At 40.8% G+C, this 71,895-nt stretch overlaps 3 protein-coding genes across 4 annotated transcripts; all 3 read left to right on the top strand.

Annotated features, from left to right (window-relative positions):
- The first annotated feature begins 11,459 nt into the window (after positions 1-11,459).
- zgc:154093 (uncharacterized protein LOC777623 homolog) lies at positions 11,460-24,616 on the top strand. Its single transcript, XM_038305295.1, has 2 exons — positions 11,460-11,626; positions 23,180-24,616. Exon 2 carries the CDS (start codon positions 23,483-23,485, stop codon positions 24,332-24,334), a length of 852 nt encoding a protein of 283 aa, XP_038161223.1. The 5' UTR covers positions 11,460-11,626; positions 23,180-23,482; the 3' UTR covers positions 24,335-24,616.
- A 10,262-nt stretch (positions 24,617-34,878) lies between these two features.
- rsph1 (radial spoke head component 1) lies at positions 34,879-43,227 on the top strand. 2 transcript variants are annotated; one of them, XM_038305296.1, is made up of 8 exons: positions 34,879-35,030; positions 35,184-35,297; positions 38,826-38,931; positions 41,527-41,617; positions 41,936-42,071; positions 42,330-42,401; positions 42,652-42,714; positions 43,052-43,227. In XM_038305296.1, the coding sequence occupies exons 1-8, from the start codon at positions 34,974-34,976 to the stop codon at positions 43,127-43,129; spliced, it is 717 nt and encodes a 238-aa protein (XP_038161224.1). In that variant the 5' UTR covers positions 34,879-34,973; the 3' UTR covers positions 43,130-43,227. The 2 variants fall into 2 exon arrangements, with proteins under 2 accessions (XP_038161224.1, XP_038161225.1); XM_038305297.1 differs by lacking the exon at positions 42,652-42,714.
- Positions 43,228-44,172: 945 nt separating this feature from the next.
- ercc2 (excision repair cross-complementation group 2) lies at positions 44,173-71,273 on the top strand. Its single transcript, XM_038305299.1, has 24 exons — positions 44,173-44,341; positions 44,543-44,642; positions 44,985-45,062; positions 45,137-45,199; positions 45,310-45,423; positions 45,549-45,665; positions 46,837-46,953; positions 55,362-55,485; positions 55,571-55,667; positions 60,849-60,982; positions 62,103-62,271; positions 64,389-64,507; positions 64,635-64,704; positions 66,636-66,705; positions 67,953-68,054; positions 68,173-68,236; positions 68,318-68,439; positions 68,531-68,623; positions 68,728-68,800; positions 68,886-68,956; positions 70,495-70,638; positions 70,730-70,873; positions 71,008-71,099; positions 71,134-71,273. Coding segments are annotated over exons 1-24 (2,283 nt in total). The 5' UTR covers positions 44,173-44,336; the 3' UTR covers positions 71,135-71,273.
- Positions 71,274-71,895: the final 622 nt, after the last annotated feature.

Below are 71,895 nucleotides of genomic sequence, written 5' to 3'. Positions count from 1 at the left end.
GTCTGGTGTGCTATTGTTTGGTTGGAAAGAAAACCTGCAGCCACTTGATCCTTTCTGGAATCAGTTTGACACCCCTGATCTAGAGCCTAGAAATGTAAGGGTTCAGTTAGGTGTACAACAGGAAGGAGCAAATATTCAGCTAAATTGTTACGACTTTGTTTGCAACTTGAATCAATTAAAGCAAAGAGCGAAAAGGTTGATTCTATCGGAAAGAACAGGTTGCTGTCAGGCGGAAGGGTCTGCTCTTAAACATACCCACTGGTCCCTTCCTTATTAAATTACCACTCTCATTGCCATAAAGGCAGAGTCCAGTTTTCATCTGATGTTGTCATTCCTCAAGTGACAGCCCGGAACGACCAACTACATCAGTTCCTCTGGATCTGGCCTGGAAGAGTTAGAACTCTGTGAACAATCTGGAAGATGAGATTTGGGAAATGGTAAATTATTCAGCTGTTTTGCCTGAGTTCTCTCTCGAAATCTACTCTCAATGCGAATAGCCGGGGAGATTAGTTCCTCTACAGCAGGGGTGCTTAAGTCTAGTCCTCAAGAGCTACCACCCTGTAACTTTTAGATGCACCTCTTCTCTAACACCCCTGAATCTTATTCCCCTCCTTTAATTCAGCAGTGGCATGGTAATAAGCCACTCATTTCATTCAGGTGTGTTAAAAATGGGGGGCATCAAAAAGTTGCAGGATAGTAGCTCTTGAAGACTGGACTTGAGCACCCCTGCTCTAGAGTTTTAGACTCCTCTCTGCAGGCTTGTTCATCCTTGTTAGGAACCCAGTTTGTGTGGGTTGTGCTTTTGTTTGTCTTCCCTCCACCACCAGGCGGTGCCTGGTTCTCGTTGGCCTCCTCACACACCTGGGGTTGGTTACCTCATTACCGGAGGACTCTTGAGCTGCTGACTGCCACTACCTCGACACCAGAGTGTTTGCCAGTTTTGGGTACTCTAGCCAAGCTGAGTTTTTGTCAACCTGAGTTTTAACCTTACTGTTTTTGTCTCTGCCTCTCGGCAGGAAGTCATCCTGCAAACAGAATGTTTTGGACCTTCTCCCCCCTGGAAGGATTCTCTGAGCATCAAACTGAGCTGAGGATTCAAGCTAGTGGTTTGGATCAACTTTTCCCCAAGGATTGTTTGGGCTTCTCTCTGAGCAGGGGATTCATCTCCACAAGAAACTGATCGAGTACAGCAGGAAAACTAAGTGGCAGTCAGCTCCTCCGTTCCTCAAGGAAACACCACAACCTGGGTAAACTCTGTCCGCCCTCCAACAAGCATGTCATTCACTGGAACAACCCACACCGACTGGATTCAACAAGAGACACCTTTTTCTGGAAGCTTGAGTCCTGTTGCCTTCCTTCCGTTCTTCAAATCGAAGACACAAATTTCCCACTGAGCCTGAACTAACCGCAGAATCTTCCCCTTCACTTTTCAGTCACGGTTTGACAGTGTTCAGAGCAGCACTGGACTCTTCTCCACCTACTCTCAATAAAACCTGTTAAACTTTTCCCTTGTCTCTCTGTGTGGGTCAGATCTTTAGATAAAATCATGACAATATTTAATTATTTCATCCAGGGGTTGAAGTAAAACTCACTTTAGAGATTTAGGATTCCCAGGTTCAGTGTGCGAGTTTGTGCATGAATGACTGAATTACCGAATGTAAAGTGCTTTGGTCAAGTCCTCTGACTTGAAAAAGCTCTACATAAGTACAGGCCAATTACCATTTACCAGGCATAAGAGGCTACTAGAGTTCAAATCGCACTTGCAAAGTCTGATACTAGTTGGTTACCCTGTTTTAAATTCTACATCTAACTGGAAATGTCAGAAACTGACTCAGTATATCTGGAAGTCTGTTTAAACTCAGAGGTAAAATGGAATTGAAACTCACCCACAACACTTACTTCACAAATAGATAATAAATTAGAATTTATCCCAATCAAACAAAAAAGACCTGAGGTATCGACTGAAATCTAGTGAACATTTTAACACCTGCATAAGGTTCAGGTAAGGGGAAATTGGCTAAATGAAAATGAGAAGTTGCCAGAGGAGTTATTTAAGGAACAGTGGTTGCTCTGGCTGTAGAGGTGGTAGAACACACAGGAGTGGTTCTGTTAAAAAACTCCTGAAACATTTCTTTAAACTGCTCAATCTGCTGATCTGAATGTCTTTACTGTGCAGCTAAAGAGTGGATTAACTGATCGTGGTGATGAAGTAAATTAAGTTTTGTGTGACAACTCTAGGAATATTTTGCTGGGTCAGACTGGGTGGATGATTCCGTCTTGTTGCTTTGTAGTTTTTGACCCACATGCAGAATCATATGGAGATCCAGTGAGTTTTAATGTTTTAGTTACAAAAAGCAACATGAATCTGGAAGCGGAGACACTTTTTAAATCCTACTTCATGTAGCTGGTTTGTCAGATTTCTTAATTGTTGGGGACTGGAGACAGTTACAGCCAGGCGTGACTTGGATATGTAACCAAAAAAACTGTTAGATTTTGATTAAGCTGGTTATATTTTTCTTGAGGGCAGGTCTCTTTATGAGTTTTTTTCTGATAGTTAAATTGCTTTTATCAAAAGAGGCTGATATGGGTAGTGCTGTTATAGCCTAGAATTGGTACTTACCAATTATATATATTGTCACATGACCAAAAAAATGTTTATGCTCATCAAACCAATTTTCTATGCATAAATTGAAAGCAGTTTGGCAACAAATGCTGCTCTGCTATTGAATTAAAACAAGCCTTAAAACCTATATTTTTATTTCCACCCTACGCTATTTACAGATAAATGATATTTTTCACAGTTTTACTTTTTCAGCATTTCTTTCCAGTGACATCAACTTCGTCCTTATGACCATCTGCTCTTTTATGTGTTGGTAGAATAATGAATACATTGCTTTGAGTTGACTGTACATAATGTCCACACTCAGGGTTAAAAAAAGATAAATTACAACTCATATTTTGTGTCCCTGCCTCATTCAGAGTCAGCGATATATAAAAAATCCACCATCCGGCCCCATCCCTTCCTCTCTTTCTCTGCTTCTGTCTATTTTCGTATGTTGGTTCCAGGCGGAGGACGGCTCTGACCCCCGCGACGACCTCGGAGCCTTAAAAGAGAGGAAGAGGGGGAGGAGAGCAAGAAGAGGAGAGGACAGTGGGAAAAGGAAGGCAGAAAGAGAAACCTAAGTTTTCATCCCAGTACGAGGAAAAAGGGACAGATAGAGATTTTGACATGTTTATGTGAAATTTCCAATACCCTGAGTTATTTAGCTCGTTCTTGTGTAACATGCTTGGCTGTTTTACTTTTATTGCCTGCTCACTCTTTAGAAATGCTGCTGGAAAAAAACAAAACAAAATGGAATAGCCTAAACTGTAGCTAAGGGGGAAACGTTTTACTGCTGAGGAACTTTCTAACACCATCATGGGACTTTATTAAAAACAGCAAATCTTGCCACTTTGACCCTGACCTGAATCTAGCCTCAACATCCTTCCACTTTCTGTCATGTTTTATTATCAGTTAAACATCCTTAATATCCCTGCCCCAAAATTAACAGATACAAAGTAAGCTGAAGTTGAAAGAGATTTTATTGATGTTATATTTTAATTTAGTTGAGGAAAGTGTAAGCTTCTGGAAAAGATGTTTCCTTTGAAAACCCAGGACACATTTCTCTGCATGCTCTGTATACCATATCCAGATGAATGTGTGTGTGTGTGTGTGTGTGTGTGTGTGTGTGTGTGTGTGTGTGTGTGTGTGTGTGTGTGTGTGTGTGTGTGTGTGTGTGTGTGTGCACTACCTCAGTGATAACAGAGGGTGACATTCAGATGTGTCCCTCCCAGCTGGAGCTCATTTGGCCCAATTAGGAGGAGAATAAAGAAGAGCAGATCCCCTCAGAGGCCTGATCGTTCTCCCTAATAGAGTAGTTGTCAAGCCTTAAAACTTTGTTGCATTCTAGCTCCTTCGCTTACTTCCTGTGTTCTCCTTACAGGAAGAAGCTGTTAATCAATCTATAGTTCTTCCTCTGGTTCCCCAGTCCTCCCTGGAACTCTTAGTTGAGCTCTTCTTTGGAAAGTCTTCTTACCGCTCTTCTGGTAGTTCCTCCCTGGAGCTCCACAAACCATCCATTACTCACCTGCCTGTCCACCCTCCATCACTCCACCACTCCTGGAACAACAAAACAAATATTTTCAATAACCAACCCATACATCTAAGCCTATCAACCCTAACTTGGTCAACTTATTTTAATCACAATATTTCTAATCCAACTTCTTTTATAAAACTCTCCTGCCTTGGAATCATCTACTGAGCCTGGAAGAGACATTCAGTTCTCTTTCACTCAATAAATAATTTAAACCTTCCTCAGTTGTCTATAAAGAACACTTAAAAGGAATTAAAGGCTCTCTATTTTCTTTTTTAGCGTTTCCCCTCTTGTGTGTTGGAGGGTTTAATGCTCTTCCTTGCCGTCCTCCTCCATCACCTCAGAGGCTCGGCGGTTTCCTTCGATCACAGAAATGTGAGTGGAAACACATGGAGCCTCATTTTCTAACAGATTCCCAGAATTCCTGCCTGTGAGGTCACTCGTCTCCTGTGAGTCATTCATGACTTTCTCTACTAGGAAATGGAAACCTGTCGCTTAGCATAAACCACAGTAAGGCTGTGTAATGGTGTGGATGAAACATAAAGATTTTCAAGGATTTTCCTTGCAGATAAATGACAGCAGGGTTTATCCAAGTACTTTAGGAAATGTCAGATTATAAAAGAAAAGCTGGGTTGGGACAACTAAATAGATATCAGCCAATGTGGATGATACAGATGTCAAGCTCTTTTCTTATAAATCTCCTACCATTCTATTTTTAGAAAGAATTTTTGGTCTGTGGCATTTCAATGAAAGTCAGCTGACAGGAAATGGGGTTGGGAAAGAGGGGGGAGGACATACGACAAGGGTCAGCTGGGTGGGATTCAAGCTTGTGACAATCATGTCACTAAGACCATAGTACATTGGTCACTACCCCAGTGACCAACTATACTGACATTCTTGACTTTGCACAGTTAATGTTTCCTTCCATGGGAATTACTTCAGCACTGTGAACAGTCAGTCCCATTGTCGCAAATTGTAGTTCACTTTGTGCACCCAGTGTTCGCTACTACCTTACCAAGGAGGCTATGTCCATTCTGAAGCTATCTGCTCATCTACTTAGTGATAGGAGAACACCACTTACTGGGTGGCAGGCTCTGGCAAATTAAAAAAGAGAGTACTCACTTGCATTAGCTTTGAAGAAGTAGGCAAAGTGTTGTCCTAGTGGTTAGAGCAGTGTGCTTGTACAATGAGAAGTTTGCAAGTACCTGGTTCGATCCCCACAGCCTCCACTCTGTGTTCCTGGGCGAAACCCTTAATCCCACGCTACTCCTCAAGGGGATGGGTCAAATGCAGAGAGCGAATTTGCCCATTTCCCCAGTAAAGGGATTTACACAATCGGCTGGTGACTGGCATCTTTGGCTGGTCACCTATTGGACTGACTTTTTCCTTTGAGTACAGATAGGCTATCTTTAGCCTTGGAATTGACTTAGATTAAAATTGGAGAGTCTAGTAACCACCATGTCTTGGCTGGTGGCCTGCTATAATATATGGTCGTTTCTCAATTCACAAGTAAGTAAGTACGGACTTGTGTCCTCACCAACTATGTTCTTGAGAAGAACACAGTAAAGTTCGGACTCTTGGAGAACTTGAGCACGTAGCATAAATATGGGTCGATTGGAACAGAAGCGTACTTGTGACGTCACCACACGCTTGGCTAGTCACCTCCTGTTATTAATAGTCTCTAGATAATAATGAATTATCACTTTTTTCATTTATTGAGGAAATGATAATTAACACAGTCAGATAAACACAAATTAAACAATCTTTTTGCCAAATAAAACAAAAAACTCGCCATCATAGCCAGCGGTATTTCACACATGGTTATGCAGAGAGAGGGCTGCTGCAGACAGGCTAGGATTAGACCTGGCTGCCGTTACCCTGGGAGGTCCGCTGGTTGCTGCGGTCCTCTCAACTTTGGAAACGTTTTTTCTAAATTACGGACTAAATCAATAAACGGGCCATATAGTGACGCTTAAAAGTATAATGTTCTCGCCTCAAATTATCTTAATACGTACTTTAATGGAACAACGGCAACAGAAAAGAGAGGTTTTAACTTAATACTCTGAGGTCTGTGAGCGCTCCATTGGAAGCTGCTGCCGCAGTGCATGCTGGGACAGCTGTCAATCTCAAGAACAGACAAGTCTGCTCTGATACATGCTGGGTAAAGGGAGGTGCGAAAACAACTTTCGGGGACTTTGTCCGTTCTCTGTCTTCTTGTTCTTGTAAAATGGAACAGTACTAGGGCTGCGGCTGATGACATTTCACAAGTATACGAGCACATGATAACGCACAAATACACATATTGAGAAACGGCTTTTGTGAAGTTCAGCCCCTATATATGTTTATGTCTAACATTTTTGCTTGACATTGTATTAAATAACTGTAAATTCTATCAAAACCACATTTCGATTTTTGAAGTATGTTCACCATATCTCTTAGTAGCTGTTGGGATCTGGAGAAGTTCCACCTTTCTCCAGCAGAGTCCGCCGTGGATCCTCCTGAGCTGAGCCTTCGACACACCTGAGGCGCATCTCATCATCAGAGGATCCACCAGTATATAACCTGCCTTCAGACCTTGCCTCAACGCCGCAGTGTTTATCCAGTTTGGTTAGCACCTGAGCCTAGCTTCTTCTGAGAACCTTTGTTGCTCCTGAGTCCTGATTGGATTCTAATCCCTTTTTGTCTCTGCTTTCAGGAATCCAGTTTTTCCCTTGTAAGCTCTGGATGAGCTTAACCTGCCGAGCCTACCCTCTGAGCCAAACCTGAAGACTCTTCTCTGGATTCCCATGCAGCTCTGGACTAAGAGCTGGAAACCCAAAGCCAAGGTCTGCCCTCACGTTAGAAGTAAGACGCTGAAGCGGTTATTGGACTCTGCTGAACTAAACAGTCTCTGGACCCAACAGTTCCTCTCTCAAAGCCAAACCCGGACTTCTCAAGGTATAAACCTGAAACTCTCAAACTCAAACTCATCTGCTTCCAAGCTAACTGAACTGTCCTCCTCACAGACTCCAGTGAACCTGCCCCCAGGCCTGAACCAGTTCCTGTGTTTATTCCATGTGCTTGTGCTCAATAAAACTTGTTAAACTTTTCATCTGTTTCCGTGGTGTTCTGCATACTGGGCTTTTCTGAAACCCATCATGACAGTAGCATCTAAAGTGGGTATATCCTTGACTGACACTAGCCTATCTCCCAATGGAAAGCAGAGAAAGTAGGAAATCCTTTAGGTTACCAGCCAAGGAATGCTAGTCATCAGCTAGAATGCTATTAAAAGGGAGCACTCTCCTTCTCTCTCCATTTGCTATCACATCTTCCCAAAACTAGAATGTTCTCCTGAAATCTCAGTCTGCCATAGCCTTGGGAAACCTTAAGATACCCCAAGAGGACATGGAAATTGTTACTGAGGAGGGGAATCTCTGGGATTGCTTTAGGCAACTGTTATTTATGCCACCTGACAGCGCATAATTTGGTGGAGAAGTATGAATTGTTTTGTTAGACTGAAAAAGGTAGGAAAATTTTTTTTCAGGAGTAAACTCTTAAATACTTTAACTAGCTCATATCTCCTTGATACAGAGAATGAGAACCAAACTAGATGCAACTAAATGAAACAACCTGTCTCTCTTTACACTTGGTGTCATATTTCTTAAGGTTTAAGCTCTGAACGATGATCCATCTGTATGTGTCAGCGACAGACACGCAAGCTTTCTGGGAAGCAGACTGGAGCTGATTCAAGCGTGGGACTTTTCCCCCCTTTAATCACCAAATCTTTTATTGTGAAATCCACTCTTTCATTGTGAAAGATTTATACCACCTGTGGCTGAGGGGCCTGTTTCACAACAACATGAAAACCTCTTAGGACGTATGACTCGTGTGTCGACATGTTTCCAACTAGCTGAAAAAGTAAGAACACAAATCCTCGTTCGTTATCAACAAATGTTTTGATGAAAAAGGGAACAATAATAAAGCCTTCCGCGAAAGTTGATTGTTTTTCTGTTTCTAATTTGCCCATTTCTCATTATTGGTTAGATGCAAATGATCAGTCACTTCCACGGAGCTTGGGTGTATCCTAATCTCTGCTTGGGGTGCGCACAGACTCAAACCTCACCCACCCACTCTGTGTTTTAGAGCTGGAGAAACATCAACCCCTGTGGGGGTCTTGGCATGGGGTACCTCCTGAAGGGGGGAAAGCTAGAGGCCTTCTGTGGGGCCTGTAGGGCTGGATTTGTCTTCCACCTCATATTGATTTGATTAGCTGAGGTCATTTCTGTGTGTAATTCCTGCAGTGTGATATAACCACATCTGTCAGGGGAGTTGTGTAACTTTCTTCTTATCTAGCTTACACATTCCACCTAGTGTGCAGAGAGTGGGGATGATGTAGAGACAGGCAGAGATAATCCAGTCTTGTTTCAAGTAAATCTAAGCTATAGACACATCAAAATTCCCAACTCCAGCAGAAACGGGATGCGCTAAGACTCTTTACAAGGTCAGAAGCAATAATGCTGAATTCCCAAGACTGTTTTTGCTTCTTGTGGAACCTTGAAGGGTTACACCATGCTGCTTCAGCGGAAAAGAGACACGTCCTTCTTTGCACAAATGCACAAGCTGGAGTACAGAGGGAGTGGGTTTAATTTGCCCTGAGGGAGTCCTTCAGGGGCTGTAAACAAGATGTGTATGCAGTGTGACCTGCAAACAGCATGCATCTGCATTCTCCATTTGTTAAATCCTCATTACCTCGCTGTAATTAGGCTCTGTAGCAGCAGTCTTGTTGGGGCCATCTGAGTGTGTTTGCATTGTTTTATATTTGCTCCAGCAGTCTTTGACTGAGCCAGCAAATACAGATTTTTTAGGGGACTTTTTTAATGCAAACTAACTCCCTGTGATGGGCAGACTGCATGACTCTGTGGAAAAAACAGGGAAATGTTGTGTTTAACTGACCCAGATACAGATGCTCCATGACTGACATCAGCTATTTAAAGCAGTCGTTTTCATCTCAGGATTTGAAGTTCCGAATGTCTGTAAGAAAACAGCTGAATGAGTTCAGCTTTCAAAGCATTTCTCGCCCAAAAGTTATTTCTGGACCGACGTTTCCTCCAAGCTCTGGAGAAATCCGTTCGAGGTCTGGCTCGGCTCGTTCTGGTTTGGATCATGAACAGTGGATCTGTGTATTTTTGCCTGCTGCTAATCAAATTAGAACCCACAGCTCTCCTCACCTCCACTCAGTCTGCCTCAGCAGGACACCAGCAGTAAAAGGCCTTCATAATTACCCCTGGGGAAGTGGACCAGAACATTCACTGTCAGCTTTTCTTCCCTATGGAAACAATGAAACCAAATCTGACTCATTTACCTTCCTCCTGAAGTTAAAGCAGATTAAACTTCATTTCTTTGGTTTTTCTAGTTTGATATTTCACACCATTTGGTATTTATTATTATTAAAGAGGCAGTCCCTTTTTGTCATGATAATTGAACTGTTTTTATCAATATTTTAGGGATTTGATGGCTGTCAGAGCATTTTAAGTCCTCCAGTTCATGGTGTGACCAATCAAGTTGGGGAGTGTTAATATATACCAGCAGAAGTGGTGGTAGCCTTTCAAAATAAAAGATAAAAATTGCTTTAGAATATTAAACAGGTTGCATTTTTCTTAAGCATTTATTAGTGGCACAGGCCATGTTGCCTTGCAGCAAGGCAACATGTTAATAAAAAATACAGGAGACTGACTAAATGCTGTAGAAGATTCTCAATAAAACCAACCTCAAACAGGGTGGGTGGACTCAGGTTTCAGCTCTCAAAAACCTACAATGCTGGGATACAGTTGATTCTTTCCCTCAATCACTACAACCCCCACCCCCATGCAGGGGACCAAAACATCTCCCCTGGGCAGCCAAGTCAACAATTGCCCCTTTCAGGGGCATAGATCAGTATTGGGCATTAATCAAAAATGACTTGACTGGGTAACCGCAGTGAATGATCTTGTTTCCTACAAAATATTTATTGGGTAAAGACCATGTTTTGTTGCAACATACTTCTGAGACCAGACCAGACTGAAATTACATAAGGAACTGAGATGCAGTTATCTTGGAATAAAGTGTGAATATGTTTATTATTTTTAGGAGATTTGGGTTGAAAACAGAGTCTACTTACATAAGTACAGTGGTGTGAAAAGTACACACATTTGTTACTTAAGTAGAAGTATAGATACTGCAGTTTAAAAACACTCTGGTAAAGGTTGAAGTATTAACTTGTCCTCTTTACTCAAGTAAAAGTGAATAAGTATGTGCTCCAAAAACTACTGAAAGTATAAAAGTATAAAGTAACCTTTAAAAAAAAAAACAGCCAGATGCCGCTATATGAACTGAAAGCTCAATTTTTTTACTATTTCGAAATATTCTTTGAGATAGGGCCAAGGATGAGGGAGGTCTAGTTGGTCTCCGTCTCCATCTCCCGATACGCTCTCGCCTGTGTCCGACCTTTCAGACATTTCAACATCTTTTTCTGAATCCTACATTGTAGCATGGCATGGACGAGTCGCATTTGCAGTTTGAAGAACACCTGCTTGCTTCTGATGATTTCCTTTAGCTAACCAATGAGTGTTTGCGTTATATGACTCATCCAATTACATTAGTTTTCACTAGATGTGGATGGAGCCAATGATCTGCAATGATGGCGCACATGACGTGAAATAAATATTTATAAACATTAAACCGAAGCCAAGAGTAACAATCAACGTTTGTTTTAAAATGCAAGGAATAGAAAGTACAGATGCCTGTGTGAAAATGTAATGAGTAGAAGTCAGAAGTAGGAAGAAAAATAAGTAATGGAGTAAAGTATAGATCCCTAAAAGTGCTCTTAAGTACAGTAATGAGTATTTGTACTTCGTTACTTTACACCTGTGCACAGCGGTGAATAATCTTAAAGGAAACCTTTTTAACCTTGTTTACTAGAATATATTTAATGAGTAAAGACCATGTTTTGTTCCAACATACTTCTGAGACCAGACCAGACTGAAATTACATAAGGAACTGAGATGCAGTTATCTTGGAATACAGTGTGAATGTTTGTTATTTTTAGGAGATTAGGGTTGAAATCAGAGTCTACCTACATGAGTATCAGTTGGATCAGGTAGAGGTCTTGGGCCTTCGGAGAACAGAGAAGTCTGAACTTTAAATAACATTATTACACCTGGTGGAATAGCATCAAAAACAATAGCAAACTGCTCTTTTTGAGAAACTTTCTTTTGTGTTGTTGCGTTAGGCTAAGTGTGAGAGGATCTTATTTTGAAATCTCAAACCGGATGTTGGCCTCGGTCCCTTTAAGTGAGCTGATTTAACGCTTCTCCTTCAGTTGGGGAGTTGATCCACTTTAACTTTCTCAGAGACAGTAATAACAACCCGTCAGTAAGAGGTTTATTCCCTGCGTGGAGCTCACCTCCGTGTCCGTGGATTGTAGGACTAAAGACTACCGTGATTTTACAAGAGAAGAGACAGAATTTATTCTGGGGGTAAATATCATCTTAAAATGATTATTTCCTTATTTTGGATGTTTTTTATTTGAACACATTTAAATGTGAGGTGTGTGGCTGCAGTTCAGCTTCTGAATGGGGCTTTTGTGTCTCTATTATTTAGAAAACAAAAAGAGTGAAAAGTGACCCGTGTTACAATTTAATTGTTGACATAAACGCTTCTAGCAGGCTGCGCCCCTTTGTGCGCTTCCACAGTGGCAGGAGGCAGTAAAAGCTTAAGCTTTACAATTTATAGTGTGTTAGAAAGAAAAGAAAATATATTTTTATAAACATTCATGCAACAATCCTCCTGCTTATATTCAATTTCATCTGCTGACTGTTTTAACTGAAGTTGAGCATCATCATCTTAATTTATAGAGATTAAAATGTTTTAAAAGTTGGTGAATTTGACTAAAAGTGATCCAAAACATTGCTTTAAATCGTCAAAGACCATTTTAGGAGAAGTTAATGTAAAAAGAAAGAAAAAGTAGAAGCTGTGTGTGTCTCTGCCTGGTGTTTTCCAGAAAGGGGGATGTTTATTCTACTGAAATCAGTCAGCTGGGGAGACTTCAGGGGGACCTGAGGATGATCTCAGAGGCTGCTCTTACATAACCCACAGGGTTTGAGAGCTGAGGAAGTTAATTAGGCTTTAACTTTGTTTCTCTGATCACAGTCTTTTATCAGAATGAACCCCAGGAGCTGCTGGAACCAGTTATACTGCATCATAATTAGGTAAAGACAACAAAAGCCAGCAGATCTAAACCCCAGAACCTGCTCTCAGACTGATATTGCAACATGAAGACAGGCATGAATCATAAGCTGAGCTGATTCAGTGCATATGGCCCATTTACTCATCGGCTTTATTATGGAAAACATGGGCGTAGGTTTGCATAGGGACCATAGGGACATGTCCCTACCAAAAACTTGGAAGGACCTATTTGTCCCTACCAATAATTGGATGTAAACAACATGTTTATAATTTACTATACAGCAGCCGCTTCTTTTCCTCTCGCAGCTTCTCTGCCTGGTAGCTGCAGCTGCCTGCTCTTTCCTGTATCTTTCACATAGCAGCGCATCAACTGTGCTGCGCGGTTTAACTCTCTGATTATTCTGCCTTAAGTTCCGCCTTCTCTCTTTCTGATTGCGTGTTTTCTAGTCTGTATGTGCGCGGGTTCTTGGAGCGCGAAAAAAAAGACGCTAAAATAAATTAATATTGGGCCAAGAAGCTAGTCCAAATGAAAAAAAATATTATCTACGCTAAAACAGGCGAAAGCTTCCGACTGGAGTTCTGTAAAAAAGCAGGAGAGAGTTTTATTGATTTGTGGAACTTGAGAAATGTAAGTTAACAACGTTATGATTTCTTTTATTTTATCTTTTAATCAGATAGCCAAAGGCTCCTTACAGAAGATCTTTTATGAAATGAAACCAGGTGAAACAGAAACGTTTAAACGTTTCCTTTGGAGGAGTTCTGGATGGAGAATATTGAGAGACAAAACTTTTTTTTTTTTTACTTCTTAAATGCTAATATTTTTTACAATCTTGGTGTAATTCCTGCTCTAAGTGGGTCGCTCTGTCGGCTAAAGGCACATTTTAGTGGCCCTATACTCCAGTTTACGATTAATCAATTACTAAATTAGTTCACAATTATTTAAATAATTTGTTAATATGATTGTTTCAGCCATAGATAAAATACATGAAATTAGCAATACAGAGTAGGCTAACTACAGCCCAGATGTACAACTTCTAATATTAATATTTTAAATGCTCAGTGTCAGTTCCTCTTCTAGTTCCAGTGCACATGTAAATACTATACATTTATTTGCTGTCCCTTGAATGTATTATTTTGCATGATCCAGAGAGAGCATATTAGATTAAAAAAAATAAGAGTGGGGTTTACCTCTGTTTACCTCTGCACAATTCTATATCTTCAGAAGAAAACACAGGATAAATCCACATATTAGACTATATTTGGTTAAACAGACACTGTCTTAGTCGCAGGTAAATTTAAATGCAATCCTTTTCAAAGTGGAAAAAGTCCTAATTCCACATTCATCAGAGCCAGTGATGCTTTAAATATTGATAAACAGCATCTAGTGCATGTAGTGCTTTTAAGATTTGTAGCCTATTAATGTAGCAAGAAATGCTGCTGTTCTCTTTAAACAAAATGAGCCCTGAAGCTCACATTAAGCATAAAAAAGAGCATGCTTATTTTTTGCTAAAGACCAATGAAACTGAAGAATAGTGTCCCTACCAAAGTTGAAATCAAACCTACGCCCTTGATGGGAAATATGTCACATTTTGGGGGATGGACAAAAAAGTTGGACAAAAAAGAAAGGTTGAATTTATTCCCTCATTGAGTTTCTTTTAGGGCCAGCCATAAGTTGTGTGAGGGCCTGAGCAGAATTTCATATGGTTGGATTAAATGCATTTAATGAAGTTCTTCTTAATACTGATAAAACATTATTTTGGACAATATTATAAAATTTGTCATTCTTTAAGATTTAGAAAATTGGGCAGTAGTTCTTATAATATAAAACAATTAGGAATCCCTATGATAACCAGTGGTGACAATTTAATTCAGTTTATTTCTATAGCGCCAATTCACAACACATCATCTCAAGGCACTTTACAGTTCACCAGATCATACAGTCAAATTGATTCAAAGTTTTCTATCTAAGGAAAACCAGTCGATTACATCGACTCATTGACTCGAAGGCAATCCCTCACACTAAGCATGCTCGTAGTGACAGTGGAGAGGAAAAACTCCCTTTTAACAGGAAGAAACCTCCAGCAGAACCAGGCTCAGTGTGAGCGGCCATCTGCCGAGTCTGACTGGGGTTCAAGGAGACAGAAGCAGATGGGCTCCAGGCCAATTCCCGCGTCAGAGGATGAAGAGAGCACATCCAGCCAGTAACAGTCAGAGAAACAGGACTACACTGAAAAACAGGATCTACAATATCCTGCATACTATTAAAACAATAATAATTATTGGAATTTGAGAACTAAATACAGGAATTGATGTCTTTGTGTCAAGCAGCATCTTTTCCAGAGAGATATATATAATGCTGTAAGGGTGTCTTGTTTATACAGCAGCATTTAGTTTAAGCTGACAAATTATTATTGCTAACTTTTTAATTTGCCCTAAATGTAACTTTGAGGTACACATGAACATCTGTTAGTATGCAATATTCAAAATCCCTCCACCTATGTCTCCTCCGTACCACTAAGGGGACTGCTTTAAGCAGATTGGTGGGGGAAAACTCTCTCTTAAATGTCACAGCAACTCTTGTCACCACCCGATCTGTCCCGCAAGCACGATCTGTTCTGCGCATGCGTTATCAGCTTATTTGCGCATCCAGATATACATCTCGGTCGCCCTGGATGTTTTTTGTTAAAAAGACCTAAATGATGTTTTTCCCTCCCCAAAAATAGTTAACATACTAAAATATGTTTCAAAGGTTAATGTATTTCATGAAATCCTTTCTGTTTTATCACTCGTCTCTGCCCGATCTGCACTGGAAATGGGATCCTACGCTACTTGCAGTGGCTAACTTCTCCGGCTTTGGATTTAAACATAAATCTAGTCTTTTTGAGTTTTTTATCGTTGTGTTTTAACCTTACAGTATATAATGCGTAATCTAAGAAAGAAACAACCAAAATTCAGATAAGGATGGTTTAATCATATTTTGTCGGACTGTTCTGAGCATGTCCGATGATGACGTCAGAGAAGCCGTTTAACGAAGAAAATGTAAAAAGCATCAAAATTGTTTCACAAAAGTCATAAAATATTTTTCATAGATGTGTATTAGCATTCTTCAGTGAGGTAAGGATAGAAGGAAGTAATTTTAGTACCATAATTACATTCTTTATGGATACCCGGATATATATTCGCGCATGCGCAAGACGGATTGGATAGTGACAACTGTTATAAAGAAATATATACCTTGCCTATGCCAGAACTATTTGTTTTATGAACAGGAATCTACGCAAAGTCTCTGACAAGGCCGAAAACCAAAGGTTGTTATTATTTGTAGTTTGTTTTTAGTTTTCTTTAGTTTTTATAATTAACTAAGCAAGAATTACCTAGGCAGGGATAAATCAGAGTGCAAAATGTTGATCAGTGCTTCCTCCAGATATATGAATGTGTTTTAAGGTTCCTATTAATGCATGACCACTAAATTAAACTGATCAGAGTGAATGTTATGAACACTGACCAGAAAGTTAATTGCCACTGATTAACTTCTTTATAATGGCACCTGTTAATAGGTAGGACAGTTTGGACAATGTGTTAATATTTTCTAAAATGGGAAAGAGATGATTTGAGTTGTCTGAAAGTCAGGCTATAGCACATTTTAGTAATAAGGGAATTCAAAATGCTTTAAATGCACTGGTCAGTATCAATTAGGATTGGTCCAGAGAAGGAACAGTGATGATTTAATGTACGAATTATGAGTCATTGATGCACATCGAGAGGGAAGGCTGGTCTGATTCAACAGATGGGTTTCTATTAGTGTTGCCCAGATGCCATTTTCTTGCCCCAATACCTGATACCTGGCTGTGCATTACTGGCCGATACCGATACCATCTGTTTGAAATTGATGTGTGTGTATATATGAAGAACTGCATAATACTGGGATGTAAAATAATTGCCATCATGGCTTTGTCAAGCTGCTGCCTACCTTTGTGAAGCTGGAAAAAAGCCTAAAACAAAGTGAATCCAGTAGAACTTTTTATTGCCTACCTGGAATGGGTGACAATAGTTGAATAAACCTTTGGCTCTTAAAATGGTATCAGTGCCCTATTTGTCGGTACTCGCCTATACCGATACCACCATTTTAGTGCTGGATTGGGGCCCTGCCCGATACTGGTATCAGTATCGGTGCAACACTAGTTTTTATGGGTCAAATTTTCAAAGAACTTTACTCTGGTTCTAATAGAAAGGTGTCAGTTTGTCAAGCTCAATTCATTCAAGACAAAAAACATTTATGCATTCTTTCAGCTTTTCATTACTTCTTTAAATCCAGAAAATCTTAATGTTTATAGCTATAAGCAATGACAGCATTCCTCATATACAGAAAGACATTCCTGATTTAAATGGTGTGACTAAAATAGCTCTAAAATGTTTGTCTCGGATGTTAGAGATTTAAGTTTTTTTTGGCATTAAAATACAATTATATTTTGTCTTTAATATGACAACATAATGATGTGGAAAAAAAATATAAAACCATTATTCTTCTCTATTTTGTTGTGCTTCTTCATTCTTTAGTTAATATACATTTAGTTCAGGAAATTGAAGAAAACAAAGGTGGTCTAAGGACGTTCTCCATGACTGCATATAGGAAGCCTTGGTCTCACTGCTTAGTATTAACTGCGTAAGTGGCATGACTGGTTTTGTATATAACGACGAATGATCCCCAAAACCATCAACAAATAAAGTATTAGATTATGTTCAGTGTCCCTTTAAGTTCCAGAGAGTAAAAAAGCTTTATGAAGAAACGGAAATGTTTTTAAAATTTACCCATAGGCTGTTTGGAGTGCACACTAACTCTGTGTTCTCTTTGAGGGGCCCTGAGCAGTCGCTAGGTTTGCTTATATCTTAGGCCAGCCACGGAGGTTTTTAAGCTCCACTGTGGACAAAACAACCATATTAACTGAAAAACAAACCAAATCAGCTTTATTTTACTGTAAAAACAAGCGGATTAACAGACAGGCAGACTACTATCTGCCTAACTGCCGCCTGCTGTGCAGTTATACACAGGTCTACAGAAGAACAACAAAACTGTTTGTCCTATGATGAGGATGAAGAAGATGATGAGCTCAACGGTCCTGTTTCTGCAGTCAGGAAACAAATGGAGCCTGAGAGCAGAAACAGATGTTGGATCAGCCTCCTCGTCCGTCTCCTCCTCCTTCTCCTCGGTTGATTACATCATCAGTGTGTGTTCCCGTTTCCAGTATTACGTCTTTTAGGAAAGGTGATGCATGAAAAAAGAGACACCAGCAAACCTCCCTTCATGAGTAATTAGGCTTAAACCCTTTTAAGTTTGACTCAAGAAAGTTATGTTGTCATTATCCTCTATTTATGAGGTGCCCCACAATAAACCAAAAAAAATTTCCTCTAAAATGATTTTTTATGAACCATAAACTATTATCTGATATTCTTTATTTAAGCATTTGTATTTTTTACATTAGAGTTTGGAATAAAATCTAAACTTCCTTGATGATTATGTTTAGGTTTTTAGAAACAAATCCACATTAATTGATAAGCTTTCTTATTTTTGAGTGAAAGTGGATATTTTCATTTTAGTTCCTACTTTCAAGGTGAGAAAAACATTTATAATTATAACAGAATGATTGCTTTTTAATTATAGAGAGACTATTAAAATATACCTTTTCAAACTTTAACACTCACCAGTGTGTTGGTCTTGGCCCTGTAAAAAACCTTGGTTTTAACATTAAACCTCGAAGGTTTGACATGACAGATAAACAGATGACATATTTTATTTGATATTGAAGCAAAAAACACTGTATGCGAACAGTTTACAGTAATTTAAGACAAGTAAGACTCCAGAGGAAAACAGACGGTAAACATTTTGCATTTTGATTCATTTGATTGATTGATTCAAAGCATCAAAAAGCAAATAAATATTAACCAATGAGGTGCACAGTGACCCAGAAAATAACCTGCTTGTTATTGATCTACTGTGTGAATTTTCTGGTAATTTTACGCATATCTGAGAAGTTTTCTAAAACCTCTTATCATATTTTGTAGGATTTTTTATTTATTTATGTAGCTGTATCTGTTTTGATCCAAATAATAGCTGCATAGGCTGAGAGAACGGTCTTTGCAAAACCAGTAAAACGGATTTAATCAGACTTCATCGAGGCCATAAAAGCAGAAAATATTTAATAAGATCAGGTTTGGCCTCAGAGATGCTGCCAGTTGAAAATGAGCTCCTTGGATGTTATTTATTTGGCAGAGAAAGAATCAAACATTCAGTGAATCGGATGAAAGGTTCTGTTTGAAAGTACGTCATACAATATTTAATGATGGATTTTAAGTACTTGTTATATTTAAACCCAATTGGTCCTCATTACTCTATGAATTCAGTTGAGAGCATTTCCTTAAACTATATTAAAGAACAAACTTTATTAAAAAGAAATTCTACATTCCTGTTATGCTAATTATCTTTTTTTATTCCAACAAATCTTTATATGTACACAGCTATGATAAAATAACTTTTTAGTATCGTAGTTTGGCTGTAAAAGTGAAGTTTTGCATCAGAAGGTCCAACTTTGCAGATAATCTGTTGCATCACTGGTTCATCTGAACCAGTTCTGACTGGTTCTGGCATTAATATCTCTGTTGTTGTGGTCAAAATTGTTCCAGATTTAGTCTGGGTGTGTTTATGAGCTCAGCATTTAATGTCCTCCTTTCAGTTTGTTTGAGAGCCACATGATTCATTTGTTCCATTATTTCGGTTCGGACTTGCAGAGCTTTATTACTCCTTAGGTTGAAAGAAGGACCAAACCCTGATTGTTTTTGTTCTTTCCGACTTTCAGACACTGGAATTGGATTCAGCCGCTGTCTTACATGTTTCTAGTTGCTTTGTGGCTAATTACTGGGATGTTTGTGGGAATCCGTTTTTATTCTCTGTCTTGTTTTATATGTTTTTGCTTGCAGGAATTAGTCCGGTATTTACAGGCATGAACCAGTCGTCTTCTTTGAGGAGAGATTTTGTAACAAGATTTTGCAGGAACAGTCCTGGAAGATCGTCAGTGCCGTTTGCAACACGGCGTTATCCACACCGATCAAACAATTACTCTCTTGTGTTGTTCAAGGTTAAAGTTGCACATGTCTGAACTCATGTTGCAATCATTTGATACTTCTAGTACCTTTCATAGACATTCTGGCTCCTCACAAATTAATAAGTCACATCCTATTCTTGTAAGTATCATTAGTCTATGTTACTTTGTTAACCGTTTTAAAGTAACTAAGACTGATTAGGAGTAAAGCATCTTTAAACAGTTAGTAGTTATTTTCAATTCTCTCTTGCTGCTTATTGTGATTCACAAGCTAAAAACTTTGCAAAAAAAAAAAATTACACTAGCAGATCAGACAGATGAGTTGACAGCCTTGCTGATCCAGCAAATTAATGCTGATTTTTTTAGTTTGATCATCCACAATGTAGCTTTTATTTTTTCACTTGAAGGAGATAAGGATAATCTAAGGTTACAATATACTGTATGTCTTTGTATTTGAAGAAGAAACTGCATAATTAAGTTGCTGAGGAGGCAGGAAGCAGACAATGCTGATCAAGTGAGGAAGCACGGTTTGCAGCGGGCTCTTAGATGTAAGCTAGGCAGCAGATTCGTTAGTCGCTAAAGAGCAAGCCATGGAGAACAGGGTGGACTATTCACTGCTATATAGTGTGAAGCATGGAGCTAGACCAAGAAGCAAGGGTTTGCTCTCCATAGCAACGTCACTGTATCCTGCTGGACCCACTAGCCTTGCTGGTAACTAAAATCCCTTCAACCTGGCTACAGAGCAACAGAGCATTTTATGAATTTCTTAATTTAAAACCTGAAGGATTCATTGAGGTAGTGGCAACCAACTCATTCTAAGGTAAAGTTTGGTTAAAAAGGAGTCATAATGCAGGCAGATGGACAGTTGCAAATGTTTTCTGGTGGGTTTCTAGTACCTATTTGGTTTAGAAAGTCTTACAAGTGTGGCTAGACCTTCTCTATCTGCTTCATTAGTTTATATTGCAAAAAAAATAATAAAAAGAATTATCCATACATTCACCTTCATCTTCCGCTTATCTGGGGTCGGGCTGTGGGGGCAGCAGCTTCAGTAGGGAGGCCCAGACGTCCCTCTCCTCACCCACTTGGGCCAGCTCCTCCGGGGGAATCCCAAGGCGTTCCCAGGCCATCAGAGAAACATAGTCCCTCCAGCGTGTCCTGGGTCTCCCCCTGGGCCTCCTCCCGGTGGGAAGGGCCCGAAACACCTCACCAGGGAGACGTCCAGGAGACATCCTAATCAGATACCTGAGCCACCTCAACTGGCTCCTCTCGATGTGGAGGAGCAGCGGCTCTTCTCTGAGTCCTCCCCGAGCTTTAAAAAGCTTCCTGAACCAAGCTTTATTTGATTTTGGTTTATTTCTTACAACTTACAGAGGGGCTATACCTTACTTGCTACCAAAACGTTCTTATTTTAAAAATAAAAACTGTGCATTTGTGAGACCTAATTAGGGTAGAGAGGCTAAAGTGAAGTGATATTTACAATAAACTATTTGCAAGTGTAATAGTTTCTGTCTTTTTGAACTTTGGGCCACGTATTCGGTGACCCAAGTGATTGCTAAGAGCTAAACCCAGTAATCCAACAGATCAGAGTCATGCTTAGAACAGAGTATCACCTCCAGCTCTCAGACTTTTACATTAAAGGGTGAAAACATTCAAACCTGTTGTCCTCTTAAAGCATTGCTACACCTACGAGCATTATGAGCAAATAACGCCAGATTTGACACTTTGACAAAATGTAACAGGACATCCAGATGCTATTTTTCGAGCAGGAGCAGACATTTTTCTACAGTATTAATCATTAATCATGATTGATGTGGCAGCCATATTGGACTTCGAGGTCGATTTGTATTATTTGGCAATTAGAGGCATTATTCCAGCTGCACTCCTGTAATTATTGTTAAATAGTCCTACCTTAGGCACACCCTTTTTATTTACGTCATGAAAATGCTGTAAGGTTTGTCTCAACCAGGTTGGGAAAATAGCATTTAAGACCAGGAATCTGCTAGAGCAGTTATTTATTTAGGTTGAAAAAATTGCATTTTATGGGAGATTATTACAGATTAATGTCTCTTGTTTTTTAGGCTTTATTTCTTAATTAATGTCCTATAAATGTAGACCCTCCCATATACGCCCCCCCCCCCCCCCCCCCCCCCCCCCCCCCCCCCCAAAAAAAAAAAAAAAAAGCTGAGTCGAAGCTGAGCAGATGTTGACCTTGATAGATCTGATCTCCACTCAGCTGGAGTCATGTTTATCCAGCGCCTGCAAGTTGAGACAGGATGTGACTTACAGATATGATAATAATACTGACATGATGGTGCTGAGTGTCTGTTTAATTGTTCACAAGATAAACTGTACCTTTGGACAATAGGAGTTAAAAAAAACACCTATTGTGTTCAAATTATTCAACCAAGGAATTATTTTATGCATTTAATCTCCATCTGTAATACGGTCTTGATATGTCAATACGTTGTGGGCTTGAATGTTATTCCGTTTGTGGATTTCAATGATGTATGTAAACTTCATTCTCCTGAACAGGGTCAGTATTACACATAGAGAGTGTATTATTTAAAAATAGCCTACTTAAATTTCAAATATAAGCTCAATCCTGTTCACCATCAAGCTTCTGGAAATATTTTATCAGGATATTTGACCATTATATTCCACTGAGTTTATTAATATCAGCCGGTTTCCCGCTAAAGATGAGGCTTTTAAACATTGTCCAGCGCTTAGGTAAGGCTGTTCCAGATGTTCTAGCTGTTAAATTGAGGTGAGGGTAAAGAATTTAGTAAAAGCTGAAGCCTTATTAGTTCATAACCACTGACAGCACAAAACTCCCACAACATGATGCTATAGACTGTAAAGATTGGAAAGTGAATCATTTTGTATTTCTTCTCGGTAGAAATCTGCTGAGTTGGAAAAAGTCACAAATATCAAATCAGTTTTGCATTTTAACATTAACTTTCTACCCAAATATAAATATAAAGTATCATTGATGTGGCTGCAGGTCTGCACTGTAAGATCCAACCTGATGGTGGCCCCTGTCGGAACTTTCACAGCAGCTTTGTTTTGCTGATGCTGTCCTGTGACGGATACCAGAATATCATGTTGCTGAGAATAAAACCTCCTCCCGGCTGCTGTCGGCGCTTCAATCCTGCACAGATATGAGCCAAATTTGAACCTGTGAGCCATGAAACTCAACTTTCAAGTTTTTAACAGTACAAGCAGAAGATTTGTGCAGAACATTAGTTTGGTCTCTTCCATTTGTTTATTGAACAGCAGTCTTTAATTTTACATAACAGATAAAACTGGGTTCAATTGTGACAGAAAAAGAGTTGTTGGTACTTGAATAGAGAAAACATTCCTTTGTGACAGTCCGACCATGAACCCATCACATGCTCTGTGCAGCTTCAGGCGGGGTTTTCTCAGGAGGTGATAACAGCCTGCAGAGCAGCAAGAAAGCTGAAACTCAAAAAGGAAACTGTTCCTGAGGGTGTTCGGTCTTTTAGAGCAATTTTGTGCACCAACTCAGACGTTTGCACACATTTTGGGGAAACAGAGCCCCGCTCTGCAAACACTGGGGTCGGTCACATGGCCTCTGGCTATGGAGAGAAGGCTGTAAATCTCCCCCAGCCTTCATTCCTGCTACCTCCTCCCTTCCCCTCCACCTCATCTATCTCCCTGTGTTTTTTCCTTTTCTCTACATATCTTTGAACCTCTTTTTGATTCCCTCTTCTTTTTTGTGTCCCTTCATAGATCTCCAGCGTTTTGATGCTACATTCCAGAAGCTTCTGCTGACCTCAGAGGACCAGACTGCGGACAAAAATCCCATTTTTCATTCTTTTATCTCATGGATATGGCTTTTCTGTGCAGGAGGGGAAGAAAGTGGGAGCTGATTTGAGGTCAATGCCTTTCTCCTCTCACCTCTGAGTCACAAGTCAGCCTGAGGAGCTGCTATATTTACAGGGAGAGACCTAAATATTCCCCTGGCATATAAACCCTTGATAGATTTCTGCATAAAGAGGCATTGAATTCAGTGAGCGTATTTTCTAAAGAAAAATGCCAGCAAAGACACCCATCTACCTGAAAACTACGACCCCTAAGAAAGGTAAGAGGCAGAAGCTGCGGGACATCCTCTCAGGGGACATGATCAGCCCCCCGCTTGGCAATGTTCGTCACAGCGCACACGTAGGACCTGAAGGCGAGGGGGACATGTTTGGGGACATCGGTTTCCTCCAGGGTAAAATGGACATGCTGCCATCCCTGAGCCGGCCGCAGAACGGCCACGCCCACTCCCACAGCGTGGAGAGACACATAGGCGAGGGGTTCGCTGCCAGACACGAGGCTCACAGCTACGCCTACAATGGCTTCCACTACCAGCACTCCTCCAACGGCCTGCTGAAAAACACGGTTTCCATGCCAGTTTCCATCGCCCACGAGCAGGCCCCGCCCAAACCGCCGCGCCTCCACCTGGATGACCACGCTCCTCCCCCTCTGCAGCCTCAGCAGCATCCTGAACCAAGCCAGTATGACCTCCAGTCGCCTGGTGTGGCTTCAGAGCCCTGCAGAGACATAGCCATCCCTCCAACCATGCGCAGGCTCGTCCCGTCCTCCGGCTCCTTCTCCGAGGTCTCCTCTGAAGACTCCATGTCTGAGATCTGCGGGCTCCAAGATGTTCGCCGGGGCCTTAGCCTGGACTCTGACGCTGGCCTGAGCAATGAGGACCTGAGGAGCGAGCAGAGCGACTCACCCTGCGCCGCCTTCCATCCGGCAGCCATCACAGCCTCATCTGGGGTGCTGCGGTCAGACTCCATGGCCAGATTGGACCTGGATCTAGGCCCATCCATCCTGGACGATGTCCTGAGTATCATGGACCGCTATAAGACTGACGACAACCGCTGCGAGCTGTGAGGACAGAACTGCGATGCTGACATCTCTTAACATGCTCAAATATGTTTGGTGAAAATAATGGATGAAGGGATTCATCTATTCTGGAACATTATGAAGTGCAGGACTATTGCTGCTTAAGACACTTGTTCAGAACCTAAGCCCATCATGAAACCTGAAAAATGCCTCCAGAGGACTTACTGCTCCCTTTTCTGCTCTCTTAATATTTAAACATGCGATAAAGACACTCGGAGTGACCTGGGAAACCAAACAGATGCAAATTTATTATTAGAAACTACTCTAGATATACACTCACCGGCCACTTTATTAGGTACCCTATGCAAGTAACGGGTTGGACCCCCTTTGCCTTGCCTTCAGAACTGCCTCAATTCTTCGTGGCATAGATTCAACAAGGTGCTGGAAGCATTCCTCAGGGAGTTTGGTCCATATTGACATGATGGCATCGCACAGTTGCTACAGATTTGTCGGCTGCTCATCCATGATGCGAATCTCCCGTTCCACCACATCCCAAAGATGCTCTATTGGATTGAGATCTGGTGGCTGTGGAGGCCATTTGAGTACAGTGAACTCATTGTCATGTTCAAGAAACCAGTCTGAGATGATTCCAGCTTTATGACATGGCGCATTATCCTGCTGTAAGTAGCCATCAGAAGTTGGGTACATTGTGGTCATAAAGGGATGGACATGGTCAGCAACAATACTCAGGTAGGCTGTGGTGTTGCAACAATGCTCAATTGGTACCAAGGGGCCCAAAGAGTGCAAATAAAATATTCCCCACACCATGACACCACCACCACCAGCCTGAACCGTCGATACAAGGCAGGATGGATCCATACTTTCATGTTGTAGACGCCAAATTCTGACCCTACCATCCGAATGTTGCATTAGAAATCGAGACTCATCAGACCAGGCAACGTTTTTCCAATCTTCTATTGTCCAATTTCGATGAGCTTGTGCAAATTGTAGCCTCAGTTTCCTGTTCTTAGCTGAAAGGAGTGGCACCCGGTGTGGTCTTCTGCTGCTGTAGCCCATCTGCCTCAAAGTTGGATGTACTGTGCGTTCAGAGATGCTCTTCTGCCCACCTTGGTTGTAACGGGTGGTTATTTGAGTCACTGTTGCCCTTCTATCAGCTCGAACCAGTCCGGCCATTCTCCTCTGACCTCTGGCATCAACAAGGCATTTCCGCCCACAGAACTGCCGCTCACTGGATGTTTTTTCTTTTTCGGACCATTCTCTGTAAACCCTAGAGATGGTTGTGCGTGAAAATCCCAGTAGATCAGCAGTTTCTGAAATACTCAGACCAGCCCTTCTGGCACCAACAATCATGCCACGTTCAAAGTCACTCAAATCACCTTTCTTCCCCATACTGATGCTCGGTTTGAACTGCAGGAGATTGTCTTGACCATGTTTACATGCCTAAATGCACTGAGTTGCCGCCATGTGATTGGCTGCTTAGAAATTAAGTGTTAACGAGCAGTTAGACAGGTGTACCTAATAAAGTGGCCGGTGAGTGTACATCTCCACTGCAGAGCTCATATCTGCCTAATTCAAAAACAGCTTTATGCCATCTTCTGTCCAATGACGTCTTCTCAGAGTTGCAGGTGAAATGTGACTAACTTTAGATGTTATTTTGTCAGATTTCAGTCGCTGCCTGCTGTTACCAAACAGCAGCAACATCTTTCTGACATTATTCCATTTCTTTAAGAAAAGAATCTCAGGATCTCTATTTTTGGTTTGGAAGCTTTAGGTGTAAGAAAATAAAAACAGATGGTGTCGATCACACTCTGCTTAAAACGCCCTACTTTGTTAAGGCTTTCTTTCAGCCTGCCTGACATGGATTTTCTTCATTATCACAGTAGCCTACCATTGAAATGTCATTTATTCTGTATATATCTATGTAAATCTAAAATAAAGATATTCAATTTTTTGAAAATCAGCGTTTATGGTTTATTATTTTGTATAACAGTCACAGTCTAATAGAAAAGATAAATAAAGTTATTTTAAGTATGAAGCAACAGTCAAGTTACCAATCTTTGGGAGATCTCAGACAACTTTCAAAGGGGTCCTCCTGCAAATAAACGTAAGAAATATTCAAGTGTTTATGTATTTAGCTGTAGCTCTAAATATTTTCTGTAAACAATTATTACTCATCTCAAAATCCATCAGGTAGCTCTTCTATCATCAGTAACAAAGTAGGCTGTCATCATTTCAAATCCAAAATCAGTTTGTTCCAGATTTTAATCAAGGAGCCTGAAGAGTGAGTGCGATTCCCTTCTGTGTCCCTGCACCTCATCCAACACGTAGATGCATTACAACTTCTATAAAACTGTTGCTTTAGGGTAATAAACACACTTTTTTTTAACAGTGTTTTCTTTAACAGTTTTCTTTAACAGTGTCCTGTCTGGAAATGTGGCAATAAGAATAATTGTCTTGATGGCAAAAAAAGAGCCCAACAAGTTTTGCTTTCAAAAGTGGAGCAGTACGGCTATCGCCAGTGTTCTGCTTGATTTATGTGTATAAATAGCTTTATTATATATAATTCATGAAGGGAGTATTACAGATTAAAACACAGTTTTTCCAACTGAACTCTTTCCTGTAGATTGCAGTAAAGGTTGAAGCAGTTCTACCATATTTTTTTAACATTATCAGTTGAGATTCCTTCACCTCTCCACCATTCATCAAAAAGCCTATAAATAGTTGATCTACACTGCTTAGGGTAAACATGAGAGTTAAGTTATATCAGAAATAGAAATACAGTTTTTATCTACATTTGAAAAAAAGGCATTGTGGTAGATGTAAAGATCTTTCCTCAGATTATATTGTTTTTTATTCCTTGGAAGTCTCCTAAAGTACTCTTAAGGAATGAATCTAAATATTCAGTTACACTGTGACACACTTTGGGTATAAATTCTGAGTCAAAGGCAGTCCATCATGAGAGATTGTAACTGGATGCTTAGATTTATTACGCACAAATTTAAAAACCAACAAATTAAAAAGAACATATCAACACCTCCCATATACAATATCAAGGCCATTCAGATTGTTTCCTACGTTCAGTCAAAAGAGATTTGAGTTTAAGAGCTGTTGAAGGACAGTAGTTGAAGCACATGATGTTTTTTCTTGGTGTTCTCTGTGTCCTGAATCAGTACAAACACATCCAGGAACTCTTGGGCCTGGATGGATTGCTTTGGAAGGGACAGATGTAAACAGATGTCATCAGCATATAGTGTCATGTTCTTTTAGATGAATCACAGCAGTGATATTATTTGTCCTTATTGCCTGGGAAATAAGAGTTTACAGTTCTGTCAAATAGACCTTGACAGCCCAATGCAATCTTCCAAACATCCATATAATTTGACTCTAAGAGTAGGGGCTGATTATGGTGTTTTAATAATATTTATTGGACTTTCAGAATAAATAAAAAAATCTTTTAAAAAAATCTAAGCCTATAGCTGTCATGATGGGTTCTCAAAGAGCGACCCACGTATGCAGAACACCACTGATGGACACAAGGATAAAAGTTCAATAAGTTTATTTGAGTGCAAACACACAGAATGTACTGGTTCTGGCTCGGGCCTGGACACTGGTTCACCGGAGTCTGCGTGGGAGACAGTTCAGTTAGCGCTGCAAGCTGAAGCTTGATTTTCTTGAAGGTAACAGATTGTACCTTGAGGGTTCTTGTGGTTAGCTTTGGGAGAGTCACTGTTGGATCTGGAGAGGAGTTCATCAGCAGAGTCCGCTTGCTGCTTCAGCGTCTCACGTCTTGTAATGAACAGACCTTGGCTTAGGGGTTTCCAGCTCTTAGTCCTGAGCTGCATGGAAGTTCTCTATGATTCTTCAGGTTTGGCTCAGAGGGTCGGCTCGGCAGGTTAGCTCTTCCAGAGCTTCACGAAGGAGACACAGGTTTCCTGGAAGACAGAGGCAGTGATTAGAATCCTGGCTGGATTCAAAGTCACAAAGTTTCTCAGAGAATCTAGGCTTAAGCGCTGACCAACTAGATCAACACTGCGGCGTTGAGGCAAGGTCTGAAGACAGCTTATATAGTGGATCCTCTGATGATCTTGATGGGCTGCAGCTGTGCAGGAGGCTCCCTCAGAGGATCCACGGCGGACTCTGCTGGAGAAAGGTGGAACCTCTCCAGCTCCCAACAATAGCAGCATAACTATAGAGAAAGGTCAGGATAGCTTTTTATCAGGATAGCTTTTTATCATAGAAAAGGCAAGGGTAAACTAGCTCCACAGGTGTTTGTTTAGAAAAGAAACAGTTAAGCAGATGAACTGTTTGAATTTCAAAATGAATGAAGAAGAGTACATACATTAAGTCAGAGTAAAAGCTGACTGGATAGCTATGTCTAGGAGAGAAACAGGGCTTAGCACTCCCTTAAGCACAGTCATCTCCTTTTGTTTCGTTTCCATTCTGAATCAGATGATTGTTTCAACACAATGCCACAAACCATTTCATTAGCTCCCTGTATGACTGCAGAGTCGTCTAAGTATTTCCACAGATGATGGGATTATATCTCCTACTGGAATTTAAAGGTTTACAGAGTAAAAAGGAATGGTAAGAGTACTTTCCCCTCTGGTCCTCTTCTGCTGCCGACTTCTTAATTAGACAGATGACCCTTGAGTCACAAAAACTGTGTCAGGTAGTCTGTCATCCAAGCAATTGCTGATACCTCAGACTGAGTCTTCTGGAGTTTCAGAAAAAGTCAATCATGCTGAACCATTTTAAATGCACCGAAGAAATCAAAGAATGGAGAGAGGATAAAGTAAAATAAAATACTGCAGAATTGGAGAATAGAAGTAGCAGAATAATATAAAGTAGTCCCTATGTCCTCCAGAAGCCTAAGCCTTTAACAGCAATAACCATAGTGATCATGATAATCTGAGCCACTCTAAATATAATCTCATTTTAAGAGTAAGCCTAGTCTGTAATGTAGACAGGGTGTCTGCTCCCAGAGTCTGGTTAAAGAGTCGAAGAACTCATAATCTGTGTTGCTTCATGTCCAGTTTAAAGTTTCCTCTCTCAGTAATTAATGATTTTGGTGCCATATTCTTTGCTGGTTCTGGTCCACATAGTTTTCTGACAGCACAACCATCTGCCATAATGTTTTAGAGCACTTTATCCATCTTTCTGTTGACAAGCTGTATGGAGATGTGTTGTCTTTTTTCCAGCAGGACCTGTTTTTGACCAGCATTGCCCAAGAAACATTTGATAACCAGGGTATTTTTGTACTTAAATGAACCCATTTAGAGAATCTACAGTCAAGAGGGAGATAAAAGTCACCATACTCAACATTTTAGATGACATCTGTCAAAGCAAGCTTGGCTTCTTTACCTCAGCACAACCACAGGCTGGTTTCCTACAGCTCAAACTACAGTTATGGAGCAGTTAATATCAAAAGAGCCCCCAAAAATATTGAATGTAAGGATATGAAAAGATGCTTGATATCTCTGGAGGAAGGAAGTAAGGCAGAGAAACTATCAAGCTTGAAGTTCAGTGTGAAGTTTCCATGACAGTTTGGTATATTAGCCTGTGAATTTGATGATTCAGGTTTACGGAAAAGAAAAAAGAAAGAAACAAAAAATCCTTACTATTAAGAGTCTGTGAAGATGTTGAATTCAATTTAGTAATCAATGGAAAGGACATTCTAATATCAGGCTTTTGAAAAGTTCCTGTCTTGGCACCTGTCTGTAAATATATTTCTCCTCATGTGTAATTTGGTTAATTGACTTTTAAGTGATAAGAAATTCTGTAGAAGCACATGTAAATGTTCAAATGACTAAAAGGGAAAGCCTCGCTTACAGTCAAACTTTTTATATAGATTTGCTGTACTGCCATCCAGTGGTGAAAAAAGGTAACTCCAACTATAAAGATTATTTTGTTTCAAAACTATTTGGGCATTGTAAGTGAGAATTTGAAGTTGTAGTGAGAGTTACATTCTAAATTTTGTATTTGTAGAATAAAAAAAAAAACTCACAAGTAAAATTTGTTTAGTTTTTTTACACCTGTTAAAATTTCAAGTACATTCTCTTCTACAAGTTGCACATCAAAAACCTCTTACATTCTCAGTTTTGCTTCAAATGGTCCAGAACTATTGTTGAAAAAATAGCTGTGCCTTTTAACTTTGGTGTTTTGTTATTGTAGATTTTTTATATATCTCTCAAAATTACAAAAAAAGTTACACCTCTTCAAATTATTGAGTACAAGTACACAAATTGTGTTCTCTGAGTTGCACATCAAAAATGTCTTTCATTCACTTTTGCTACAGTTGATCTACTGTAAAACAAATGGTGCAAAACAAATTCTTACTTAGGTAAATTTAAATTTTACCAATTTTGAGAGGCATTTATTTTTAAATTCCTCATCAGATTGTGATGCTATTTGGAGAGCAGCTTCTATGGTGCCCTACTATCACATTGAAGTGAAATTAGTAACTGGAAACAAGTGGTTTCTAAGCAATATTCATGGAAGTAGATAAAATGTCCAATTTTACAGATTCTGAGGGGCTTTAATACTAGATTTCCATATCAGACCTTGATGACCTATGATGAGAAACATCTAGAGGTTTCCATACTGTCACCTTGAAGGAATATCAGTAACTGGAAACTAAGTTGTGATTTAACAACAATTCATATTTGGGTAAAATAAAGCTGCGTTCCAAATAGAAAATGCACAAATAAACCATGTAAAACACTAACTAAATGAAAAAAAAAACTTAAATCGTTCTCATATATTCATATCCAAAAAAGCAGACAAGAGATACTTTTTATACCATAGAGGTGTGAATATAAGTAATTCTATTTAATGAATGGTAAATTTTTATTTAGAAAAGCCCAAGCTAGCCTTGGTACTGTTATTCAGAGTGTAACTGGAAAAAAAAAGCCACGTTCAGCTAGCCTAGTAAACTAGCCCCAGCTGCCAGCGACCAAAATCATTTTTGCCTGCGAATTTCACATTTAATCTCACATTTAATCTGGTTTAACAGGCTAACGTTCATCTGAAGTCGAGGCTGGGCTTGATTTCAGTCTGATGCCTTACTAACCGGCAGGGGCAATTTTAGGGTCAGAGGTGAGCACCCAGAGAGCTGTGTGGCCAGATAAGATTAATTTCACTGTTTTCTACACAGATTTTTTTTTAACTTTTTCAGTGCGTTTTGCCAATGACTGACTCCATCATTCACTAATATATCATATCTAAGTCGTGTGCCAAAAACCTAACAAGCAAAGGAAAAAGCAGCATTTTTTTTTAGAAGGATATTATAACCAATAAAAGCTGTTAAATCAACTCATTTAATGGAAACATTTGAATCAGTTTTCATGAATTGACTTTTCTGTAGTGTGCCAAAATTACTTCTATGATATATAGAAAATATTCTACTGAATGAAATGTTTTTAACAACTGCTGCTTGACCTTTTACTTTGCACAAACCTTGCTTCTCTGCTCCCCCTTATGCACCTCTCCCCCTTTAGACTGGCAATCATGAAATGGATTGTAAATTCAAATAACTACAAACTGAAAAAAAATTCAAACTAATGATTCAGTAAATTTGATGATCCAACAGGAAAATGAACAACCACAACATCCATATTTTCTAAATAAAGACAAACTATACTTTCCTACAGCCTTTGCTAACAAATAGATGCATATATTTAAACATCCATTTAGATAAAAGTTCTTGTGGATAAAGTTCTTTCAGGTTTGAGTTCTAGGGTGAACATCTTTTCCATTGTCATTACTTACCTGCTTTTATCAATAATCATTCTGCATAAAATTGATATTTACCAGTACTAATATCTACAAAAATTCTTTATTTACAAAGTTTGTATTAGAATAGTTATCTATTATCTAACTGAAGACTGACTTGCATTTTCTCTTTACCCCATATAACAAAAAATCTAGTTCTGAAAAGAGCATGAAGTTTGTACTTATCTTTAATGTTAGGATATTGATGTGCATGATTAACCAGACTGTTTTTGTGTCAAGTAATTGTTAATCTATGAAAAATTTAAATGTTTTGAATATTGATAGTATTACTTAAAGTTGGTGGGGACATTCTAAGGGTGGTGGCTGATGGACCTACAGCTACTCAGCCCAGACGCTTTCAGTAGGGTTTATATTTTCCAAAAATGAGCTCAAACATATATTTATTGAATGCTTTCCTATTGTTGTGAACACAAGAGTACCACAGTACACTGATATTTATAGTTATAGACAGATGCCTGCCTTTAGTGGTGATGAGGTGGTGGGCCTCATCAGGGACGACAACGACCAGGACTACAGAGAGGAGGTGGAGCAGCTGGTGGGCTGGTGCAGTGACAACAGTCTGATCCTGAACATGGAGAAGAAGAAGGAGATCATTGTCGACTTCAGGAAGAACCGGCCCCACCATGCTCCACTGCTCATCAACAGCTCAGCTGTGGAGGTGGTCAGCAGCACAAAGTTCCTGGGGGTGCACATCACAGACAACCTCACCTGGAATGTAAACACTTCATCTCTGGTGAAGAGGGCACAGAAGCGCTTGTACTTCCTGCGGAGGATGAGAAGGGCCCGCCTGCCCCCGCCCATCCTCACAACCTTCTACAGAAGCACCATAGAGAGCGTTCTGACTAGCTGTCTTGTGGTGTGGAGGCTGCAGAGCCTCCGACTGGAAGAACGTGAGGAGGGTGGGGAGGACAGCAGAAGGAATCATTGGGGCTCCTCTTCCCTCCATTAAGGACATTTCATCACAGCGCTGTGTGTCCCGAGCCCGTAATATCATCAAAGACCCCTCACACCCCCACCATGGACTGTTGTCCCTGCTGCCCTCTGGAAAGAGGTTCCGCAGCATCCGCTGCAGATCCACCAGGTTCTGCAACAGCTTCTTCCCCACTGCCATCAGACTGTTGAACCTTTGATCCACAACCCGAACTCTGCACCTATTGCACATTATCGGGCATCAAATGCTGCTGAACCTTTAACTTTTAGCCCTTTAAGTTCATCTCATTTCTATTCTCAACCGAAGGAAATACGCATTTTTGCACAAATGCCTATCTGCACTGAACCATTGCAATTTGCACACTGTCTTTATCCACTGCACTGTTTACACTTTGACCACTGCTGCACTTTTTGTATAACAATCCGGAAAGGTATTCCATCTCATTTGAAATATCAATGCAATGTTCATAAGCTGTATGCAACGCAATTTCGTTCTGTATGCACTCTGTGCATACAAAATGACAAATATAGAGGTCTAACTCTAGTGCATTATTTTATAAAGGGCTTAAAAACATTAATGTATAAAAAATGATGAATAACAGCCGATAACAATGACAACATACATATATAATGCATCCCTAGAAAGGACACAACTTCAATTCCATCACTCCATCCATGCATGGCTTCCCTTTAAGCTGCATCAGTGATTATCCTCCTTCACAAGCAGAAAAATCAAATTTAGAAATTTGTCCCAAATGTCTTTGAAAGCCGAAGTCTATTTATTGAACCTTATATTTCAAAAATCATTTATATGCTGATTTTTATTATTTGTGCTTTAATTCTTGTAGAATTCTTATATTTTAATTTTCAGTCTGTTTCCTGTGAGCCTGGCTGTCTCTGGGTTGGCTGGTGCAGCTATTTCTGACTCTAGTTGAACTACAAAAGACAAAAAGATATGTTGAATTTTATTATAGCATTGCATATTTTTTCTTGAAATCCTGGGGATATATTCTATTGCATGTTGCATATCCCAGTACATCTGTTTCACCTTTAAATCTGCAGCTGTCCCTAATTGTGTCTCTGCTCTGCTTAAAAACAGATTTATGAACCTGTCTACCAATATAATGATGCCTGAGAAAATAATTTTCAGAATCTCTAGAAGCTCTGCAGTCTGATTCTCTGTTCAGTAAGGAAACAACAGATCTGTGTTCATTTTAATCTGTAACTCTGAGTAATGGTCCTCTGAGAAGCCCAGCTTTTTTAAACTCATATAAATGTACAATCTGTTGCCCTTTTTAGCTGAAAAAGCTCCATATGTGTAACAAACAGATTTTTCAGTGGCATCTCTGATTTTTTTAACCAACTGATCTCCTAACCTTTACTGAAACATGTATTGAAGTAGCTGCCAGTTAAAATTCAGAGTGCTGCTGTGTCTCTCCTCCTCCACGTAGCTACTACATATGCAGTGAAATGCGACCCCGAATAATATTATGTCCCAAAGCGACAGATCCCATGATATTTAACTGAGAGGTGGGACTCGAGAGCAGCGGGAGAGCGAGGATAAAACATGGACTGAAAACGCTCTGAGAACAGACAGCAGCACCCAACCTAAATCACCGAAAGGGGGAAAAAGCAGAAATTATTGGTGGGGACTGTCCCTCCATGCTAAAGTCGGTGGGGACATGTCCACACCAGTCCAGCGGTGTGGTAACACTTGAGAGTATTACTGCTGCCACTGTCAGTATTATTGGGGTGGAAAATGGCAGGGGTGGCCAATGATTGGGTTAGGATGGCCCCCCTATAGCTCCGCTCCTGCGTACGTGTGCGGTCAGTTGCTGTTTAGTTTGCCATGACAACAGTAAACTACCTGCTAATATAACTGCAGTCTGAACTCCAGAAGCTAGCTTTTCCAGTTTTTAATTGTTCCTAAAGCGGAAAGAAAACAATGTCGTACAATAACTTTGAGGATGAGGAATATAACAAACTCTTTAACCCACTCGGGGTGAGGCAAAGCAACTTTATTTTTTCTTCTTGTTTGTTTTTTGCGTGTGTTTCAAAAGTATTGCTAACGGTCACAGATATTGTGCTGACTAACATTGTCTGCAGGTTGTTATGCGGCTTTGGGTTGATATTTGTTTTTATCTAACTGTAACAGGAGTACATAGGGGGGAGGAATGAGGCCGGGGAGAGACACGGAGAGGGTGAAACCCGGCTGGGCAACGGAGACGTTTATCAGGGAGGCTATGTCAACGGAAAAAGGCACGGACAGGTGGGTACATCGCTTGATTAGATTTAATAGATCCATCAGAGCCAATCACATGGCGGGGATTTATTTTAACAGAGCTAGAAGTCATTTTTCATTTAGTCCAAGTTGGGGATGAATCGAATTATTAGTTCAAAAGTGGCTGAGGAGACTGCTTTGATCTAATAATGCAACATGAACCAACTATGTTATGCAGGTGGAGCATGCAGAGAAATGTTTCTAGAAGTGTACATTGAATCTGAAGCTGATGGGCTACAGCAGCAGAAGACTGTGGTTACATTTCAAAACAACAGCACATCTTTTTCAATTCAGTTTTTAGAGACTTTACTCATTTGACTTGAAATCATACATCCATCCTCCCTCTGCTAGGCGTGAAATTTCAACTGATTGTTTCAACCTGACATTCTCAATATTTTTGCTTATCATCATCAGTAGCTAGATGGGGGGACAGGGGTAGCCATGACCACCCTTAGCCAATCAGTCTTCAGTGAAATCATAGATAAATATCTACTTTAATAATAACCTAAAAAATCATTAAATGTGGATATAAGTAGATTTAAATATATATATATTTTTTTGCAGAATGATTATTGATAAAAGTAGGTAATGGCAATTAAAATATGTTCGCCTCGGAACTCAAACCTGAAAGAATTTTGTCCACTTACCTTTTATTTACACAGCGTAGGTGTTTAAATATATGCGTCTGTTAGTAAAGGCTGCAGAAAAGTCTTTATTTAGAAAATATGGATGTTGTGCGTGTTCCTGTTGGAACAGTGTAGATTGACCCTGAAATTCTGGTGCCTTTCTGCCCCCCCCTCAATGTTCATTGGTTATTGACTGGCCACCCCTATTAGGATTTTCTGGCTATGCCTCTGATGTTCATCCCTTTATAGCCACAGGCAGAGAGTTGAGGGGTATGGAGGACCAGCTCTACCATATATAGAAATAAATGCAGGAATAAATAAATGCTCAATAAATAAGTAAGCATACAATTAATTGCCCCCAAAAATACAATAAACAAATAAATGTAGGCAGAAATTAAATTTTACAGTTAGACGTAAATGTATATATCTCGCTATAAGTCTTGTTTGATTAGCTTCTTTATTTATTCGCCTTTTTAATAATTACCTTATTTATTGTCCGTTATAACCTTCAACTTTATTTATTACTTATGTTATTTTATTGTCATGTTGGCTTTCGGGGATCTAACCCACATGCAGAACACTCAGAGACTGGGAAAAAGTTCAAAAGTTTATTGAAGATAAATCACAATGAAGAATAATGATTTCTGGGGATAACTGGGTCCGGATCTGGTCACGACTGGTTTTCACTGCAGTGGGGGACAGATTGGTTAGCAGACTTTCAGTGGATTTGCAGGTTGGGTATTTGCAGGTCTATACCTGATCAGAGATGAGCAGAGCGGTAGAAGGGGGGAACCAGGAGGGTCCAGAGGCTGAAGGCAGGCAGAGGGCTAGGCAGAGGCAGGGCAGAGCAGAGCAGATAATCTTACTGAGCAGGTTCAGAGCTTCTCCCTCAGCTCTTGCTGAGAGCGGGCAGGCAGGTTTCAGACTGAGTTGGATTTCCAGGGTTCTTCTGAGAACAGACAGCTTGGTTTCACGCTTGAGAAACCCTTCCAGGTCTTCAGGTTTCCAGGCAGGTTTTTCCATAACTGGTAAACAATCTGGCGTCGGATTGTAGCTCTGCCCCTTCTTAAATGCTGGTGTCCTGATGAGCTCATGAGCCGCAGGTGTGGTGGTCAGCTTCAGCTCCAGGAGACCTAGAACGCCCTCTGCTGGAGAAAGGTGGACAGAAACTCCAGATCCCAACACTTATCTTACCATCTGACATCACTGCTGCCAAGCAAACATGAATGATGCGCACTGCTCACTGCTGCTTACCTTATCAAGGCTGCACTTTAAAAAAGAAAGCTGTTCTAAACGAAATTTGTTTTTGTTTACACTTGTGTATATAAAATGACAAAAATAAATCTGTCTAAGTCTTTTTGAGTATTCATTTATGTGCATATCATAAAATTTTTGTCTGTTTTATTCTTCTTTTGTATTTTTTTTAACCCTATTTATTTCTTCAATACTATTTCTGCCTGTCGGTTTTTTACATTTCTGTATGCATTTATGCCTTACTATGCAAATGAGGAAGGGCTGTGTCTTAGCAGGTCAACTTCTCCCCATTGGTTGGCGGCCCATCTTCTTAACTTAAAATAAGTAAATATAAATAAAATTGAAGATTATAATGGCCAATAAATAAATAGGGTAATCATTACAAAGGTGAATAAATAAAGAAGCTAAATAAAAGAGATGTATACATTTATGTCTTACTGCAAAATTTAACTTCTACCTACATTTATTTGTTTATTGTATTTTTGGGGGCATGTAATTGTATGCTTATTTATCTATTTAACATTTATTTATTTTCTGTATTTATTTTTAAATATGGTAGCGCTGGTCCTCCATAGTGGCGAGATGGCACCCCCCTTCTTGAAAAACCCACCCCCTTCTTAAATTACCCTGTGACATTTTTTTTACTGTATGTGTAAAATTTCTATTATATATTAACAGTAATGGCAATAATATTGCCCTTTCAACATTTGGCCGGCTGTGTGCTTATGAGTAGCCTGAGCAAAATAAATAAAATCAAAGAAGTGTCCTACCATGACTGATAGCCATGCCAGTCCAGGGACTGCCTGCAGTTCTACTGTAAGGTGCCTTGGTCAATGACCAGTGTACCTGACAAGTAACAACCATACCATGCATATTGCTTTAGGTTATTAGACTATATTAATTTGGATATGTATGCATCTAAAAAAATATATACATACAATATACATGCAATATATATATATATATATGCAATATATATATATATGCAATATATATATATATGCAATATATATATATATATATATATATATATATATATATATATATATATATATGCAATATATATATATATGCAATATATATATATATATATATATATATATATATATATATATATATATATATATATATATATATATATATATATATATATATATATATATATATATATATATATATATATATATATATATATTGCACCATCCCTCTTCATTTTTTTTTTATTACAGCTACACTACTGGCCACAGGATGCCAGTCTTTTCATGGCTTCTTCCAACAATATCCAGTATCACCAAGCTCAGTCCTGTTTCTGGAAGAAACCATGTACTCCAATTGTCTCCAGTCAACAGATCTCAAAACATTAGGGCAGATATAGTTTAGTGGAAAGGGTAATTCACTTCTTGATCTACTGATGATAAATCCACAACAAATGCATAATATTATTATGTCATTATTCACCAAAACTAGGAGGAAAATTTTCTACCTCTTTCCATTTATGACACACACAACAATACGGCTCTGACGGCCTTAAGTGGTCTGACCATAGAAGAAAGGCGTGCTTAATAAAGTGGCTGCTTTTTTATTGATCATTAATAATTTTTATCAATGTAATTTGTTTAACGGTTGTATTCTACAGGGAACATACAGTTTCAAGAATGGTGGAAGGTATGTAGGAGATTATTCCCAGAATAAGAAACACGGACAAGGAACGTTCTACTATCCAGATGGATCTAAATATGCAGGTAGGACCAACCTGCTTCAACTGATTTTTCAATCATAAAAACTGATGCAGAAACTAGGAAATAATCTGTACTAGATTATATACATATTATTTTTAAACCAATTCAGTTTTTGTTTCATCAACTATTGGAATCTAAAGTAGGTTCGTGTGAATACTTCTACTTCTTTCTTCAGGCTCAAATTAAGGTAAATGAAACATTAAATCTTTTTATCTTCCAGTGCATTTAGGTAAAAACATCCGTTTGTGAATGGGGCAACTGGTAAACATTATTCCAAAGGAAAACCCCTGCAAAAAAATTTTATAGAATTATTTAAAAAATTTAACTATTTCTATCAAAATCCCATACAACCAATTAGTGTTCTTCATATATAATTAGTATTTCAACATGGAGAGACTCAAACATAGAAAAGCTATGATTAAATTTTTTTTATTTTATTGGCAAAGAGAAATAAGTTCTTTAGCGCTCGGGCCCTGGCAGAAGATTTGATCCTGTAAATTGACATTAAAAGTCGTAGGGAAACGGCCGTTCCAACCGTTGTGTCGGGGGTCGTGGATGAGTCTCCTCTGTCATATAATTTTTTATTTAGAGGAAGTTTTTATTTAAAGGTTTTACTTTTCGGAAAACATCAGGACACCAGGGAGGCAGAAGCTTGGTTTGGTGTAGAAGGCTTACAGCCGTACATGTTTGAGCCCTTGCCTCGCAACGCTGCCAGTTCTGTTAGCTCTACGCCTGCTGAAGACACAGACGTCCATCCCTGTGAACACTGGGATGGAACTCAATGGGAAAGGATATTATTCTTATTTCAACCATTGCGTATATTAGCTGCGACATGAATCAATATGCTATGTTTGAAAAAATTTGATTTACAGATGAATGTTGATATATGACTGGCCAAATGTAGGTGTACAAGCTGATGTATAATTAACTAGCCTGCATAAGATAATGAAAAAACCCCACAGATTTTAAGACAGGATTTTTTTTTTAAATAGAAATTTTCTACCTTTTGGGACAATATCATCTGATAAAGATTGGATTTATTTATGATTTCCTTATGACTTTAAGGAATGAGGTAGGTGTCATTCCTTCCAGGGTGTGAATGAGAGCTTATTTTTGTTGTTTTGGAACAAACTTAAGCATTATGGTGAAGGGGCAGAAGGAGCCATTTATACAGGCGAGAACGATGATGCACGGACCTTTCCCTTTGGAGAGTTTCAGATTGGAAGAGCTGTTACCCTAGCTGGGTTAAAAAATCTGGAGATGAAAATATTAATATTAGGAAACCTGTAAAGCTAAAAAAAAAAAAAAATGAGCTAGAGAGAAGAGACTTGAACTAAGGTGGATAGGTATTATAATCCCAAGCTTTAGGATTCCTTTTTATCGGGTTGTTAGGGAGGATTTTTTGAAGTAACCTTTAAAAACAGATTCACTGAATAATTTCAGAGAAAGTTTGAAATCTGAACTGAGGGAGAGAAGGAGGGTCAGATATCGCGAACGACCATACTAGGAAATATCGTCCCAGACCTGAGGATGGAGCTACATCCATATAAATGAATTGCATAAGCAGAGTAGATGACGCTATCATAAAAGAAGTGTACCCCAAACTGGTCCAACCAGTTTCAGAGCCAACTGGACCAGAAAACATGGAACATGAAGGAACTCTCGAGGAACTAGTGGAAGGAATGTATCGGATCATCGCTCACAGTCTCAAAAATGGACTCTGCGTCTGTGCCATGTTAATGGGAATTATCTACTGTTATACTATGTATACTTGATAACCAACAAGATGGGCAGCGCTGATGCCCTGTGGTGATAACTGCAGTAATGTGCTGTAGGTATAGACCTACCCTAACCCACCTGATGTGATGAGCTGCAGGTGCACCGTGCCTGGCATGATGCGTGCCCGTTGTGACATGCTGTGGACGCAATGCACCTGCCACGATGCAGCTGCTGTAAGATGGAAAAGTTTTATTTTCACCTTGTTTCATTTTGTAAAAAGTCTTTTTAAAGGAACCCTTTTCCGCCAGATTGTAACCAATTAATTTAAAAAATAATCAACAGATTAATTGATTTTCAAAATAATCGTTAGTTGCAGACCTAAACTGAAATATATTTTTAAATCTATTGCCATGTGTAAACATTCTACACCCTTCAGGTTATCAGATAACCGTTTCTTCTAAGACTTTGTGTTTCACAACCAGCCAGGAGTTTAGTGTGTTCAGTATTAGAAATATAATGATCAAGTGCAGATAAATGTTACTCACTTAAACTAGATTTAAAAATATCAGTTGCAGCATGTGTTGCATTAAGAATACAAATTGATAAATGAACATTGCATACAGTTCCTATTCACCCATAGAAAAGCTTGAATGTCACATTTATTGGAGAGTGTTCCTTTTTGCAGTGAGGAACAATTATACCACATTTCACTGCAATAAAGAATCAGATGGCCCCATTAAAATGGATTGGGGATTTTCTCTTATCTACCCACCATCTTTTACTTTACTAAGTCATATCCGTTATGATACACATCTTCTATCCTGAAAAAAAGAGCTTCATGGCATCAAACAGTGACTGGTGGCTGTGTTTGGCTAACAGGATCTTGGGTGGAGGACCTGAGAGAAGGCCGTGGTGTCTACACCTACCCCAATGGAGACACATACGATGGAGAATGGCAGCACCACCTGAGGTATGTTTATTCACTGATGTGGTGTAACAGTTTGATCAACTCTTGGTTGAATGTTAGCCATCTTTCCATTGCCTAAGCATTCCTGAGTTATATAGGAACAGACCTCTGAAGCTCTGCTGTGGCATCTGGTATTAAAACCTTTTCAATTGTTCCTTTAAGCTCCATGTTAGTGGCATCATAGATTTTCCAACAAACTCCACAGATTCTAGAAGGATGAGCCAACTATTGCTTCTGTGTTTTAACCCTCGACCTGAGCAGTTTGGACAGGTGAAGAACACCTTGAAGACTCTTGAATAAATGTTATTTTGTGATTTTCAGACATGGTCAAGGTGTTTATTTCTTCAAAAAAAACTGTGCTAAATACAAGGGCACATGGGTGGAAGGCAACATGGAGTTGGCTGGGGAATACATCTACACCAATTACAGATACCAGGGCCACTTTATCAACAACAGGGTAAGTTTGGATTCACATACTGATCAGCCAGTAATACACATCTTTCTAGTCTGGCTATAAAAACAACAACCTTAACTATAATAGAGCATACAGTATCTTTATTTTAACCACTTTTTAGTCCTGAATAAGTTTTGTCATATTGTGACTGGTCTTTATTATAGAGAATAATTTGTTGTTACCTGAATAAATAAACAATATTATTAAATACATAACTGAATAAAACTAGTATTTTTTGATTTATGGTATCTCGTTTTGCAGCCTCATGGACCTGGAAAGTTTGTGTTTGACCATGGCTGTGAACAACATGGAGAATACCAGAAAAATAAGCAGGTAAAACAGCACAATTAATGAAATAAATCAACTGCATAGAGGCACAATAAATATCTAATTCTTTGTCTAAGTTTTAGTAGTTTAAAGAGTTGTCTTACCAGTAAAACAATCTCCCACATCTATTAGTAGAAGCACATGTTGTATTTTTTGGCTGTAGGTAATCTTAAAAGCTGAATAAATGTGCATACAGTGTTACACAGACCGAAACACTGGAAAGAAAACATTGATTGTGCCAACTCTGAACCTTTAGCCCCAGGAGACTGAGCAGACGGCTGAAAACAGTTTCACTGAGGAGTCAGAAGCCATGGAGGAGGTGCTGTTGCTTCTTCTGTCAATCCTCTGACTCCAGCTGTAGCATAGAGATAGATTTACTCACATCTGTGGTTTGCATGTTTGAAGCAGAATCAAACACCCAGTTAAATATGCTGTATGTGTTCTGAGGAAACCAGTTAGTACTCCCTCTCAGAGTCAACTGGAATCCATGCCTTGATGGGTTTGGGGTCTAAGGCAGTAAAAATGGGGAGGACAGTATTAGGAATGTGGTCATAATGTTATGCCTGGTTTGTGTGCATGCACAGAGTGAAATAAACTGTGGAAGTTTCTTATAGATAATTATTTCCTTAACTGGTCTGTCCCTGTGTTCTTTGTAGGATTTGGATGCTGCCCTCAGGTGGATTCCTAAGGGTATTACAACACTGACATCACCGGCTCCTGAAAAGGAAAAATGAAATGATCACTAGTAATCACATGTGGATATTTCTGTTTCACACTTTTATCATTTCTTAAATGTTTGAAAAATAAAAACGTTGAATTACACTCCAATTAAGCCAATGGTGATAATTTCTGTTAAATTAGTTTCAATGCTGTATTTTATAAGATATCCTGACGTAATTCTAGAGTTTGACTCATATTATTTAGGTTAGTAAAATATAAATAATTATTGAATTTGTAATGCATTTTATATTTATTCAAATCCCAAAGTACTACACAGTAAATAAGGTAAAGACGATAAAATAAAAAAGACAATAAGTAAAAGGGCAAAAGGTGAAAATTAGATAAAGAATATTAGTAAAACTTATATCAAGAAAAAATGGGAGGAAGGAGGGAATGCGATGTTTTATTATAGTATTCATAAAAAGGCTGGAGAATTAAGGAAATGTAATAGAATTAAAAAAGAAGAAGATATATCTAGAATTCGGGCATACAGGATTAAATAATACCCTTAAAAATATTTAATAGGCATAGTACAGGGTGTTTAGATATTAGATATAATTGGATATAGGGGAATTGTTTCAGAAATCATCTCGGTAGTTTTTAGGAGTATTTTTAGTTTTCTAAGAAGAACGGGCATTATCAGGAGAATATAATAGTTTGTTTGATCCATACTCCCATCTGGAAGGTGGTATTGCACCTATAAGTTATGGCAAGCCCAACATCCATAAAAAAAAAAAAAAAAGAGAAGAAGAAGAGGAATTTCCAGGTTGTCCTTTTGGGGGCGCTAGAGCGCGATATTTATAACCACCGAAGACAGAGCAGTAGCTGCTATTCACAATTTAAGGAAAACATTATTTATTTATTTATCTACAGAATACAACATAAAAAAATAGAATTTGATGTAAAGTAATGTTGCTACACACTCATGTACCGAGTCTGGGTCCTCCGGAGGCTAGGTAGGCTGCGTCCTCGGAAGTACGCAGCCTGCGAATTGAGACGCAGCCTAGGTGGCGGTACGCACCTTAAAATGGCTTCCGATCCGCCGTAATGGAAAAGAAGAAGAAGTAACAGAAAAGAAGAAGAAAAAGATGCAGCAGCTGCGTGTAGCGGTGCTAACTGTCTGAGTTGTGTTTTGTTTTTCATTTTATATTTATATTTTGAAATGAACATTTGCAACTAGAATAAAAAGCGAGGACTAATCGCTTTAAGCGCTCCGCTGAAATGAGGTGAGTTTTTTTTAAGTTTGAAAGTTTGCAAAATAGGAGGAAACGAGGGTTAGCTTAAATGTGTGAAATGATAACTTAAATCTAATAGCTTAAACTCGTGTTTTTTTATTTATTTATAAAAGAGTTAATGTGTTTATGCGATTGAGTTCTGATCTGATGTTTAAGTTCAGCGTCTCTCCTGTCCGCATCATAACATTTCAGGCTGAACATCGATGGTCTGCTGGTGTTTTTTCCCTATGACTACATCTATCCCGAGCAGTACTCCTATATGCTGGAGCTAAAGAGGACTTTAGATGCAAAGGTGGGTTTTTACTATCAGAGATCTGCGGGAAAAAGGTTAATTTTGGTTCCTGATGTGACTCACTCCATGCATGAAGCCTTTGAATTACAGGGGAGGTCCTTCAGTGAAAAGCTGCTGCATCTTAAATACAATTCCTTTATGCTGGCAGCTTTAAATATGTTGTTCATCTGTAGTTTTTGCAAGTTTTACATTTTTGCATAGTTCTTCTGATGTTTCCATGTTTTGTGCAATAAAACAAACTAAACAAATGTTATAATTGCAGTCTTAACACAGATGATTGACCACTGATTTCTCAAGGAGTGTCAAAGCACATTTTTGTGATGCAATCCTGTTTGTTTTCAGGGTCATGGAGTCTTGGAGATGCCATCGGGAACAGGGAAGACCATCTCTCTGCTGTCCCTCATCGTTGCTTACCAGAGAGTGAGCTCCCACTGCAACTTCTGATGCTACGACTGTATTCTGAAGCCGTTCTCATGCCCTCTTATGTTTTACAGGCCTTCCCCTTGGAGGTGACCAAGTTAATTTACTGCTCCAGAACAGTTCCTGAGATCGAGAAAGTAAGTCGATGTCTGAACAAGGAATTTTCCTCTCAGATTGCTTCTGCTATGAAACAACTGTTACCTCTTTAGGAAAAGGATTTTAAAAGTCTTTGTTTCTGTGTGATGAGGTGGTGGAGGAGCTCAGGAAGCTGATGGAGTTTTATGCCAAAGAAACTGGAGAAGTGAACAACTTCCTGGCTCTTTCTTTATCCTCCAGGAAAAATCTCTGCATCCACCCAGAGGTACAAAGTAGCCTGCATTTAGTGCTGAACAGCCTGAAAAAAATAAACAGGCCACATATTTCAACTAGGAAAGCATTTCAGCATTTATCTGGGATAATAATACTCTTTTATTCAATTTCCCATAGGTTAGCTCGCTACGTTTTGGGAAGGAGGTGGATGGAAAGTGCCACAGTCTGACAGCATCATACATTCGGGCACAACGCCACAGCAATCCCAACCTGCCTTCCTGCCGCTTCTATGAGGTAAGGGGATCCCTGCATTAAGAGGAGCAGATGTTTTTCAAAATAAAGTTCTATTAAAAGTTAAAAATAAAATTGTTCAAACCTGTGGTGTCTAAATATTTGAGGAGGTTTTAGCATCTGATTTGATTTATCTAGGTTTCTGGAAACCCTAATAGATATTTGGTTGATTAACACAAGATAACCTGAATAAGAGTAGCAATAATTCAGTATGTTGATACCCAAAAGTATAAAATAAAATGGCAACAAAAAAAAGGTATTGTGTGAAAATGCTTCAATGCTACTAAGTGACTTTTTTATCAAAATAAATAGTTTAATTTGTGTAAGAATAATGTATTTAGACTCTCAAAAAAAGTTATGTGCAAATTCTTGTATTTTGTAACATTGTTAGAAGATAAGTAATTGAAGAAGAAAAACAAAAATTATGCTTTTCCAACATATACACTGAAATTGCCTCCTATTTACAGCTCAGCAGGCCTCAGTACGATTTATTTCCAAAACATATTTTACAGGTCAAAAGCCTGTAAAAGCTCCCATGTCAGAGGATGAAGAGAGCTGGTGCTTGCGTAATATACAAGTGTACAAACACAGGAAAGTTAAAATGGTAGATGTGTAACAATATACTGCATAAAACTGGTCTGTAACCAGTCTGAATAAATGAGACATCAGCTGCTTCCTAAAAAAACAACAGAATCAAGAAGGTACAAAGATGGAGGAAATTTATCCCCCAATCATCGCTCCACTCCTCCAAATGATATATCACTTTGCATTTTTAAAACAAGTGTGGAATCAGATTATAACATTAATATTTTCATCTACAAATAGAAGGTTTAAAGTTTTTGTTGTTTTACAGACCAGATGTGTGTGAAGTAGAGTTAATTCAAAATGACATTTCCCAGCCAGAAGGAAAACATGTGGTTCTTCCAGAAGGAAGTTGTTTTCCCACCTTTGCTCCTTATGCAGCGGATCCCAAACCAGATTAAAAATGGTGCAAAACACCGATGCCATGACATTGTATTGTACATGACACACAGCACAGACGTGCATAATTTAGGAGAAATGCAAGGCATGATTTGAAGCTACGGTGTTTATTTCTTCTTTGAGGCATCAGTGCTGACCTCTGACCCCCTTATCCTCTTTATTTAACCTGATTCACTGCTGTTTTGTGTTCCAGGAGTTCGATGCAGTCGGTCGACAGGTTCCTCTTCCTGCCGGCATCTACAACCTCGATGACTTAAAGGACTTTGGCAGGAGGAAAGGCTGGTGTCCGTACTATCTGGCTCGCTATTCGGTTCGTAACAGTATTCTGTGCTTAGCTCAAACATGGCAACAATATTAACATCCTTTAACTTTGTTTATTTCCCATTTTGTTACAAATATATTTGTAACAAATAAATGTGGTCTTCTGTTTGATCTCACTGATTGTAACTTTAATCAGAAAGTTACCCCAAAACATTATGAATATGGAAACAAGTTAGCATGTAAATCTCATTATTTAATTAAACTATTGCATATAAGCACAATAATATCGCATTAATCCATATCGATTTCATTATTAACAGTTTAATTATGGGGACAGAAAATCAAAATATTGATCATCCTTGTCATCTTTAGGATGTGCCAGCTCCAACTGTACCATGTTAGAAATCAAACAGCTGTTTTCTTTTGCATTCTTTTTTTAGCAATTTATTATTGTCATCCTCTTTTTAACCAATATAAACATTTAGCTCTAATTCACAACACACGTCATCTCAAGGCACTTTACAGTTCAACCAGCTCATATAGTCAAATTGATTCAAAGTTTTCTATCTAAGGAAAACCAGTTGATTGCATCAACTTATGGCCTCGAATGCAATCCCTCACACTAAGCATGCTTGTAGCGACAGTGGAGAGGAAAAACTCCCTTTTAGCAGGAAGAAACCTTCAGCAGAACCAGGCTCAGTGTGAGCGGCCATCTGCTGACGCCGAATCAAGGAGACAGAAGCAGAGATGCAAAAGGCGGCCCCATCCAGGAAACACACAGCCAGGTAGACGAGCTCCGAGCCAGCTCCCATGTCAGCGGATTGATAGAGCACATCCAGCCAGTCAAAGTCAGAGAAACAGGACCACACTGAAAAAAAGACCAATCTCCAACATCTATAAACAAAGGTGTTGATGGAAGCAGCACAGCTGATATTTCTCTTAAGGATGGCATCACAGCCAAACAGGAACAGACCAGATGAAGCTACTATGAGAAAAGGCAGAGAGAGCAGAACGTTAGAGATTGAACTAACAGATTCTGCAGATTGGAAAATAGAGATAGAAGGATGAAATAGGGGTCCCTATGTCCTCCAGCAGTCTAAGCCTATAGCAGCATAACTATAGAGATAGCTCAGGATAACCTGAGCCACCCTAACTATAAGCTTTATAAAAAAGGAAAGTTTTAAGCCTAGCCTTAAAAGTAGACAGGGTGTCTGCCTCACGGACTAAAACTGGTAGTTGGTTCCACCGGAGAGGAGCCTGATAACGAAAGTTACTACCGTAACTACGGTTCTATGAATCCCGGATGACCGCCAGAGGCGGTGCTTCAAGCACTGAATGATCATTCTTGCGCATGCGCAGGTCGAGTATTAATGACAACAAAGTCAGCTGTGACCTGCCGGGGACCCACGTGACTCTATATAGTCACGTGGCACCCGGCAATCAATCCCTCAATCTTCTCGCGAAAGCAGAGATTCCGAGGGACCAAGCACTCTGGCGGTCATCCGGGATTCATAGAACCGTAGTTACGGTAGTAACTTTCGTTCTATTTCATCCCTACTGACCGCCAGAGGCGGTGCTTCAAGCACTGGATGACTCATATCAACAAGGTCACGAGGAATCAGCAACATTCAAGGAACAACGACTACACCACCCACCTAATGTGATGTAGAGGCATGCTGCTCGAGGATTCCCTAAAGCGGATGGGGCGCAGCCACATTCACCCTGTAGAACCGAGTAAAGGTACTAGGTGACTTCCAGGAGGCCGCACGACATATAACATCCAATGGCACCCCAGTCATAGCAGCAAACGATGTCGACATGCCCCTTGTAGAGTGGCATTTCACTCCCGCCGGCAGTGGCCGGTCCTGCAAGGCATAAGCCTTGGAGATCAAATCCACAACCCAGTGTGCAAGTCGCTGCTTAGAAAGTGCCTGACCTTTCCGTGAGCCAGCGTAGCAAACAAAAAGGCTATTTGTCTTTCGGAAGGATGCCGTGGCATTGATGTATGTCTCAAGGGCACGGACAGGACACAGTGGTTCAGAGGGACTTCCGGAGTCAAACCGGGCAAGATGGAGAGGCTGGGTGCTGCCTGCTGGCAGTGATACCTTAGGAATAAATGCTACATCAGCCCACAGTGTAACGCCTGAGCCATCAGGATTCCACCGGCAGCAGGGTTCGGCTATCGAGAGAGCCTGTAACTCCCCTACACGTTTTGCGGAAACCATAGCTAAAAGGAACGCAGTCTTCAGTGAGAGCCATTTGAGGTCCGCCGACGCCAGGGGCTCAAATGGGAGGGACCGAAGAGCCTCAAGCACAAGAGAAAGGTCCCACGCCGGTGCCACAGGGCGGTTGGGTGGGTGCAAACGCCGAGCACCTCTTAAAAACAGTACAACATCCTTGTCTCGGCCCACAGAACAACCATTCAGCCCAACATGCCAACAGGAAATGGCAGCCACATACACCTTTAAGGTAGATGGGGACCGTCCTTGATCCAGCAATGCCTGCAGGAAGGTCAGTATGTCAGAAACTGAGCACTGCACCGGGTCCTGCCCTCTATCACGGCACCAGGTCGCAAAGACCGTCCACTTGTTAGCATAGACAGCTCGCGTGGACGGCGCCCATGCATTAGCCATTGTATGCCCTATGGACCCAGTGTATCTTGAGAAGGTGGACCCCGGCCTTGCAGGGGCCAAATCCAGAGCTGGAGCCGGTCCGGTTCGGGGTGCAAGATCTGACCCCCCATCTGGGAAAGAAGGTCTCTCCTGGAGGGGAGACGCATTGGCGAGCCGGAGCTGAGCTCGCACAGTAGAGGAAACCAAGTCCTCGCTGGCCAGTAGGGGGCCACCAGCAGGACCCTGTGCCCCTCCTGACGTACCCTGAGGAGAGTCTGAAAAAGTAGGCTGAATGGCGGAAAGGCATAAAGGAGGGTCCTGGGCCAGTCGTGTGCCAGAGCATCGTGGCCCAGAGGGCTGCTGTTGTCCAACGAGAACCAAAGGGGACAGTGAAATGCGTCCCTTGAGGCAAAGAGGTCCACGTCCGCCCTGCCAAAGACCTTCCAGATGCACTCCACCACCTCTTGGTGAAGCTTCCACTCCCCTGGAAGCGGCTTCTGACGGGATAGAAAATCTGCTGGCACGTTCTCCGGCCCTGGGATGTAGGCTGCTCTGAGGCTGGCTATGCGTGGAGCTGCCCAGGTCAGAAGCCGTTGAGTCAAGCACAACAGTTTCCTTGACCTCGTGCCCCCCTGGTGGTTGATGTGAAAGACCACTGTGGTGTTGTCTGACCTCACCAGCACGTGCTTCCCCCGCAAGCCTGGAAGAAAGCTCTGAAGAGCCAGAAGCACAGCCTGTAACTCCAGGACATTGATGTGTTCCCTGCCCTGCCGCTGGGACCATGTCCCCTGTGCCATTTGACCCCGCCAGGTTGCACCCCAGCCCGTGGAGGATGCATCTGTAAACACAACTTCCCGACGACACGGGAGGGAACCGAGCGGGACCCCTGTGGTCATAAACAACCTCACCCTCCATTGGGACAGAGACTGAAGACACTGAGGCCCCACCCGAAGTCTTCGGAGACGATGAGTGTTCCGTGTGGGATCCAGATTCAAGCTGTTCAACCACATCTGGAGGGGCCGCAATGACAGCAGCCCCAAGGGCACTACGGCGGACGCAGCTGTAAGCATGCCCAAGAGTCGAAGATACCGCACAAGAGGCAGCGCCATGCCGCGCCTGAATTCCGGGAGCACGCTCAATATACTGTCCACCCGCTGGGGTGACGGGCAAGCAGTCATTGAGATGGAATCCATGGCAATGCCCAGGAAGACAGTCTCCTGTGAGGGGGTCAGACTGCTTTTCTCCATGTTCACCTGCAAGCCCAAGCATCCCACATGATGGAGCACTAACCGAGTATCTCGAACCGCCTGGTCCCACGTCGCGGCACAAATGAGCCAGTCGTCCAGATATGGGAGGATCCTCAATCCCTGTGCCTGCAGAGGAGAGAGGGCCGCTGCAACACATCGGGTGAACACCCTGGGGGACAGTGAAAGTCCGAACGGGAGGACCCTGAACTGGAAATGCCTCCCTTGAAAAGCAAAACGAAGAAACCGCCAATGGGGCGGAGCGATCGGAACGTGAAAATAAGCATCCCTGAGATCTATGGAAGTGAACCAATCGCCCGGGGAAATCGCCTGCAACACTTCCTTGGTGGTCAGCATATGAAAGGGCATGGCCTTCAAGTACACATTCAGGCCTCTGAGGTCCAAGACTGGACGCAGGCCCCCGGTCTTCTTCGGAACCAGAAAATACGTGGAATAAAAGCCCCCTGGATCCAGCAGGGGGTCCACAGGCACTATAGCACCCTTGGCCAGCAAGGTGCAGATTTCTTGGTTCAGTGCCTGTGCCTTCACCGGGTCGTGGATCACAGTCATCCTGACCCGGCCAGGGATAGGTGGCCGGCGGCGGAATTGAAGACGGTACCCCCGGGACAGGGTGGACAACACCCACAAGTCCGGGGTGTGGGCAGCCCAGAAGCTGAGCTGTCCCGGGGAAAAATAACCGACCGCCGGCCCTAAGGCATCATCTGCGGGTCCCCCGGCCCTTCGAAGGCCCGGGAGGACGCCGGCCAGACTGCGCGGCTCGAAAGGGATGAAAGGACCTCGTCCCAGCCTGGTCTCGAGCTCTGTTCCTCCGATCTAGAGCAGGTCCCCGGACCGATCTCTGACCTGGTAACAGACCCTGGGGCTCAGTGGGAGAAGGAGAAGGCACTAAGGACCTCCGTGAAGGACCCGCAGCTTCCCAGGTGCTTACTGGCTGGCGATCACGTCTGTGAAGCCCTGCCAGCTGTTGCCTCGTTCTAGAGGCCTGAGCCGTACGGTCCAAGGCGTCCAGTGCCGCTGAACCAAAAAGCTCCCCCGGGACCACAGGCAGGGCCCGGAGGGTCCTCCTACAAGGCTCAGTTAGTGGTGACTGCGCCAACCAGACCTGGCGGCGAGCATGAACCAGTGTGGAGAGTGTGCGTCCAAGTTCCCTCGTCATAAGAGCAAAGGCCTGCAGAGATGCATCAACCAGGCCTTGCGTGGCATGATCCAGCGGAACAGATTCCAAGGAGGAAGACAGGGTCAGCATAAGATGGGAGAGAGAGTTCCCAATCCGGCCCATGCGGGCCCCAGAGTCATAGGCCTTACAGAGAAGGTCGTCGGTAATACGGCACTGAGGACGCGGACAACGGGCATTGGGCCGCAAGGCCTCATCAGGCGGGATTATAAGAGAGGCAATGCCCGGTTCCACCGCTGGCATCTGCCCCAAGCCAACCTTGGGTGCCTCCTGCATAGCTGCCAGGACCCTGCCATCCGTCGTCAGACGTGAAAACGCCTTGGTGTCTGACCAGCAAGCATGCAGTTCCCGCACATACTCCGCCGAGGGAGGAACCACAAAGGCAGTCTCTGACCTACTGCGCCTAAAGAAGGCGCTGGAAGCCGCAGGCTGGGCCTGAGGAACACTAATCTGTAAACGGGCAAGAGCCGTTCGAATAGCGGATGTCACAGACTCCCCCGTATCCTCCTGGGAGGCAATGGAGTCCGACCCAGAGGCCCCGGAGCCCAGCTCCGGAAGGTCCTCACAGAAATGGGTGCCAGAGGCCGCCACAGAAACAGCATCGTCGTCACTGACTGACGTTTCATCCTGCTCGGTAGGGAGAGCCGTGCCGCGATCACCAGCAGTCTGAAAGGACTGGAGGAGGGCTTTCATTTGGGCCAGCTCAGTAGTGAGATGATCCACTCTGGTGGACAACCTCCCTGCATCGGTCCGTCTAGCACGCTTCGTCGGTACCGAAGGTGCAGCCACAGTAGATCGTTTGCACACCGCTTTCTCCATCGGCAAACGAGCACGCGGCGAAGCGCTCGCCCAGTCGGTAGGCTGCTCCAGTGCAGCCAACCGATCCAGTCTGACCGACCGGGGCATGACGCGACAGTTGGGGCAAGCGTCATCTGACAGCGCCTCCCGGAGATGTTCCACACCGAGGCAGGAGGGACACAAGTCATGCCCGTCATCCGGCTGAAGTGGAGCCAGACAGGTCGAGCAACATAAATTATCCAGCATCATACTGCTGAAAGGCGTGATCAGCCTGCTACCAAGGACAAGTCAACACGAGCAGGAAACGCTACTGGCGACTCGTTGTAGGAAAACCCCCGCAGAGATTCCAAACTCGGCGTGAGCAGAAACGCCACTAGCAAATCGATTATTAACTAAAGATGAACTCAGCACGAGCAGAGACGCCACTGGTGAGTTTAGGCAAACAAACTATAGAAGAACCCAACGCGAGCAGAAACGCTACTGGTGGGCTTAGGCAAACAAACTGAAAACAACTCAGCGCGAGCAGAAACGCCACTGGTGAGTGTAGATAAACAAACTATAGAAGAACCCAACGCGGGCAGAAACGCTACTGGTGGGCTTAGGCAAACAAACTGAAAACAACTCAGCGCGAGCAGAAACGCCACTGGTGAGTGTAGATAAACAAACTATAGAAGAACCCAACGCGAGCAGAAACGCTACTGGTGGGCTTAGGCAAACAAACTGAAAACAACTCAGCGCGAGCAGAAACGCTACCGTGAGTCAAAAGAGCCACAAAATTAACGTGGCAAATCAAAGCGAACAGTAAACTACTGCTGAGAAAAGAACGAAAACTTACCAGTCACTGCAGATCTGGTAAGGTGAAAGCAGCTTGTGCAGCCCCTGGAGGGCGAGACTTACCCGCAGCTCCGACCAAACCCGGTCACGGGGCTACCAGCAACAAGCAGCCAGGAAACTAGTGGTATACACAGAAGCAACCAGCTTCACACGACCACACTCCGGTACTCAACACACCTGCGCGCGAGAAGAACAAAAGGGATTGATTGCCGGGTGCCACGTGACTATATAGAGTCACGTGGGTCCCCGGCAGGTCACAGCTGACTTTGTTGTCATTAATACTCGACCTGCGCATGCGCAAGAATGATCATTCAGTGCTTGAAGCACCGCCTCTGGCGGTCAGTAGGGATGAAATAGAACTAAAAGATCTGCCTCCCATTCTATTTTTAGAAATTCTAGGAACCACTAGTAAACCTGCAGATTGAGAACAAAGTGCTCTGTTAGGAACATAAGGAACAATCAGATCTCTGATATCAGATGGAGCTTGACCATTTAGGGCTTTATATGTGAGAAGGAGGATTTTAAGTTCTATTCTGGATTTAACAGGAAGCCAACGAAGAGAAGCCAGGATAGGAGAGATGTGATCTCTCTTTTAAATTTTCATCAGAACTCTGGCTGCAGCATTTTGGATCAGCTGAAGGCTTTTAACTACAGTTTGTGGACTTCCTGATAGTAAAGAATTACAATAGTCCAGCCTTGAAGTAACAAATGCATGGACTACTTTCTCAGCATCACCCCTGGACAGGAGATTTCTAATTTTTGCAATATTGCGCAGATGAAAGAAGGAAATTTAGTATTTTTATTGGCAGATATTTGCCTGCATTTAGCGATTCATAAGTTGAGGCTGTGGCCGTGCTTTGAGGGCATGTAAACATTATAGCAACTGTGTTCCATTGGTATACAGAATACCATCATATTGATAGCTTATTGGGACAAACTTAGGATATCAGTAAACATCATGTCATCCAGACAAATCAATAATTATATTGTTTAAAGGTAAAATGGGAGCTTTACATTCCTTCTATCCATGTATAAAGTTTGTTAATTTGTTCAAATAAATTTGGTTTGAATTTAGGTTTTATATTATTTAGAATCACAAGGAATTTTAATATGTAGATTTCTACAACATTGTTCGTTAAACTATTGCTTAGAAGGGACTTTAGAGTTACAATATAGCTTTAAAAATATATCACAATAGAAGCCTTTCATATCAGTTTCAATAATAATTGATTAATATATACATATTTACCTATTTTTAAAAAAAGACCAGGTAGAACAAAGCCCAGTTTTAAAATGTGACTCTACATAAAGATGCCAACTTACCTGAGTTTGGCTGTGAGAGGTTGAGAGGCTAAATGTATAATTGAACAACATTTGGTTCTGGATCGGAATTCAGTAGAATTAATAAATAACTTAATAGGGTTTCATATTTTTTTGTATCGATGTGGGTCAGTTGTCTGTCATGCTATAAACTGATGCTGATTTATTTCCCAGCTCTATGAACATTAAATTTTAATTCATCATAACAGTTTTCTCTGAGGCTGTTATTCTTTGAAGGTTTTGAGCCTGTATGAATAAATTTAAACCTATGAGGGAAAACGCACCAAAAAACCAACTTGTGTCAGTTCTGGTCTGTAAAAAGCATTAAAGAAGAATGATGTGTGATTACTCTGTACCGAATTAAGAACGGTCTCAGTTGTATTTATCTAGTAACAAGTAAGATAAAAAATAGAAATATTTATTTAATTTTTGGCAATGCTTCATCTGTTTTCAGATTCTTCACGCCAACATTGTGGTATACAGCTACCACTACCTGCTGGACCCTAAGATAGCTGACCTAGTGTCCAAGGAGCTGGCCAAGAAATCAGTGGTGGTTTTTGATGAGGCTCATAATATCGGTGAGGAGCTAGAAGATAAAGTTAAGAGAATAAATAAATAGAACTGAGCAGTAAATGCACACTATTTCCACTTCCTGTTCCACAGACAACGTGTGCATCGACTCCATGAGCGTCAACATAACTCGGCGAACGCTGGACCGCTGCCAGAACAACGTGGACACGCTCCAAAACACCATACACAAGTAAGCAAGAGGCCCTCTTCCTCTCTGAATAATTGTAGCTCAGATTCTTATTAAACAAGGTAACTTGATGACTTTAAAAACAGAAAGCATCATTTAATGTTAGAGTTTATTATAATTATTAAAATAACGTCATTAGAGATCCAGCAATCAGGCTTTTTAAGGCTGGTACCGTTACCAAGGTCTTAAAGCTCATTATTTCTATTTCATGGACTAAATCAAAGATTGTTTATCAAGTTTTCAGTAGTGTTAATTTTAGCAGCCATTTTTAAATTTAGTTTTAGTCTTAGTCCAGTTTCAGCATCGTTTGTTAGTTTTTATCACATTTAGTCGACATCATCGCATTTTTATTTAGTCTAGTTTTAGTCGACTATAAGTCAAGCATTTTAGTCTTTATTTTAGTCCAAGAAAACATAATTTTATTAGTTTAGTTTTAGTCAACAAAAACCGTCAACATTTCAGTCTAGTTTTAGTCAGGACATAATTTTAACCTTTTACTTTTTTGTCAGCAGATAACGTTTAAGATTTCCTAAAATTATTTCAGCATTTTCTCTCATCTTTTTGATAAAAAACACAATTTTAAGGAACACATGTAGACATGGAAGATGTTCTGACAATATTTGCATATTTATTTTGAACATTGTTAAGGTTCAAAGACACAAACACAAATGCTTGCATTAAAACAAATAAAACACACCTGGCAAAGGAAACAAATAAATAAAATAAAGTGTCTTATGAACTTTACACAAGTGCTGGCTGTTTAAAGCTAGTTCACATAGAATAATAAAATAAATAGATTTGAGGTCTATGTTGTTTAAAAAAAAAAAAAAAAAAAACTCCAACTGATAGAACAAAAGTGCTTTCCTTCCAGCTTTAGCTGGCCTGTCATTGTTTCTGGGTGGCTGGTAGGTTGTTGTTGTTGGTGGTGGTGTATCTTTAATCTGTAACAGAAATTAATACAATGTCAGGATAGATGCACAGCATAACAGGAATTCCAAGTGTATAAGTAGCATATACTGTACAGGTGCTGGTCATAAAATTAGAATATCATGAAAAAATAGATTGATTTCAGTAATTCCATTTAAAAAGTGAAACTTGTATATTATATTCATACATTACATACAAACTCATATATTTCAGATGTTTATTTTGTTTAATTTTGATGATTACAAATGACAACAAATGAAAATCTCAAATTCATCATATCAGAAAATTAGAATATTACTGAAGACCAATAAAAACAAAGGATTTATAGAAATGTTGGCCAACTGAAAAGTATGAACATGAAAAGTATGAGCATGTACAGCACTCAGTATTTAGTTGGGCCTCCTTTGGCCTGTATTACTGCAGCAATGCGGCGTGGCATGGAGTCGATCAGTCTGTGGCACTGCTCAGGTGTTATGATAGCCCAGGTTGCTCTAATAGTGGCTTTTAGCTCTTCTGAATTGTTGGGTCTGGTGTATTGCATCTTCTTCTTCACAATACCCCATAGATTTTCTATGGGGTTAAGGTCAGGAGAGTTTGCTGGCCAATTAAGAACAGGGATACCATGGTCCTTCAACCAGGTACTGGTAGCTTTGGCACTGTGTGCAGGTGCCAAGTCCTGTTGGAAAATGAAATCTGCATCTCCAAAAAGTTGGTCAGCTGCAGGAAGCATGAAGTGCTCTAAAACTTCCTGGTATGTGGCTGCGTTGACCCTGGACCTCAGAAAACACAATGGACCAACACCAGCAGATGACATGGCACCCCAAACCATCACTGACTGTGGAAACTTTACACTGGACTTCAAGCAACGTGGATGAAGTGCCTCTCTTCTTTTCCTCCAGACTCTGGGACCTTGATTTCCAAAGGAAATGCAAAATTTACTTTCATCAGAGAACATGACTTTGGACCACTCACCAGCAGTCCAGTCCTGTTTCTCTTTAGCCCAGGCAAGACGCTTCTGACGCTGTCTGTGGTTCAAGAGTGGCTTGACACAAGGAATGCGACAGCAGAAACCCATGTCTTTCATACGTCTGTGTGTGGTGGTTCTTGAAGCACTCACTCCAGCTGCAGTCCACTCTTTGTGAATCTCCCCCACATTTTTGAATGGGTTTTGTTTCACAATCCTCTCCAGGGTGCGGTTATCTCTCTTGCTTGTACACTTTTTTCGACCACATCTTTTCCTTCCCTTCGCCTCTCTATTAATGTGCTTGGACACTGAGCTCTGTGAACAGCCAGCCTCTTCAGCGATGACCTTTTGTGTCTTGCCCTCCTTGTGCAAGGTGTCGATGGTCGTCTTTTGGACAACTGTCAAGTCAGCAGTCTTCCCCATGATTGTGAAGCCTATAGAACTAGACTGAAAGACCATTTAAAGGCTTTTGCAGGTGGTTTGAGTTAATTAGCTGATTAGAGTGTGGCACCAGGGGCCATCAATTTTGAACCTTTTCACAATATTCTAATTTTCTGATATGATGAATTTGAGATTTTCATTTGTTGTCATTTGTAATCATCAAAATTAAACAAAATAAACATCTGAAATATATGAGTTTGTATGTAATGTATGAATATAATATACAAGTTTCACTTTTTAAATGGAATTACTGAAATCAATCTACTTTTTCATGATATTCTAATTTTATGACCAGCACCTGTAGGTCTCTTTTTTTCCTCAACAAACACTAAGTCTCTGTAAAAACTAAATTTGACCATCCATTTCAAACTCATACAAACAACCTAACTATCATTTTATGCAGGAATAAATTGCAGACATTTTTATGTGTGCAAGCATTTTGGTTGTATTAATATTGATGCCGATTCAAATCAAATGTCCTTGTAATAGTAATATGCAGATAAACAGAGCAGCATTTTATGTCACCAAATAAAGACATCCCTGCAGTGGTTTCCCCTAGCAATGACTATTTTGTATATGAAAATCTAGGTTAAAGTTGCTCTGAATTATGTGTGACATATTATTTCTATTTTGTCTTATCCTGATAAATACCGTAAATTCTCTAATATAGGCCCGGGCCTTTATTTCACTCGAGTGCATCGCGGTCCAGGCCTTTATTGGATAGAGGCCAGAATTAGAGACAGGCCTCTATTGCTATTTGAGCAAAACAGACTACCAGTGGAATGAATAAAAATTAGATTTTGTGTCTATTTGAACCTATAAAACACTAGGTTCATTTATTGAAAAAGTATAGTTACCATGTCTCGCTTGGTTTGAAGTAAAAAAAAAAAAAAAAAAAAAAAATCCTCCAATTCTGTTTAATTCTCCTCCTCAGTTTTTCCCCTCCTCTTCATCTCTCCCTTTAATCTCCTCATCACTCGCGCTCCTCCTGTTCTGCTGCGTGTCTGTTCTCTTCCTCGCGCAGACGGGCAGCAGTCAGGGCCTGTCGTCCAGCTGCGCAGGGCTGTGGTACTTGTATGTTACTACCACAAGTATAATGTTGAGGTATGCCCAGAAAAAACGTTTATAGCCCCGGCCTGTATTAGAGACCGGCCATTATTTACCTCCTCTGACAGCGAGACCGGCCAATGTTAGAGTCCCGGCCGCTATTGGAATACAGGCCAATATTAGAGAATTTACGGTAGTTTCAGTTCGTTTTAACATTTAGCATACACGTGTAGCTGCCAAGGTGTTTTGTTTTAACTATAGTTCACTTGCAGCTCCTAGATTACCTAAAACGTCTGTCTGCTTTAATCAAACTTGCAATTTAACTGAAACTATAGTTGCCCTGCCAGTATAACATATCTAAGTTTGCATTTAACTTCACATACAATTCTATCAACAAGTGGCTACGGTCGCTACGTGCTAACAAGCTGACGTAACGTAGCCAGCCTGGATACTAAATGCTATGAAAGTTAGCCAACATCAGTTAGTTTATCATTGGGACATTATAGCCGTTGATTTAATGTTACATTATAAACAACCACCACCAATCTTTCTGTTAACTTACCGTAATGTCTTTGTGGTGAACTGCGACGTGTCTCTTCAGGTTTGTTGTGTTTTTTCCAGCAAAATCAAGCATTTGGTTTTGTTCTCCACTTAAATGAAGTGAAAATGTGTCCATATATCACGTCTCCTCTTTCTCCCGAGCCCCAGAGTAGGCTACTCTGTGCCGCCCGCTCCAGGTTTGAAAGTGGGTGTGTGGAGCTGACGAGGAGGAGGCGGAGGAGTAGACAGGATTTGAAAAAACCATAAAATAATAATATATAATTTTCGTCTCGTCTTTGTTCGTGAACTAAAATGTCCATAGATTTTAGTCCAGTCTTTATTTACCGAACTGCATTTTCGTCTCGTCTTTATTAGTCCACGAAAATTATGTATGATTTAGTCACAGTTATTGTTTATAAGTGGGGATTTTCGTCTCGTCTCGTCTAGTTTTCGTTCGGTGAAAAATGTGCGTTGACGAAAATATTTTCGTTTATTTTTCGTTAACGAAATTAACACTAGTTTTCAGTTAGTGATATTTGTTCTTAATCCAACAGAAAATGAAGGTTTCACAGGTTCGTCCCTGTTTTTGCATCATATCTTGGATCCCCAACATTTGCCTGATGTCTGATTAAATAGGAGTTATCCATTGCAATGCATGTTTGACTCACTGGTGGAGGAGAAATAGACTCCAGCCTCTGGGCGAAGGCTTAGTGCATCCTTTACACAAAATCTACAAAAATATAAGAAGAATAACAGGCAGAAATGAAAGGAAATATGAAAGTTGATTTCTTTTGAGGTCAATAATGAGATGCATCCCTCAGCTTTCAGGAGATGACATGAAAAAAATATTTAAATATGTGTGGTCAAAGGTAGAGAGCTAAACTGTTGTTCAGTGTCAACAGCTGCAACCAGTTCAAATCAAGAGTTCATTAGTCCAACATTTAATCCGTATGTTGACTAAAATTCTGCAGAATGTATTGAAATTGATGAAAGCATTGCATTCAATAATCCTCTATCTCAGTCTCCCATAGTGTCACCCAGGTTGCAGCTGATTCATGCAGCTGAAACCACTGATTCAAAACAGAAAAATAAAGTTAGTGAGAACTAAAAGAAAGTAATAAAGTTAGTGAGGAAACTGCTGTAACAAAATAAAAATATCCTACTGGTATTTTGGCAGGAGACGGTTGCTCAACAGTTTGACTTCGGTTCCCCTTTGTGTATCTGCAAATCTGCAGACCTAACTGGAGCTTTCTCTGTCACTGCAGGATTAAGGAGACAGATGCTGCCAAGCTGAGGGAGGAGTACAGACGATTGGTGGAGGGTCTGAAGGAAGCCAATGTTGCCAGGGAGACCGACATCTATCTGGCAAACCCAGTTTTACCCGACGAGATCCTGCAAGGTGCTTCAAACGTGCAACTGTCTTTCAGTTTTATGTTTTCTCTCTTCTTTTTAGCGGTGCTTTTATAAATGCAGATGTCTTTCCTACTAATAACTCAAATAGACCTTCTGCTCTCCTCATGTAGGGACAGAAAGATGCTTCTTTAGCTGCAACTTTCTTTTGCAAATCGGTTGCATTCAGAAATGGAGATTCAGATTTAGAAAGAGAAGCTATAAATAGATAACATGCCTCAATAAACAAGCATTTTAAAAATGAAAGGAAACATGTTGCATATTTGAAAATAATTTAAAATGGCAAAAACAAACTAAATCCAAGTATGTATTCTGTTATGCAGGACATTAGACAATATATTTATTTTTACTAATCAATTAATTTGCTTGCTATATTTGGATTAAGAGATTACTCATCAGAGTTAATAGGAGAATGTCTAAATAACATAACCTGCTAAAATTATTCCACTGATGAGGTTTCTGGATGGAGCAGATCTGGAGAAAAGGGTTCTTAAATGTAAAATCTGTATCGTTCCCTTTTGGTTTAATTACTGCTCTTAGTTGGATGTTTTGTTTTAGAGTCCATATAACAATTATTTATTTATTGTTGGTAATTTATGAGGAATAATCTTTTTCTTTTTTACAATCCTTATAGATTCAAGAATCCCAAATTTTAATTTGAGAAAAAAAATCCCTCTTAACAGTCCAACTCTGCCACCTACTGGTATGAACTAGTCGCTGGAGTGTAAACTGAAAAAATGCACAATAAAGCTTATAAGATTGATCTATAAACCAACTATGTTTTTCAGATATTTACAAATGTTTTATTCCCAGTATCTTGTGTTCAGGTTGTTGTTTTTTTGTGTCTCCTATAGTCTTTTAGTCTTATAGTTTTTAACCATCAATCTTATAAAATGCCATTAAAAAAAATGCGGGTTAAATGTCTTACCCAATGACTTGACAAGACTGAAAGCCGACAACCGAAAGCTGATGCAGGGCAAACTCCTAAATCCGACGTCACTGTCTCCCCAATGTGTTCATAGTTTTCATACTTAAGTGATCTGCAAACACAAAGCTAGATATTAAGGATGTTGATTCTAATTCTTGTCCTGGTCTTCTCTACCTTTCAGAGGCGGTCCCTGGTTCAATCCGTACAGCCGAGCACTTTGTTGGATTCCTGAGGCGGTTCCTAGAGTATCTGAAGGCCCGTCTGCGGGTGCAGCACGTGGTCCAGGAGAGCGCGCCGCAGTTTTTAAAGGACATCTTCGACAAAGTCTGTATCGACCGCAAGCCTCTCAGGTCAGCCCTGCTTCTCATATTAAGACCTCTTCTTTAAAAAAGTGGCTGCTATTTTTTTATCTGCTCTCTCTTAATCCTAAGTACCAGAACCTGATCTCAAGTCTATGTTCTATCTGTATATTTGGATCATTTTCACAAATTAAATCAGATGAAATGGTTTGTCTAAAGCACTGAGAGCTTTATTACTCCAGCTGAAGTACTTGCCTGGGTGACGACTTTGTACTTGTACTTTATGGCCCTGTCACACCTTGCCGATTTATCCAGCGTTTGCCTGACGTCCCAGAATCTTCTAAAACACTGGCATACGCTGAACTTTGTCTGTATTTTTTTTCAAGTTTGGACGTAAACAGTTCCCTTTTGCATCTCTCCCTCTGTCTCCTTGAACCACAGTCGGCCTTGGCAGATGGCCGCTCACACTGAGCCTGGTTCTGCTGGAGGTTTCTTCCTGTTAAAAGGGAGTTTTTCCTCTCCACTGTTGCTACAAGCATGCTTAAGGGCTGGTTATCCTCCTGCAGCAGTGTGTCGCAGTGAACTTGTTGCAGATACTTAGATTTATGCCCATTATTAAAGCGTGGTCTGCGCTATGTTATTCCACGCCACAACACAAGAGGGAGGATCTTGAACTAGCTGTAGGTCTAGATATGGATGAGGTGAGGAAGTGTGGGCGAGTTTGTGTGACAATAGAGGGACATGAGGGGGGAAAAAGAGTAATGTAAAAAGGGTCCCAGCGTTCTCACGCACCTCGCTCTTCTCGCTGGTCTAACTTCATAAGTTGTTTTCCACAATGGCGGTCATACAAACAAAACAAGCAGGTAAGGTACCAAACAGGAAATACGCATAGAGCGGATGCAGATTTGACCAATCAGAGGCCTCCTGTCTTCGGCACTTTCTGTGGTCACCTACAATTTTAGAGAGGTGCACTAGAGTGTCTGTGGGAGGGGTGGGGGCGTCCCTGCATTCACTGCGACACACACAGATGACCTGGTTTCAAAGTATAAAGCAGCCTTTAGTGTGAGGGATTACCTTTGATTCAATGAATCGGTGCAATCAACTGGTTTTCCTTAGAAAATGAATCAATTTGATTGTATGATCTGGTGAACTGTAGAGTGCCTTGAGATGAAATATGTTGTGAATTGGCGCTATAGAAATAAACTGAATTGATTTGAAATACATAGAGTATTCATAACGAGTCCAGAACCAACGACAGCCTAAGTTATGCATAACGCACGGCAGTGTAATGCCATGAAGTGTCACAAGCCAATGTCCTGAGGGGGACAGCGAGGCGCCCGGCTTGCATAAAAAGATTTATTTGATCGCGGTATTAACCTAGCTGCTGTTTGCCACCTGCCATAAAAAAAAGAATAAAGAAAAAGAAAGAAGGTTTGCTGATTCGGCTTCATGTCTGCAAGGAAGGTTGTTGGTCGTGGGCGTGAACGCAGGGAGGATCATCACACTCACCTTCTCACTCAGCCTATGATGGGGATAAAGTCTGGAGGAGTACTGATGGTTTTATATCATAATGCTGCCAATATGCCATTATACAGTAGCTGGAACGCGTCAAATGCGTTGATATACGTTGGAGATAAGTTCTTGATAAGTTACGCACAAGTTATGCACACGTTACTCATAGGTTTTGGATAAGCTAAATGGCACGACTTATGAGTAACTTACACTTAACGTATGTCAACGATCAAATAACTTAAACTTACCTGTAACTTATGGCTCACATGTGAGCACAGGCTGGCATATGTAATCACCGTATGTCGACGTGTTTCTGTTTGTTTCAGTGTGCTCATAACTTATACAAAATGTACCCATAATTTATCCAACGTATGCCAGCGTTTTTGCCAGAGTTTTCGTACGTCAGGCATACGCTGGTATAAATCGTCATGGTGTGACGGGGGCTTTAGTAAAGATCTATTGAGGTATTGTTGACTACAGCACTGCGCTGCTTCACCCACGTCTGGTCCAGCTCTGTGAAATTCCTGAACCAGTGACTCCTGTGCAGCTGCACGTCCAAACTAAGCAGCCTCCTCTTGAATAATTAACCTTTTTTTCTTGCTGTGTTTGCTGTCGCTCTTTACTTTAATGGTTTTTGATGCTGACTGTTCCTCCAGGTTCTGTGCAGAGAGGCTGCAGTCCCTGCTGCGGACTCTGGAGATCGCAGACATCGCAGACTTCTCCGCCGTTACGCTCATCTCTAACTTTGCGACTCTTGTCAGCACCTACAGCCAAGGTACCAAAACACTCCAGCCCAGATCTTACTCCTTTGTTAAACCTCATCTTGAATGAATCAGATGATCTATGGAGGTGAGGTTGAGTTTGAAAAGTCTCTGTTTAAACACCTTTTCGTCTTTGAAAAGGTTTTACTATCATCATTGAGCCTTTTGAGGACAGAACCCCAACCATCGCCAACCCTGTGCTGCACTTTAGGTGAGTAAGAATAAAATGTATGTTTGGGTTTAGAAAAAAATCATCTATTGGTGCCTTGAAGGCTAATATAAAGAAAATCCCCATCTGCAGGTTAAAACATGCTAAACCGAGTCTCCAATGCACAAAACAAACTGGCACAGATTTATTCTCTGGTATAAAACTGCTGATCATTAAAAAGAACCAACGTTGCTACTTTTATTCCTTTTAAGACTGAAAGCTAAAGCGAGGTTCTGTTAATAAAACACACTACATAAACTGTTGGAGTTTTGCAGCTCTGGAATCCACAGGTGTGAATTTAACAGGGTTAACATCAGTACTAAACATCCTGTTAATATTTCCCCCAAAATTTCTAAAAATGGCTGCGATATGCAGCCTAAAGTTAAATAGAATGCTGCTGTAGAACCAATTTGAATACAGGATAAAGTGTCTGAATATTTAACCTGAGCAGTAAGACCTATTCTCTCAGTAGTTTATAGTCACTAAAGTTGGAGAAATTTTTTTTAAATATATTTTCTGTATTATTATATTTCTGCTGGAGGTTTCTTCCTGTTCAAAGGAGGTTTTTCCTCTCCACTGTCGCTACAAGCATGCTTGATGTGAGATATTGCATTTGAGTCAATGAGTCGATGCAATCAACTGGTTTTCCTTGGATAGAAAACTTTGAATCAGTTTGACTGGATGATCTGGTGAACTGTAAAGTGCCTTGAGATGACATGTTGTAAATTGGCACTATAGAAATAAATTGAATTGATTTGAATTATTTTTATGTTTGTTTTTCATGTAACAGGGCACAGATGGCATGAGTGAAATCACTCTATAGATGTTTTTTTCCTGCTGCAGGTTTGAAATGTGATAAAAGTAACACTATATTTAATGCTGAATATTGTTTGCAGTGTCTCATTAGTGTGATTGGGTCTTTAGAGACAGTAGGTGGTCAGAACTTATTGAAAGGAAGCGGGCGGCCATTTTGGAATCAGCACTGTAAGAAAATAACATTTTAGACTTATTCCAGATAGATTCTGATGTCCGGATCTCTTCATGTTGTAACCTAGCCTAGTAAACTAGCCCCAGCGGCCAGAATCATTTGTGCCTGCGAGTGGTCTAACCTCGATCAATGCCCCAGGCCCTAGAACCGGCGGGCCAATCACAACGCAGAGATGTGTTTTAAATTTTTGGATCCAAAGCAGGCGGGGTTTTGAGGGCGGGACGACAAAGCTGCACGACGCTGGAGAAAGGACAATGGCAACAACTATTGAAGAGTTCTCGTTTGACTCAGCTTTGGAATCAGTTCTGGAAGGCTTAGACTTGGTGTTTCGTTGAAACATGAGCAGGAAGAGGCTCTACGCTCATTCATTTTTAAGAAGGACGTATTCTCCGTTTTACCGACTGGCTGTTTACACCCCCCACCAGCTTTCTGTCACGCTTCCTACGTCACAGTCAGGCGGCGCTCATTGGTCAGAGCGTTGGCCAATAGGCACAGACATGGTTTGAAAGACAATGGATTGTTCTCATTAACAATCTTCCGATGTCTCATTCATCGGGGCCAGACTAAATTGCACATTTAATCTCACATTTAGTCTGGTTCATCAGACTAGTTGTAATCCACATGTTGGGCCATTTAGGCCGCCCTCCAGTCCTGCAAACTGATACGGTTAAAATTATATAGGAGCACGGAGTTGAAGCAGGGGTAAAACCTTTGTGAGGACCATGAAGGTATGTTGAGCCAAAAACACTCAAACTCCTGACGGATAAAATAAACAACGTCCTGAACACAAACACTTGAAATAACAGAAAAGCACAGAGGTGGAGGGGTGATGATGTGTGAAACCTTTCTGTCATTTAAACCTGAATTTAAACTTATCTGCACTTTTTAGCCTGTGACCAAACCTGATGATGTGGCTGAACTGTTTTCTCTCTGTTTTCCTCTTCAGCTGCATGGACCCGTCTATAGCCATCAAACCCGTCTTTCAGAGGTTTCAGTCGGTCATCATCACATCAGGGGTACGGCTCACTCTTTGCTCCTTTTAATAAATAAAGACTTAAGTCCCTTTTTTCCCCAAATATGTACAACATGGATCTCATGATAAAATAAATAAATATAAATCCTCATTTTAAAGAGAGTAGTAGTCAAAGGTTACATACATAACAGTGCTGGTGCTTTTTAGAATACAAATAAATATTTAAGGATTAAATTAAGGATAAAAGCCAAAGGAATTAAGTCAGGTTTTTATTCCCGTTATGAATTGATTCTAGACTGAAGTTGCAGAGTAAGTAAAATTTATTTGTATAGCCCTTTTCACAGATAAAAACCACAAAGTGCTTCACAGTAAAAATGTAATACAATAAAACAATGTAGGATACAATGTATATCAACATTTTAAAAACAAATGGAAACATACAAAACCATAAAAACCACACGTCTAATTAAAAGCCTGCTAGAATAGCAGCGTCTTCAGTTGCTTTTTAAAAGAATCAACAGAATTCAGTAAACTGTAAAAGAAGGTTGTCCTTCCCAGAGAGTAATGATGTCCTTTGATCAAATAATGCAGCTGGCAGCTTTATGGAACATAGGAAAAAAATATTATCAGGGCAACAAGCCAAGAATTGATGTCTTGATAAAGGGATGGGTTAGTGTTTGACTCTTAGCTCTAAATGATCAGCAGAACCCAAGAAAATAGAAATCCATCTAAAAATGTCTGCTTAGTTTAAAAGAGGCGAGAAGCAACAATACAGGAAAAAATGTAATAATTCTATGGAAGAAACCAAATATTAGTCAGTTTAAAGAAAGCAAGATTCCCAACATCAGCTTAAAACTTAAGGGTTTAATCGTTTAAGTCCAAATGTTTGTAGGGAGATCCAGATTTGATCCCTCCGAGGTTAAAACTGCATCAGCAGGAACTTAGACTTAGACTTGGACCTAGACAGAACTTTATTGATCCCTTGGGAAGACTCCCTCCAGAAATTAAGGTTACCAGCAGCATACAAGGCAAAAAAGTATTAAGTTAAATTAAGTTAAAATTAATCAAAATACAAATACAAATAAATATGGAGCTCACATTTAACAGAAAAAATAAAAACAACAGAAGTGTTGCTACTCCTTCCCTCTTCCCTGTGTTCTTCATAGCAGCTGATCCTGCAGTATTCTTTTTCTAATTTTTTTTTCCTGCTGTAAAGAAACATTAACCTCAAATAAAATTTCTGCTCGATATGCAAACGATTACAGCGTGTTGCTTTTATTTTCATATCAGACCCTCTCTCCGTTGGACATCTACCCCCGCATCCTCGACTTTCGGCCCGTTACCATGGCATCTTTCACCATGACGCTGGCACGGACCTGCCTCTGCCCTCTGGTTTGTACCTGCCCCCCCCCCCCCCCCCCCCCCCCCCTCCACAGCAGCACTCTTCACTTTAGTCTCAGTCTCTGTTTTATCTCTTGTTTTATAATTAAAAGCATCTGTTCATTCACAGATTGTCGGCAGGGGGAACGACCAGGTGGCTCTGAGCTCAAAGTTTGAGACCAGGGAGGATTTCGGTAAACTTAAATGTTTTAGAAAATGGTTTGACTTTGTTTCTAGCTCCCATCATCTAAAACTCAGTCTTTGTTGCCTTCCAGCTGTGATCCGTAACTACGGTAACCTTCTCCTGGAAATGTCTGCCATCGTTCCGGACGGGATCGTGGCGTTTTTCACCAGCTACGTCTACATGGAGAACATAGTGGCAGCTTGGTATGAGCAGGTGGGTGTGGAGACGTGTTCGTTTTGCCAAAAACAGTTTTACTGCCGCAGCTGACTTTAAAATGAAACGTTCTTCTGTTTCCTGTTTGCAGGGAATCCTGGAGAACATCCAGAGGAACAAGCTGATCTTCATCGAAACACAAGATGCAGCAGAGACCAGCATGGCTCTGGAGAAGTACCAGGAGGTCGGAGAACTTCTAGGAACCGTTTTATTTATTTTATGGCTGTTTTTAAAAATGAGATTTCAATATTAGTGAAAATACTGTTTCCTTTTTGTTTGTTTCTTCAGGCGTGTGAGAACGGCAGAGGAGCCATCCTCCTTTCTGTGGCCAGAGGAAAGGTGTCAGAAGGGATCGATTTTGGTGAATGTCTCTGATTAATGGAAACCCTGCTAAGGAGATGTGGAAACAAAGGAGGAATAATGGGCTGTTTATTTTCTTCATCCAGTGCACCACTTCGGCCGAGCGGTCATCATGTTTGGAGTCCCGTATGTTTACACTCAGAGCCGCATCCTGAAGGTAAGAATCCTCTCTGCATACCTTTATTTAAGCTCCCTCTATAGCAGCTATCACAAGTCCAATGATGACTTAATCCCACCATGCTTAATGATAATCAGAACACTTGGGTTCCAGATTTAGCTTCGCCAACTTTCCAGGTGGCTTCTTAGCCAAAGGCGCGCTCGTTAGGTTAACGCCACTCGCTGTAAATCCATTGGTTCTCTGCGTAGAACTGTGGTCAACTAGTGCAACCAGCAGCAAACGACAACCAGCACTTCAAAAACGTGTCGTTTTGATTGAGTTTGCTTCCTCTTTTAGTGTCTGCAGCTTTTTAGAGTTGGCATCATTCATGTTCTGCAGCTTGTTTGGTCATTTACTGCACATTTGCACCCATTGGCCACCGTATTGTGACCCAGTGACTGACTGGTGGCATGATTATGGTGTAGCCTGGCTGTACTGTGACAGCTGGAGCTGGGCAGCAGGCCTTCCTGCAAAAACCCTGGAGGGATGGATTGGAAATGTAGTCATAAGTCCCATTTACACAACCTTTTTGAAACTGTTCTGAGATAACTGAGTGTAAATGGCAAGCAGAACTGAACTGGACCGTGCCAGACACAACCGAACCAGACTAAACTGGTACTAGTTCATCAATAGGGCTCGGCACGGTTCAGTTCTGGCTCGGTTCTTGGATAACAAAGCGCACATGAGCAGACCGCGTCATCTCCTTACAGTCAGCCTCCGTAATCAGACATTCATAAAAATACTAGCTTCCTTACCGCGCCACATGATTTCCAGTGATGATTCTGCTTGGCAGTGTGATGAACCTTAATGTCTGTCGTTGTTTCCTCCGTCTTTAAGCCCTGATTAGACTATCGTTTGTCGTATCCACTTCCCAAAAGCCGACTGTTATGTAATTTCACCAAAGGCTGCCTTCTTCCCCTGACTCTCCGCAAACGAAATATCACAATTATAACCAAACTTCCTGAATGTTACGAGCGCCGGCATGTTGATTTGTTTACCCCTAGAGAGCAGTAGTACCGCAGATCGCCACTAGGAGGAGAGTGCTAGCGTGATGTTTGAACCGTCTTAAGGAACTGAGAACTCTGCGCGGTTAACTGATCCAAGCTCGGTATGAACTCGGCACGGGTCAGTTTGCAGAGGGTAGTGTAAACGGGGCTATAATTGAAAAAAATAAGACTTTTAACATTTCAAAGAACCCTACGATTGCTACAACATGCCATCTGGGTTCTACAGTCCTGGTTTCCCTGCTTTAACACGCCTGATTTAGATGATCAAGTTCAGCAGAATCCTGTAAACCAGCCGCCTTTAAAATCTGACGATCCATCTAAAACTGTGGAGTTTGTAATTGCCCCTCTTATATTTCTGAGCATTGCAGGGTTAGACGTTTACTCCTGGGAAAATATAAGCTTCAACACTTTTAAGGGTGTGTGGAACAATGAAGGAATATAAACTTTACAAGCGTTCTCATATTGATGTGCAGCAACAGCCGCCACTTTTAGGGGTCATCTAAAGTTTCCTATCGGCCATCTTTTATTCAGGCTCGTCTGGAGTATCTGCGGGATCAGTTTCAGATCAGAGAGAACGACTTCCTGACGTTTGACGCCATGCGGCATGCAGCTCAGTGCGTGGGCAGAGCCATCAGAGGCAAGACGGACTACGGCCTCATGATCTTCGCAGACAAGGTGAGCGTTGGAACCTGTGAAAGAGCAAAGAGAAAAAAAAAAATAGGCTTTCGGAAAAAAATCCCTGCGTTTTTTTCCCCCCAACTTGCAGCGATACGCACGAGCAGACAAACGTGGGAAGCTTCCTCGGTGGATTCAGGAGCACATCAACGATGGGAGTCTGAACCTCACGGTGGACGAGGCCGTCCAGCTCTCCAAGCACTTCCTCCGTCAGATGGCTCAGCCTTTCAGACAGGTAACGCAGTATAAAATCTCTAAACTAAGGAAATGTTTTCAACAATTTCAGCTGCAACATGAGAATTACTTTATTATGCAAATGTAAATATAACGATAGTGTTGTTACAGCTTTGAAAACCTCTCTGCTTCCAGGAGGACCAGCTGGGTCTGTCTCTGTTGACTCTGGAGCAGCTGGAATCGGAGGAAATGTTGCAGAAAATCTCCCAGATGGCTCATCAGACCTGAAGCTCTTTTCACCTCCAGTTTACAGTTGAACAAAAGGAGGACCTTATTTAATCAGATTTCTCTTCTCACACCAGTTCTTGTCTTTATCAGTCTTTACATTTTCTTCTATGTGTAACAGAATAGGGTGAAAAAACAGCTGATGTTTCTAAACCTGGTAAAAACATTTGCAGTGACCAACATTCATGGAGCTGTTTTCTTTCCTACTTGATGCCTTCAGATAGAAGCTGCTGTTTAAAAGTATTAATTGGCAAGAAAATATTTTTTTGATACTTGATTGGCTCAGATATATTTCTATATTACTTAAACAGGAGACCATAATCTAATCAGCACATCAGCAGGTATTGCTGTTTGTCGACGAAACTGGATCCAGAGACCTGATTCAAGATCGTCCCATAGACCAGAACCAACAATTTGTGTTAGCAGTTTTTTTTTTTTTTTTTTCACAAATAATACAAACTGGGTGATGTTTATTAATCAGCCCCATAATATGTCTGTCATACAGACTGAAACTACTGCAGGTTTTTTGTTCTGACTGTAAATAGACACTTTCTACACCTTTCTTTTTGTTCTATAAATGGTTCTACCAAACCGTTGTTTTTATTTACTTCATGTCATAGTAATGCAAATATAAACTGCTACTTTAAAAACCTTTAAAGTATTGTGGAGGATTTTGGCAATTTTTTTGAAAAGACCTTTTTTTTAAAAAGCGCACATGCACAGGCCTGTATCCGCTGCCAAGAGGGAACGCCTATTAACGTGTGAGAGAGCGTGCATGAGCACATTTCTCCTCATGCA

Source organism: Cyprinodon tularosa, unplaced genomic scaffold, assembly GCF_016077235.1.
Source record: "Cyprinodon tularosa strain WSP-4 unplaced genomic scaffold, ASM1607723v1 ctg554, whole genome shotgun sequence".
In the NCBI taxonomy this organism is placed as follows: Eukaryota; Metazoa; Chordata; class Actinopteri; order Cyprinodontiformes; family Cyprinodontidae; genus Cyprinodon; species Cyprinodon tularosa.
The sequence above is the reverse complement of the archived record's forward strand: the minus strand, read 5'-3'. Positions and strand labels throughout refer to the sequence as shown.

Coding starts and splice junctions, on each gene's coding strand:
- zgc:154093 (XM_038305295.1), top strand. CDS start 23,483: ATGCCAGCAAAGACACCCATCTACCTGAAAACTACGACCCCTAAGAAA.
- rsph1 (XM_038305296.1), top strand. CDS start 34,974: ATGTCGTACAATAACTTTGAGGATGAGGAATATAACAAACTCTTTAAC. Junction 35,298..38,825: donor ACGGAAAAAGGCACGGACAG/GTGGGTACATCG, acceptor TGTATTCTACAG/GGAACATACAGTTTCAAGAA. Junction 42,402..42,651: donor AATACCAGAAAAATAAGCAG/GTAAAACAGCAC, acceptor CTGAACCTTTAG/CCCCAGGAGACTGAGCAGAC.
- ercc2 (XM_038305299.1), top strand. Junction 45,063..45,136: donor TCATCGTTGCTTACCAGAGA/GTGAGCTCCCAC, acceptor TATGTTTTACAG/GCCTTCCCCTTGGAGGTGAC. Junction 45,666..46,836: donor CTTCCTGCCGCTTCTATGAG/GTAAGGGGATCC, acceptor TTTGTGTTCCAG/GAGTTCGATGCAGTCGGTCG.